Consider the following 72,089-nt stretch of genomic DNA (forward strand, 5'->3'; position numbering starts at 1 on the left):
GTGTCTCCATTGTCATTTGTTTCTAGGTACTTTTTGATTTCCCCTTTGACTTCTTCAGTGATCACTTCGTTATTAAGTAGTGTATTGTGTAGCCTCCATGTGTTTGTATTTTTTACAGATCTTTTCCTGTAATTGATATCTAGTCTCATAGCGTTGTGGTCAGAAAAGATACTTGATACGATTTCAATTCTCTTAAATTTACCAAGGCTTGATTTGTGACCCAAGATTTGATCTATCCTGGAGAATATTCCATGAGCACTTGAGAAAAATGTGTATTCTGTTGTTTTTGGGTGGAATGTCCTATAAATATCAATTAAGTCCATCTTGTTTAATGTATCATTTAAAGCTTGTGTTTCCTTATTTATTTTCATTTTGGATGATGTGTCCATTGATGAAAGTGGGGTGTCAAAGTCCCCTACTATGATTGTGTTACTGTCGATTTCCCCTTTTATGGCTGTTAGTGTTTGCCTTATGTATTGAGGTGCTCGTATGTTGGGCGCATAAATATTTACAATTGTTATACCTTCCTCTTGGTTCAATCCCTTGATCATTATATAGTGTCCTTCTTTGTCTCTTGTAATAGTCTTTATTTTAAAGTCTATTTTGTCCTATATGAGAATTGCTACTCCAGCTTTCTTTTGATTTCCATTTGCATGGAATATCTTTTTCCATCCCCTCACTTTCAGTCTGTATGTGTCTCTAGGTCTGAAGTGGGTCTCTTGTAGACAGCATATATATGGGTCTTGCTTTTGTATCCATTCATCCAGTCTGTGTCTTTCGGTGGGAGCATTTAATCCATTTACATTTAAGGTAATTATCGATATGTATGTTTCTATTCCCATTTTCTTAAATATTTTGTGTTTGTTATTGTAGGTGTTTTCCTTCTCTTTTTTTTCTTGCCTAGAGAAGTTCCTTTAGCATTTCTTGTAAAGCTGGTTTGGTGGTGCTGAGCTCTCTCAGCTTTTGTTTGTCTGTAAAGGTTTTAATTTCTCTGTCAAATCTGAATGAGATCCTTGCTGGTTAGAGTAATCTTGGTTGTAGGTTTTTCCCCTTCATCACTTTAAGTATATCCTGCCACTCCCTTCTGGCTTGCAGAGTTTCTGCTGAAAGATCAGATGTTAACCTTATGGGGATTCCCTTGTGTGTTATTGGTTGTTTTTCCCTTGCTGCTTTTAATATGTTTTCTTTATATTTAATTTTTGATAGTTTGCTTAATATGTGTCTTGGCGTGTTTCTCCTTGGATTTATCTTGTATGGGACTCTCTGTGCTTCCAGGACTTGATTAACTATTTCCTTTCCCATATTAGGGAAGTTTTCAAATATAATCTCTTCAAATATTTTCTCAGTCCCTTTCTTTTTCTCTTCTTCTTCTGGGACCCCTATAATTCGAATGTTGGTGCGTTTAATGTTGTCCCAGAGGTCTCTGAGACTGTCCTCAGTTCTTTTCATTCTTTTTTCTTTATCCTGCTCTGCAGTAGTTATTTCCACTATTTTATCTTCCAGGTCACTTATTCGTTCTTCTGCCTCAGTCATTCTGCTATTGATCCTGTCTAGAGTATTTTTAATTTCATTTATTGTGTTTTTCATTGTTGATTGGTTCCTCTTTATTTCTTCTACATCCTTGTTAATTGTTTCTTGCATTTTGTCTATTCTATTTCCAAGATTTTGAATCATCCTTACTATCATTATTCTGAATTCTTTTTCAGGTAGACTGCCTATTTCCTCTTCATTTGTTAGGTCTGGTGTGTTTTGACCCTGCTCCTTCACCTGCTGTGTGGTTTTTTTTCTTCTCATTTTGCTTATCTTTCTGTGTTTGGGTCTCCTTTTCACAGCCTGCAGGTTCGTAGTTCCCGTTGTTTTTGGTATCTGTCCCCAGTGGCTAAGGTTGGTTCAGTGGGTTGTGTAGGCTTCCTGGTGGAGGGGACTAGTGCCTGTGTTCTGGTGGATGAGGTTGGATCTTGTCTTTCTGGTGGGCACGTCCACGTCTGGTGGTGTGTTTTGGGGTGTCTGTGGCCTTATTATGATTTTAGGCAGCCTCTCTGCTAATGGATGGGGCTGTGTTCCTGTCTTGCTAGTTGTTTGGCATAGGGTGTCCAGAACTGTAGCTTGCTGTTCGTTGAGTGAAGCTGGGTCTTGATGTTGAGATGGAGATCTCTGAGAGATTTTCGCCGTTTGGTATTACGTGGAGCTGGGAGGTCTCTTGTGGACCAGTGTCCTGAAGTTGGCTCTCCCACCTCAGAGGCACAGCCCTGATGCCTGGCTGGAGCACCAAGAGCCTTTCATCCACACGGCTCAGAATAAAAGGGAGAAAAAAATAGGAAGAAAGAAAGAAAGAGGATAAAATAAAATAAAATAAAATAAAGCTATTATAATAAAAATATGAAAAAAATTTATTAAGAATAAATGTATTCAGAAAAATATTTTTTTAATTTTTAAAAATAGATTTATTAATTTTTTATAGTAAAAAATAAGAAAAAATTATTAAGAAAAAATTTATTAAGAAAAAAATTTAATTTTTTAAAATAAAAATTTAGAAAAAACTTATTAAAATTTTTTTTTAATTTCTAAAAATAGAAAATAAGGAAAAATTATTAAGAAAACATTTATTAGGAAAAACAATTTTTTTTAAGTAAAAAAAAAAAAAAAACACGGGCGGACCTAGCCCTAGGACTAATGGTGAAAGCAAAGCTATACAGACAAAATCTCACCCAGAAGCATACACATATACACTCAGAAAAAAAGGAAAAGGGGAAAAATTAATATATCCTGCTCCCAAAGTCCACCTCTTGAATTTGGGATGATTCGTTGTCTATTCAGGTATTCAGCAGATGCAGGCACATCAAGTTGTTTGTGGAGCTTTAATCTGCCGCTTCTGAGGCTGTTGGGAGAGATTTCCCTTTCTCTTCTTTGTTCGTACAGCTCCCGAAGTTCAGCTTTGGATTTGGACCCGCCTCTGCATGTAGGTCGCCTGAGGGCGTCCGTTCCCCGCCCAGACAGAACGGGGTTAAAGGAGCAGCTGCTTCGTGGGCTCTGGCTCACTCAGACTGGGGGGAGGGAGGGGTACGGTTGCGGGGCGAGCCTGCGGTGGCAGAGTCTGACGTGACGTTGCAGCAGCCTGAGGCGTGCCGTGCGTTCTCCCAGTGAAGTTGTCCCTGGATCACAGGACCCTGGCAGTGGCGGGCTGCACTGGCTCCCGGGAGGGGCGGTGTGGAGAGTGACCTTTGCTCGCACACAGGCTTCTTGGTGGTGGCAGCAGCAGCCTTAGCATCTCCTGCCCATCTCTGGGGCCTGCGCTGATAACCGCGGCTCGCGCCCGCCTCTGGGTTCCACACTGATAGCCGTGGCTCAAGCCCGCCTCTGGGGTCTGCGCTGATAGCCGCGGCTCACGCCCGCCTCTGGGATCCGTGCTGATAGCCAAGGCTCGCGCCCGTCTCTGGAGTTCGTTTAGGCGGCACTCTGAATCCCCTTTCCTTGCGCGCCGCAAAACAAAGAGGCAAAAAAGAGTCTCTTGCCTCTTCGGCAGCTGCAGACTTTTTCCCAGACTCCCTCCGGCTAGCACCAAAGCCCGAGCCTCAGCTCCCAGCCCCCGCCCACCCTGGCGGCTGAGCAGACAAGACTCTCGGGCTGGTGAGCGCTGCTCAGCGCCGAGCCTCTGTGTGGGAATCTCTCCGTTTTTCCCTCTGCGCCCCTGTTGCTGTGGGATCTGCGCTGATAGCCGCGGCTTGCACTCGCCTGTGGGGTCCGCGCTGATAACTGCAGCTCGCACCTGTATCTGGGGTCCGCGCTGTTAGCCGCGGCTCGCGCCCGTCTCTGGAGTTCGTTTAGGCGGCGCTCTGAATCCCCTTTCCTTGCATGCCATGAAACAAAGAGGCAAGAAAAAGTCTCTTGCCTCTTCGGCAGCTGCAGGCTTTTTCCCGGACTCCCTCCGGCTAGCACCGAAACCCGAGCCTCAACTCCCAGCCCCCGCCCGCCCCAGCGGCTGAGCAGACAAGACTCTCGGGCTGGTGAGTGCTACTCAGCACCGATCCTCCATGCGGGAATCTCTCCGCTTTGCCCTCCGCACCCCTGTGGCTGCGCTCTCCTCCGTGGCTTCGAAGCTTCCCCCCTCTGCCACCCGCAGTCTCTGCCCGCAAAGGGGCCTTCTAGTGTGTGGAAACCTTTCCTCCTTCACAGCTCCCTCCCACTGGTGCAGGTCCCGTCCCTATTCTTTTGTCTCTGTTACTTCTTTTTTCTTTTGCCCTACACAGGTACGTGGGGATTTTCTTGCATTTTGTGAGATCTGACGTCTTCTGCCAGCGTTCAGTGGGTGTTCTGTAGGAGCAGTTCCACGTGTAGATGTATTTCTACTGTAACCATGGGAAGGAAGGTGATCTCCGCATCTTACTCTTCTGCCATTTTGCCCCTCCCCCTTATTTTTGGTTTTTAAAGGAACCTCCATACTATTCTCCATAGTGGCTGTATCAATTTGCATTCGCACCAACAGTGCAAGAGTGTTCCTTTATCTCCAAACCCTCTCCAGCATTTATGGTTTGCAGATTTTCTGATGATGGCCATTCTGACCGGTGTGAGGTGACACCTCAATGTAGTTTTGATTTGCATTTCTCTAATGATTAGTGATGTTGAGCATTCTTTCATGTGTTTGTTGGCAATCTGTATATCTTCTTTGGAGAAATGTCTATTTAGGTCTTCTGCCCATTTTTGGATTGGGTTGTTTGTTTTTTTGTTATTGAGTTGCATGAGCTGCTTGTAAATCTTGGAGATTTATCCTTTGTCAGTTGCTTCATTGGCAAATATTTTCTCCCATTCTGAGGGTTGTCTTTTGGTCTTGTTTATGGTTTCCTTTGCTGTGCAAAAGCTTTTAAGTTTCATTTGGTCCCATTTGATTATTTGTGTTTTTATTTCCATTTCTCTAGGAGCTGGGTCAAAAAGGATCTTTCTGTGATTTATGTCATACAGTGTTCTGCCTATGTTTTCCTCTAAGAGTTTGAGAGTGTCTGGCCTTACATTTAGGTCTTTAATCCATTTTGAGTTTATTTTTGTGTATGGTGTTAGGGAGTGTCCTAGTTTCATACTTTTACATGTACCTGTCCTATTTTCCCAGCACCACTTATTGAAGAGGCTGTCTTTTCTCCACTGTATATGCTTGCCTCCTTTATCAAAGATAAGGTGACCATATGTTCGTGGGTTTATCTCTGGGCTTTCTATCCTGTTCCATTGATCTATGTTTCTGTTTTTGTGCCAGTACCATACTGTCTTGATTACTGTAGCTTTGTAGTATAGTCTGAAATCAGGGAGCCTGATTCCTCCAGCTCCATTTTTCGTTCTCAAGATTGCTTTTGGTATTCGGGTTTTTTGTGTTTCCATACAAATTGTGAAATTTTTTGTTCTAGTTCTGTGAAAAATGCCAGTGGTAGTTGGATAGGGATTGCATTGAATCTGTAGATTGCTTTGGGTAGTAGAGTCATTTTCACAATGTTGATTCTTCCAATCCAAGAACATGGTATATCTCTCCATCTATTTGTATCATCTTTAATTTCTTTCATCAGTGTCTTATAATTTTCTGCATACAGGTCTTTTGTCTCCTTCGGTAGGTTTATTCCTAGATATTTTATTCTTTTTGTTGCAATGGTAAATGGGAGTGTTTTCTTAATTTCACTTTCAGATTTTTCATCATTAGTGTATTGGAATGCAAGAGATTTCTGTCCATTAATTTTGTATCCTGCTACTTTACCAAATTCATTCATTAGCTCTAGTAGATTTCTGGTAGCATCTTTAGGATTCTCTATGTATAGTATCATGTCATCTGCAAACAGTGACAGCTTTACTTCTTCTTTTCCGATTTGGATTCCTTTTATTTCTTTTTCTTCTCTGATTGCTGTGGCTAACACTTCCAAAACTGTGTTGAATAATAGTGGTGAGAGTGGGCAACCTTGTCTTGTTCCTGATCTTAGTGGAAATGGTTTCAGTTTTTCACCATTGAGGACAATGTTGGCTGTGGGTTTGTCATATATGGCCTTTATTATGTTGAGGAAAGTTCCCTCTATGCCTACTTTCTGCAGGGCTTTTATCATAAATGGGTGTTGAATTCTGTCAAAGCTTTCTCTGCATCTACTGAGATGATCGTATGGTTTTTCTCCTTCAATTTGTTAGTATGGTGTATCACATTGATTGATTTGCATACATTGAAGAATCCTTGCATTCCTGGAATAAAGCCCACTTGATCATGGTGTATGATCCTTTTAATGTGCTGTTGGATTCTGTTTGCTAGTATTTTGTTGAGGATTTTTGCATCTATGTTCATCAGTGATATTGGCCTGTAGTGTTCTTTCTTTGTGACACCTTTGTCTGGTTTTGGTATCAGGGTGATGGTGGCCTCATAGAATGGGTTAGGGAGTGTTCCTCCCTGTGCAATATTTTGGAAGAATTTGAGAAGGATAGGTGTTAGCTCTTCTCTAAATGTTTGATAGAATTCGCCTGTGAAGCCATCTGGTCCTGGGCTTTTGTTTGTTGGAAGATTTTTAATAACAGTTTCAATTTCAGTGCTTGTGATTGGTCTGTTCATATTTTCTATTTCTTCCTGGTTCAGTCTCAGCAGGTTGTGCATTTCTAAGAATTTGTCCATTTCTTCCAGGTTGTCCATTTTATTGGCATAGAGTTGCTTGTAGTAATCTCTCATGATCCTTTGTATTTCTGCAGTGTCAGCTGTTACTTCTCCTTTTTCATTTCTAATTCTATTGATTTGAGTCTTCTCCTTTTTTATCTTGATGAGTCTGGCTAACGGTTTATCAATTTTGTTTATCTTCTCAAAGAACCAGCTTTTAGTTTTGTTGATATTTGCTATTGTTTTCTTCATTTCTTTTTCATTTATTTCTGATCTGATCTTTATGATTTCTTTCCTTCTGCTAACTTTGGGGTGTTTTTTTTCTTCTGTCTCTAATTGCTTTAGGTGCAAGGTTAGGTTGTTTATTCGAGATGTTTCCTGTTTCTTGAGGTAGGCTTGTATTGCTGTAAACTTCACTCTTGGAGCTGCTTTTGCTGCATCCCATAGATTTTGGGTCGTCGTGTCTCCATTGTCATTTGTTTCTAGGTATTTTTTTGATTTCCCCTTTGATTTCTTCAGTGATCACTTCGTTATTAAGTAGTGTATTATGTAGCCTCCATGTGTTTGTACTTTTTACAGATCTTTTCCTGTAACTGATATCTAGTCTCATAGCGTTGTGGTCAGAAAAGATACTTGATGTGATTTCAGTTTTCTTAAATTCACCAAGGCTTGATTTGTGACCCAAGATATGATCTATCCTGGAGAATGTTCCATGAGCACTTGAGAAAAATGTGTATTCTGTTGTCTTTGGGTGGAATGTCCTTTAAATATCAATTACGTCCATCTTGTTTAATGTATCATTTAAAGCTTGTGTTTCCTTATTTATTTTCATTTTGGATGATCTGTCCATTGGTGAAAGCGGGGTGTTAAAGTCCCCTACTATGATTGTGTTACTGTCGATTTCCCCTTTTATGGCTGTTAGTATTTGCCTTATGTATTGAGGTGCTCATATGTTGGGCGCATAAATATTTACAATTGTTATACTTTCCTCTTGGATCGATCCCTTGATCATTATATAGTGTACTTCTTTGTCTCTTGTAATAGTCTTTATTTTAAAGTCTATTTTGTCTGATATGAGAATTGCTACTCCAGCATTCTTTTGATTTTCATTTGCATTTAATATCTTTTTCCATCCCCTCACTTTCAGTCTGTATGTGTCCCTAGGTCTGAAGTGGGTCTCTTGTAGACAGCATATATATGGGTCCTGTTTTTGCATCCATTCATCCAGTCTGTGTCTTTTGGTGGGAGCATTTAATCCATTTACATTTAAGGTAATTATCGATATGTATGTTCCTATTCCCATTTTCTTAAATGTTTTGGGTTTGTTATTGTAGGTGTTTTCCTTCTCTTTTGTTTCTTGCCTAGAGAAGTTTCTTTAGCATTTCTTGTAAAGCTTGTTTGGTGGTGCTGTACTCTCTCAGCTTTTGCTTGTCTGTAAAGATTTTAATTTTTCCATCAAATCTGAATGAGATCCTTGCTGGGTAGAGTAATCTTGGTTGTAGGTTTTTCTCCTTCATCATTTTAATATGTCCTACCACTCCCTTCTGGCTTGCAGAGTTTCTGCTGAAAAATCAACTGTTAACCTTATGGGGATTCCCTTGTGTGTTATTTGTTGTTTTTCCCTTGCTGCTTTTAATATGTTTTCTTTATATTTAATTTTTGATAGTTTGATTAATATGTGTCTTGGTGTGTTTCTCCTTGGATTTATCTTGTATGGGACTCTCTGTGCTTCCAGGACTTGATTAACTATTTCCTTTTCCATATTAGGGAATTGTACAACTATAATCTCTTCAAATATTTTCTCAGACCCTTTCTTTTTCTCTTCTTCTTCTGGGTCCCCTATAATTCGAATATTGGTGTGTTTAATGTTGTCCCAGGGGTCTCTGAAACTGTCCTCAGTTCTTTTCATTCTTTTTTCTTTATTCTGCTCTACAGTAGTTATTTCCACTATTTTATATTCCAGATCACTTATCCGTTCTTGTGCCTCAGGTATTCTGCTATTGATCCCTTCTAGAGTATTTTTAATTTCATTTATTGTGTTTTTCATCGTGGCTTGGTTCCTCTTTAGTTCTTCTAGGTCCTTGTTAAATGTTTCTTGCATTTTGTCTATTCTATTTCCAAGATTTTGGATCATCTTTACTATCATTATTCTGAATTCTTTTTCAGGTAGACTGCCTATTTCCTCTTCATTTGTTAGGTCTGGTGTGTTTTGACCCTGCTCCTTCACCTGCTGTGTGTTTTTGGTCTTCTCATTTTGCTTACCTTACTGTGTTTGGGGTCTCCTTTTCACAGGCTGCAGGTTCGTAGTTTCTGTTGTTTTTGGTATCTGTCCCCAGTGGCTAAGGTTGGTTCAGTGGGTTGTGTAGGCTTCCTGGTGGAGGGGACTAGTGCCTGTGTTCTGGTGGATGAGGTTGGATCTTGTCTTTCTGGTGGGCAAGTCCACGTCTGGTTGTGTGTTTTGGGGTGTCTGTGGCCTTATTATGATTTTAGGCAGCCTCCCTGCTAATGGATGGGGCTGTGTTCCTGTCTTGCTAGTTGTTTGACATAGGGTGTCCAGCACTATAGCTTGCTGGTCGTTGAGTAAAGCTGGGTCTTGGTGTTGAGATGGAGATCTCTGGGGGATTTTCGTCGTTTGGTATTATGTGGAGCTGGGAGTTCTCTTGTGGACCAGTGTCCTGAAGTTGGCTCTCCCACCTCAGAGGCACAACCCTGATGCCTGGCTGGAGCACCAAGAGCCTTTCATCCACACAGCTCAGAATAAAAGGGAGAAAAAATAGAAAGAAAAAAAGAGAAGATAAAATAAAATAAAGTTATTAAAATAAGGAAAAAGAAAAATAATTATTAAGAAAAACAGAAAAAAACATTTTTTAAGTAAAAAAAAAAAAAAAGGACAGACAGAACCCTAGGACAAATGGTGAAAGCAAAGCTATACAGACAAAATCTCACACAGAAGGATACACATACACACTCACAAAAAGAGGAAAAGGGGAAAAAATAATATATCTTGCTCCCAATGTCCACCTCCTCAATTTGAGATGATTTGTTGTCTATTCAGGTATTCCACAGATGCATGGTAAATCAAGTTGATTGTGGAGATTTAATCCGCTGCTCCTGAGGCTACTGGGAGAGATTTCCCTTTCTCTTCTTTGTTTGCACAGCTCCCGGGTTTCAGCTTTGGATTTGGACCTGGTTTCAGCTTTGGATTTGGACCCGGCTCTGCGTGTAGGACGCCTGAGGGAGTCGGTTCTTCGCTCAAACAGGACAGGGTTAAAGGAGCGGCTGCTTCGGGGCCTCTGGCTCGCTCCGGCTGGGGGTGGGGGTGGGGGGGAGGGAGGGGCACAGAGTGTGGGGCGAGGCTGCGGCGGCAGAGGCAGGCGTGACGTTGCACCAACCTGAGGTGTGCTGTGCATTCTCCCAGGGAAGTTGTCCCTGGATCACCGGACCCTGGCAGTGGCGGGCTGCACAGGCTCCCGGGAGGGAAGGTGTGGAGAGTGACCTGTGCTTGCATACAGGCTTCTTGGTGGCAGCAGCAGCAGCCTTAGCATTTCATGCCCGTCTCTGGGGTCCTCGCTGACAGACGCGGCTCGCGCCCGTCTCTGCAGCTCGTTTAGGCAGCGCTCTTAATCCCCTCTCCTCGCCCACCAGGAAACAAAGAGGCAAGAAAAAGTCTCTTGCCTGTTCAGCAGCTCCAGACCTTTTCCAGGACTACCTCCCGGCTAGCTGTGGTGTGTTAACCCCTTCAGGCTGCGTTCAGGCTGCCAACCCCAGTCCTCTCCCTGCGATCTGACTGAAGCCCGAGCCTCAGCTCCCATCCCCGCCTGCCCCGGCGGGTGAGCAGACAAGCCTCTCGGGCTGGTGAGTGCTGGTTGGCACCGCTCCTCTGTGCGACAATCTCTCTGCTTTGCCCTCCACACCCCTGTTGCTGAGCTCTCCTTCCGTGGCTCCAAAGCTTCCCCACTCTGCCCCCCGCAGTCTCTGCCCGTGAAGGGGCTTCCTAGTGTGTGGAAACCTTTCCTCCTTCTCAGCTCCCTCCCACTGGTGCAGGTCCCGTCCCTATTCTTTTGTCTCTGTTATTTCTTTTTTCTTTTGCCCTAAGTTTCTTGCCTTTTGGGAGGTCTGACATCTTCTGCCGGCGTTCAGTGGGTGTTCTATAGGAGCAGTTCCACGTGTAGATGTATTTCTGATGTATCTGTGGGGAGGAAGGTGATCTCCGCGTCTTACTCTTCCACCATCTTCTCCTCTCCTATATCTCACTTAAGGCTTTTGATGCCCAATTATTTTTAGATTTTTTTAAATGAATTTTTATTGGAATATAATAGTGTTACAATGTTGTGTTAGTTTCTGCTGTACAACAAAGTGAATGAGCTATATGTATACATATATCCCCTCATTTTTGGATTTCTTTCCCATTTAGGTCACCACAGAACACTGAGTAGAGTTCCCTGTGTTATACAGTAGATTCTCATTAGTTATCTATTTCATATATAGTAGTGTATATATGTCAATCCCAATCTCCCAATTCATCCCACCCCCTTTATCCCCCTTGGTATCCATAAGTTTTTTCTGTATGTCTGAGTCTCTGTCTGTGCTTTGCAAATAGATCACCTATACCATTCTTCTAGATCCCACATATATGCATTAATATATGCTATTTGTTTTTCTCTTTCTGACTTACTTTGCTCTGTATGATAGTCTCTGCAAATGACACACTTTTGTTCCTTTTTATGGCTGAGCAATATTCCATTATAAATATGTACCACATCTTCTTTATCCATTCATCTGTTGATGGGCATTTAGGTTGCTTCCATGTCATGGCTATTGCAAATAGTGTTGCAATGAACATTGGGGTGCATGTATATTTTTGAACTATGGTTTTCTCAGGGTATATGCCCAGGAGTGGGATTGCTGGATAGTATGGTAACTCTATTTTTAGTTTATTAAAGAACCTCCATACTCTTCTCCATAGTAGCTGTATCAATTTACATTCCCACCAACAGTGTAAGAGGGTTCCCTTATCTCCACACCCTCTCCAGCATTTATTGTTTGTAGATTTTTTGATGATGGCCATTGTGATTGGTGTGAGGGTAATACTGCATTGCAGTTTTGATTTGCATTTCTCTAGTAATTAGTGATGTTGAGCATCTTTTCTTGTGTTTGTTGTCCATCTGTATGTCTTCTTTGGAGAAATGTCTATTTAAGTCTTCTGCCCATTTTAGGATTGGGTTGTTTGTTTTTTTGATATTGAGCTGCATAAGCTGCTTGTAAATTTTGGAGATTAATCCTTTGACAGTTGCTTCATTGGCAAATATTTGCTCCCATTCTGAGGACTGTCTTTTATGGTTTTCTTTGCTGTGCAAAATCTTTTAAGTTTCATTAGGTCCCATTTGTTTATTTTTGTTTTTATTTCCATTTCTCTAGGAGGTGGGTCAAAAAGGATCTTACTGTGAGTCATGTCATAGAGTGCTTGTTTTCCTCTAAGAGTTTTAGTGTCTGGCCTTACATTTAGGTCTTTAATCCATTTTGAGTGTATTTTTGTCTGTGATGTTAGGGAGTTTTCTCATTTCATTCTTTTACATGTAGCTGTCTAGTTTTCCCAGCACCACTTATTGAAGAGGCTGTCTTTTCTCCATTGTATATTCTTGCCTGCTTTATCAAAAATAAGGTGATCATATGTGTGTGGATTTATCTCTGGGCTTTCTATCCTGTTCCATTGATCTATATTTCTGTTTTTGTGCCAGTACCATACTGTCTTGATTACCGTAGCTTTGTAGTATAGTCTGAAGTCAGGGAGCCTGATTGGTCCAGCTCCATTTTTCTTTCTCAAGATTGCTTTGGCTATTCGGGGTCTTTTGTGTTTCCATACAAATTGTGAAATTTTTTGTTCTAGTTCTGTGAAAAATGCCAGTGGTAGTTTGATAAGGATTGCATTGAATCTGTAGATTGCTTTGGGTAGTATAGTCATTTTCACAATGTTATTCTTCCAATCCAAGAACATGGTCTATCTCTCCATCTGTATGTATCATCTTTAATTTCTTTCATCAGTGCCTTATAGTATTCTGCATACAGGTCTTTTGACTCCTTGTGCACAACTGAGGAGTGTGCACTTGCTCCAATAATATCCCCCTCTACTGCCTCTAGCAGCAACATTGATTGGTTTAGAGATTATCATACTAAGTTTAGTAAGTCATAAAGAGAAAAATAAATGCCATATGATATCATTTATATGTATAATCTAAAATATGATACAAATGATCTTATTTACAAAATATGCTCATGGACATAGAAAACAAACTTATGGTTACCAAAGGGGAAAAGGGATAGGGGAGGGATTGGGATTAGCAGATACAAACTACTATATATAAAATAGATAAACAAGAAGGTCCTACTGTATAGTACAGGGAACTATATTCAATATCCTGTAATAAACCATAATGGAAAAGGATATGAAAAACAATATATATATATATATATATATATATATATATATATATATATATACATACATATAACTGAATCACTTTGCTGTATACCAGAAACTAACACAACACTGTAAATCAACTATACTTCAATTGAAAAAAAGAAGAGTAGTAATATGTTAAGACCTCGCAAGAGCAAATGTTAAAGATGAATGCCAGGATTTCTATAGATTTGTATGTATAGTTTCGTGTGAAAATTCATGAGATGAAACAAATCCTCTTTCCAATACCATTTGATTTCTAAATTATAATGTGTAGATAACCACTACATCTGGTATGAAAAAAAGAAAAAGATCCTTATCATAAAATAGTCAATGAGGTATCTGTACCTCTTTTAAGTCTGGCATCATAATTTATCTTATTTTTGTGCCTAGATATACAGAGGAAAGATGAGCTGAATACAGACCATATGAGGCTAGGAATTTTTTCCCTTTGGATTTTAGTCATATTAAATGATATATTTATTTGCAATTCTGTTAAGTTAGAAGATTTCTGTAGAATATTATCATTCTTTTGGTTTGGGGACCCACTTAGGATGAATAATAAACAAAACTGAAAAGTCAGCATTCTGGCAATATGTCAATATTGCTGAAGCAATACACCTAAGCCAGCCAAAATGCAGTTTGACTCAAAGTATTCTGGATGAATTTCCATTTAGCCAAATGGTAATTTGGCCTCAAATGAATATCCTGTCACTAGATTTGAGTTCTGGTAATTTTAATACAGCATAAGAATGATTAGAAATTTGATTACATATGTTCAGGCAGTACTGGAACAACTTAAATGTTCAACAGTGGGGAAGTAGTTATTATTAGAAAAATAATAATATAAAGTCATGTGTGGCTTTGGAAGGTTTTGTTCCAAAGTGTTAGCAATAATTTTCTCTCTGGATGGGTGGGGTTAGGGATGCTATATGCTTCCTTTGCATATTTGTATTTTTCTCTAAAACCTTCCTTTGCTTTTGTAGTAATAAGAAAGAAAATTAAAAGGTAAAGAAACTTAGTTTTTAAAAGAAAATTAAAAGATCTAAAATTTTCAGTGGATTTAGCTCTCAATTATTTTAATCATACTGCTCTAATAGTTTGACTAAGTTTTCGTTTTCTGGCACTGTGTAAAATATTTAAATTGAATTAAATTGTTTTTAAAAACAGAAATATGGACGAAAATTCTTAGTCATATACAGAGGCTGCCAGACTACTCCCACGGCTCTCCAAATTGCCATATATATATTTTTTCCAAACAAATCAATTTTGGCTAACTTGTCTGTTAGCCAACTTATTTCAGCTCAAATTTTGTGTAAGAATCCCCACTTTCAGCCCATCTGTCAAGTAACCTTGCATTCTCTTTCTGGTCTTGAAGTAAATTATCTGATAAACTCATTCACAATAAGATGTTTGAAACATAATCACTGGGAGTAAGATCTATGGGACAAAGGTTTAACTGGTGCCCTTCAAATAGTACTAGTACATGAGCAAGCACTTCTCTTGTGGTTAAAGCTCGTTTTTGAGACTACAGAAAAATGTGAGGAGTAAAAAGCTTTGGCTGAGGCTTGAGTCTCAGAACTCTAGACTCTGGGTGACAGGAGGAAAAAAAAAAACTTTTTTCAAAGCCTTGAAGAACATGGAATCCTGGCTCATCAAAGATGAAAACCAACACAGGTCACATTACTTAACTTTTAGTTCACCAGCTTGGGTCACCTCACTAGTATTTATAAGACTGAAGAGAAAGTTATATTCTGTTTGTAGAGACTATTTTTGCAGAATGCCCCAGATTAGTCCACATGGGCCTAAGGAAGGGAATTGCACTGCTTTCATCCTAAAAAACAGAAAAATCAAAGGAAAAACCAAAGCACAACCAAAATAAAATGTAACTATTTAAAGAAATCTCTCTGAGGAAATAAACCTTTAAATAGTTTAGTTATTTTAGGCTTTTAAACTATTCATCACAATTCCTTAGAATTCCAATCTAGTTTAACACTAATTTATTATAACACGTTTGTAGCATTTTCCTTCTGTTGATTACTCAAGTATTCTACTTATTGGAAAATTTAGGAGTTCTTGTGCTGACTTTCTTCGTGAACAAATGTTGTGTGAATACAGTCACCAGAAAGGACCAATTTAGTATAGCCTATGGAGGGCTGAGGGGAGCAATCTGTTTCTCCCTTGTTTTTCTGCTCCCAGAGTTTTCCAGAAAGAAGCTCTTCATTACAGCAACCACAGTCGTTATCCTCTTTACCGTTATTGTTCAGGTAAACAAAACAAAGTAGTGCAATTTGAAACCTTCCACTTAGATGGATATGAATGGGCCAACATTCTCTTTCAGGAACTTGAAATGAGTGTATATTTAGGAGAGACAATTATAACATGTGAAATAGTCTCTACCATAACTCAAACAGAACATTTGCAAAACTTGAGATGGGATTTATTTTTAAATCAATAGGGGGATGGAAGAATTGACATTTATTCAAGTGGTTGACACCAATAGCTTTACAACAAAGACTGCAATTTAGCTACTTAAAAAGGTAAAGTTGAGGTTGAGAACAGAAGAGGAAATAAATAAAATGCTTTAGGAGTTTCATTCTAAGGCAGCTTTTCTCTTGAATTATCTCTTTATCCTCTGCATATCACCATTTCCCTCTAATTGCCATTTCACTTCAGTTTTATAAAGCTGGGCAAAAGAATATTGAAAAAATGTCTAAAAACCTATTCAGCAACTTAATGAGATAGTATTTCAAATTTTGGCTAAAATGTTTTAACGAGCATAATGATGGTGGATATTTGTGTGTGTGTGTGTGTGTGGTGGAATAAGACAAGTCAGAAGATTTGAATCTGGCAGGCTTCCCTTAAACAAAATAATTATTTCTCTAGAATGGGTGAGATCATTCCTTAGGCTTTGAATTTTTTGTTTTGTTTTATTTTGTTTGTAAATGACTGATTAATGTTGAACATTTATTTTCTTCTCATTTAAAACTTAATGAATTGTATTAAACCAGTCCCGAATCAAATTGTGTTTTTATCTAAGCACTAACTGATTTTCACTTTAATATGTGTCATGTAGCGCAATGTTACTTCAAAATGAAGAGTCACTTTAAAGAATTAACTTTCAATTCCTATATCTTTTAGAATTCTTAATGTCTCTGATAAATTATCAGTAACACTCATGTTCTCCTTTAATTTTGCATTTCTTCCAAGTGTTCAAATGCATCTTACTCCTAGAGACTTCATCATTTGGTATTTACATTTTCCCATTGATTAATACTGTAATCCATTTAAGACCATGATTGGGGAGTTTAGGTGTTTTGGGGAGGTATTGTTGGATGATTGTAATTGTAGACAGATTGTAAAATAATGTCTCACGTCATTCTAACACCATCTAGTGGTTAAAATATTTTCAGAAATTTAAATTTTGTTTAAGAATTAAGACCCATTGGGGGGAAAAAAAAAAACAAAGTACAATGTTATATTTTACTTATTGGAGATTGATAAAATTGCCATGATGTGTTTCAAGCAAATGAGTGCCTGGTCCACCATCAGTAGAACATATCTTTCAATTTTTTTCTGTGATACACTGGACATGCTCTGTAGTGATCCGGCCATTTTTACGCCTTTATTCTTCTTGAGGGGAAAAGAGGACTAGAGTTAAAATCAGAAGACCTGGGTGCTATTCACAACGTTATTCCAGATGAGCTTTCTATCTTGGACATTTTATTGATTACTCAGTATCTTTTTTTTTTTGTAGAAAGAGGATACAGGGCCTATCTTTCAGGGCTGTTTTGTTATAAAGATCAAATAGTAATATAAGTTTAAAAGAATTTTGTGTTTATAAGGTATTATTTTTATTGTTACTATGACTGAGCACACTCAAGAAATTTATCTTCACATGCTGCGTCAGCTTGTCAGTTTCACTTAACTACAATTTGGATTCTGCCCTCACTGTTCCACCAAAATTATTCTTGCCAAAAGGTCTCTGCTGGCGTCCTTAGTGCCAAGTTAGGACACATTCTTTTGTCCTAACATTATGAAACTTGTCAGCACAGTTTTATACAGTGGGCTACTTCTTTCTTGAAATACTTTTTTTTTTTTTTTGCTTTTTTTGACATCATACCCTGCTAGTGTTTCTGTCTTTCTGGTCATTTCATAGACATCTTTGCAGGCTGATCCTTTTCTATTGGGTCTCTAAATGTAAGGGTTCTCCAGTATTAGGTCCTGAATATTCTGTTCTCCCTATACTTTTTTATTAGGTGTTTATATTCATTTTCATGGCTTCAAATGCAGTATAAATTCTGATGACTTCTGTTTACCTGTAGTCCAGCTATCTACTCTGAGATCTAGATGTTTACATTCAACTGTTACTTCATACTTCCACTTGGATGTCTCACAAGAATATCACAGCTGTTAACAGAAAAAAAAAAGCACAACCTAAAAGTTGTGAGTTATGTTTTATTTGGGCACCTTACTGAGGACTATAGCCTGGGAACAGCCTCTCAGATAGCTCTGAGGAACTATTTCAAAGAGGTAAGAGAGAGGCCAAGATATATAGGAGTTATTGCTGAAAAAAAATGTAGTCAAACATCAAAACATTACTGCTAATCACAAAAAGCAGACATCTCAAGTTAATGATTTTAGTGCTTTTCTGTGTATGGGAAGATGCAAGGGTCTGAGCTCATTGAAATTATTCCTTAGATATGCATCTTAACTTTCTAGGGCCACTGTCCTGTTTTTCTCCATCCTGAATTCCCCTGAGGGCATACCTTTGGGGGTAGCTGCAGTGGCTGATGGCTTGATGGCAGGCAACATTCATTGTCTATGGGAATGGCAGGCAACATTTGTTTTCATCCACACAGGCAATATATCTACAAAGGATAAATCTGATTCTCATCTGTTTTGCTTCTGTCTTAGTAAATGGCTCTGATATCCATCCATTTACTAAGGCTAGAAATGTAGAATACATCTTTGATTATTTCCTTTTACTTATCCTTCACGTCAAACACTGTGGTTTCTAACTCCAAAATAGATCTTCAGTATATGTATTTGACTTTTAAAAAGTTTCTAGATATACAAAATTGTATTAATAAATATTTTGATTTATGACACACTAGAATCATTGGCCCATACATGGCATTTATTTATTAATTCACTCATTCTTTCAATCTTTCATTTAATACTTCTAACAGTTGTGAGCCCAGCACTAAATTTGAGAAAGTTAACAGTAACCCGTGCAATGCATCCCTATCCTGTTTTCCTTCATCTCTCACTCTCTCATAGGTAACTGAATGAATCATTTACCAATCTCTTGTCTTTTAAAAAATAGTTTTTGAAATCACATATTACACACATAGACACACACATAAACAATATATTGATCAGTTTAAATTGTTTTCTAACTTTATGAAAGTGTGTATGTGGGGGTGTGTGTATGTGTATGTATTGCATGTAGCCTTCTGGAATTTTTTTCATCTATTAACATTTTATTACTAATACTTATTCACATAGTTGTGAGTAGTTGTAGCTCATTCATTTTCAGTGTTCTACAATACTGCATTTTATGATTATACACCAATTTATTTATTCATTGTCCTTTCAATTGATATTTTTTTTTCTTTTATGCTTTTACAAATGGTGTTGTCAAAAATATTCTTGTATCTGTCTCCTTGCAGAATCTCTATGCTATTCTCCATTACTATTGCCATCATCTTAGTCCAAGCTACTATCATCTGTTTCCTGAACTGCCTTAAAATTTTCCATTTTCCTTTCCCCTTTCAATCTGTTATCCCCACAGAATCAAAAGCAATATTTTTAAAACACAAATTTTATTACTTTCCAAAATTCTTCTATTGTTTCTTTTTGAACTTTTAATAAATTCCAAAACACTTAACATGACTATAAGCTGTGACAAATATTGCTCATGTCTACCTTTGAAGCCTCACATTTTTGGGCCATTCTCCCTCTTGATCACTGTGTTTTAAAAGCCTCTTTAACTGCTTCAAACTTGACAAACTTTTTCTCAACTTGGGGTTTTCCAAAATGTCATTCCTTCTCCCTAAAACACTATCTCATAAGTTCCTTGCATATCTGTCTTCCTTTTATCCTTTAATCCTCAGCTATATACAACCTCCTCAGAGAAGCCTTCCCAGACCTTCTATGTAAGTGCGTTTGATTTTATTTCTGGGAGAGCCAAAACTGTAATTAAACTATGTCTTGTTTTGATGGTGTGGGGCTTAGTATAAGCATCTCCATTTTGGGCCTATTGTTTTGAACACTTTCATAGAATGTATCACTATATGTATGTATGTATGTATGTATCTATCTATCTACCTATCTAACAATCTTTTAGTTATTTTCTTCTCCACTTGGGTGATGTCTGTCTCCTCTACTAGGCTGAGTTCCATGAATGCAGGAAACATATATGATTTATTCTCCACTATATACTCAGAGTCTACTAGTGTGGGCTCCAATGAAATGTGCAATAAATATCTGTGAAATAAGGAAATAAATGAATAAATAGTAAATAAAAGTTAATTTGGAGTATGAATATAAATTATGAACATATATAGTAGACCTTTGAACTTGAGACCATTTTTTTTTAAAACATGATTTTTATTGATTTACTCAAGACTTCATTTAACCAGCTATGCTACAGAGATTCAAAATGTGGAATAAAATTTTGTCTCTCACCTATATTTTACATCTTCAAAAGACCAGAATATAATAGTACAAAATACATAAAATGGGTTATAGGAGGAGATGTCAGGATCAGGTTGGTTTGACATCTTTATTTTAAAAGCATTAATTTTGATCTCTCCATGGTAGACTGAATGGAATGAATTAAATTAAGTGAAGATGGAGAGTTGCATGGATGGGTTTAAAAATGCAAATATGGAGTCAGCCTTTCAAAATGCCAGGTCATTAGACAGACCTGCTCACACTGGGAAGCTTTTTGCCTGTGATAAACACTGTTAAAGGATGTAGTTCTATCCCATGAAAGCATTGTATGATGATTTTTCAAATGTCAGAATGAATTTAGTGGATTCGTACAACTCAAATGTCATCTAAAAAGCGGGAATTACACAAAATTACTTATGAAAACCATGTGAATAGGACGATCCCCTGACTTTGGGCAATTCAGATGCTTTTGCAAAAGATTACAGCGTTCCAAATTGTAAAGGAAGTTTTTGGTGTGACATGCTCATTTGGTGTGTTAAAGAAACCAGGGCCAAAGTAAGGCATTTTTGTCATTTAACACTGCTGAAGAGCTGATGAAGAGCTAGGACACCTTGAGTTTCTTTTAAGTTTCAACCTTAACATTAATGGGAATTATTACCTGCTTCTTTCCACATCTCTGAAATAAGGTGAAAATAGAAACCTTATGGGGATGCATTTTCAAAGTGTTTTGAAAATGACTAAGTAGTGTGGAAGTTCATTGAAAGCAATAGATTTTTTTGTTTATTTGCAGCCAGTTTTTTCCATATTCCACCTCATGTTTTATACTTCAGTTGATAGCTTTCTTTCTTAAAGTCCTTGTTCCCACATGTAAATGTTAGAGCAAATCTCAACTTCTCTTACTTTTCATTCAACCATACTTTTGTTTAAAAAGACAAAACAAAACTAAGAAAAGAGAGCTCTGCAAAGAGCAACTTGTTTTTTAGTAGTCATCCATGGAAGCTCCTTCAACTTTCCAACATAACTGCATCTGCTCCTAGCCTTTTCTTTCTTCTTATTACAGAGCTGTAATTTATTTATTAATTATTTTTTATTTATTATTATTATTTATTATTAATTTATTTATTACAGAGCTGTAATCTTATTACAGAGCTGTCTCCTATCTCAAGCTATGCTCTGTAATCTATTCCTTTCTTGTCTTGCATTTTCAATCAGTTATTTTGTCTCATGTATATTCACACTCTTCTTCTCAACTAGATCCTTCCCATCAACTTTAAACAGGCTCAAGTCACTCCTATTTAAAACACAACACAACTACACTAAACTAAAGTAATTCTCTCTTTTGACCTCATAAATCTTTGTTGCTCCCATCTCTTTTATTAAGGTTACTAATGACATTTGCAATCCTCATTTCACTTGAGCTTTCACAGGAATTCCACATGAGTCAAACTCCCACCTTCTTGAAATATTGTCTTTTTTGTGCTTTGTGACAACTCACTTTCTGATTTTCCTCTTACCTCTCTGGTTCCTCTTTCTCTGTCTCTTTTGCAAGCTTATTCTCATTGTTATATCACTAAATATCAGAGTTCCTCAAAGATTCCTGTAGAGCCTTTCCTCTTCTCACTCTTTACTCTTTCCCTAATGATTTCATCCATACCCACATAACGGCTTCATTTACTGACTGTATACATATGACTTATGAATTTATATATCCAGTCTAAATATCTGAGTTCTAGAACATACTGTTTTCTTGACACCCTCACTTGGCTATCTCACAGGGATCTTAAGTTTTGTATGTTTAAAATTGAACTTTTGATTTTCCCTGCCAATCTGGTTCCTACCTTTAGTCGTCCTAACTTAGATTAGTGTTACCATCCTCTACTCCTTTTGCTCAAGCATGGAATCTTAGTGTCATCCTTTCTGTCATACTGTCCTTTTTTATGTCTATTTGGTCACTAAGTCAGTTTCTTTGTATCTGCTCTGCCATCATCTTTGTCTAAGCTATCACCATCTCTAACATGGAATACAAAAAACAGTCTCCTAAACAGTCTCCTCATATCCATTATGGCTCATTTTCAACGCTTTTTCCACACTGAAGCTAGTTATCTTTTTAAAGCACAAATCTGGTCAAGCCATTTCAATTTTCAATTAGTCTTAGAATTTTTAAAAAATGGCTAACACAGCCTGGAAAGCTTTGCATTGTCTAACCCCAGCCTCTCTCTCTAGTCTTAATAATAATATGATCTCCCTTGTACTCTACATCCCAACTACACAAGGTTTTCATTTTCTCTAATATGCCATGCCAAGGGGCGTTATCAGTGCTATTATTCTCTCAGCCAGGAATGGTTCTTTCCCCTTCATATAGCTAAAGTCTGCTCATCCTTCAGGTTTTAGCTTAGGAAAAACTTATCCTTCAATTTAAACTGTGTTACTCTGTCATAAACCAGCTTCATTTCCTTCAGAACACTTATCTCAAGTTGTAGTTGTTCATTCATTAATGCAATTATTAAACTAATGGCTCTCTCCCTGAGACATACTACACTGTAGCCTCCATAAGGCTGTGGGCCCTTTCGACTTTACTTTCCCATTGTAACTCCAGTGCCTAATATAGAATTTGGCAATAATACATGTTCAATAAATATTGTGGCACAACTCGATGAATAGTTATTAATATAGAATGTTTGCTTCTTTTATTATCCCTCTTAAGAAAAATTTAAAGTAACATGTGGAGAGGACTGTAATCCCATATATAATGGATGATGAATAATAAAGACTAAATGATATACCTGAGGTATTTGGCAATAATTGAAATGAAAATCTCTTGCAGCACTTTGGCTCTGTGATTTGACTACTTCTTTCTGTTTTTGAAATATAGTGGTAGATTTTTTTTAGGATTTATTAAATGACCTACATATTTGTAAACAATACATATATATATTCCCCATTGATCTTTGTGAGAGAAAACCACAGCACATCTCTCTGGTGTTAGACCAATGGTCCCTCTGAATTTTAAGAGAATATTCTAAATTCCTATCATGGCCAGATTAAGAGATATGTGCATATGCACCCACACATAGACACACAGACACACAGACAGACAGACACACACAGACACACACACCAGGGAAATATTCAAGCACTAATTTTATATGAAAGAAATTCAGCTTTCTGTTTTTCATTTTGTAGGGGATGGCCATTCATCCTCTTGTTGACTTATTAGATGTGACTAGAAGAGAGACCTCTCCAACTGTGAGTGAACAAATTCTCATTCGGGTAAGATGTCTATACATCATGTAGGTCATTTTGTTGACTGGAACTAACCCATTAGGTCCTTACATATTAGGTCTTCTTATACTTGAATTTCTCTAATAAAAGGAGACGTGATTTTATGAATTCTAAACAGGTATTTGTTATATTGTGACAATCTGTAATTTGAAAATCAATAAGTCAGTTCTTCTGGTAAGAGGTAAGAACAATGGAAGTCTGAATTCTAGCATTTGCTCTGTTACTATCCAGCTTCCCTCATTATCTTAGAAAAGTCTTTTAACTATTTTGTGACCTTGGTTTCCTAATCAGTAAATTTAAATGGCTGTTTAAATGATCTCTGAAATCCTATCCAGGTTGAATAATCTATGAACTATGAATTATTTTACTCCAAATTATAACAGTTTTTGGTTTGTTTAACATATTAATTCTTAATATTAGACTAAATTATCCAGTAACTTAGTTAATTCTCTATTTGATATCATAAAGCAATTGCTTATAAGCTGACCTGTGTAATCCTTATGTAGTTGGAAAATTTTTCTTGGGGTATTTTAGTCTTTGGTGGAGATTTTTTTTTTGTACCATCAAGGATTGTGAAAGTTAAAAATTTCCATATTCAAATTTCAAAATATACTCTTTGAAATAGGGTTTCAAAATTACACAGAGTTTAGAAGAAAATGACTCATTTCTACATTAGAAGTAAGGAGAAGTTCAGAGAAATTTAAAGATGTGAAATCTATGTCACTTGGTTTTATCTTCTTATAGAAATAAAATTTGAATTGTTGCTTATCCCAAGTGGGCTTTTATAAAATATAACAACAGTAGTATTGAAATATAGAGAATGTTAAGAATGATTTCAAGATACCCTTAGATTTATTAATGTGGAAAAAAACTCTGGGAATTTTAGTCAAAGAGAAGAGCTAGCTTGTCTACCTTGCTTCTAACTTCAATGTGGCACAGTTCATAATTTTCTGAGATACGTTTTCAGCACATGTAGTGGCTTTCTACACATAAACACTTAAGTTTTATTAATAACTATGTGCCTAAGAATGTGTACAGATAAGCATGACTAATTCAACTTTTTATGTTCTTTTCTTCAAATTTTAATACTTGATTGCCCATTTTGTAGAAAAAACATATGTTGGGATTTTTATTATAATGGAATTACATTTTTTAGGCTATTTTGGGGGGAAATCATACTTTTTACTGTATTATTTCTACCATATGGATGACTTTTAATGACTGTATAATATATATTACATTGATAAGACATAATTTAATTTATTTAACCAATTTATAGGACGGAGTCAAACTTTATTTTCTTTTTTCCAACTTTTTATTTTAAAAAGGTCAAGCATACAGATTTCAAAGATAGTTCAATGAATATGTATATACCCTCTACCTGGATTCAATGTAACCTTTCCCATCTTTGCTTTACCACTCTCTGTCTATATATGTATATATTATTATTGTCATTTGCTGAATCATTTGAGATTAAGTTGTAGACAGCTGACTATTCACTGCTAAATATTTCAGCATGTATTAATATTTCCTAAGTAAAAGGACATTCTAGTACATAAACACAATTTTTTATCAAATTCAGAAAGTTTAAAACTGAAACGATAGTGTAATCTAATATAACTCCATATTCAAAATTTTTCCAAGTGTACCAATAATGTTTTTATAGCATTTTTCTCCTGATCTAGGATCATACATTGCATTTAGTTGTCATATCTTTTTAGTTACCTTTAATCTAAAACTATTTTTCAGCATTTTGTTGTTTTTTATGACACTGGCATTTTTGAAAAGTGCCTGAAGTTACTTTGTAGAATATCACTCAAATTGGGTTTATTATTTCCTCATAAATATATTCAGGCTATTTTTTGTGATGTTATATCAAATTAAACTTTTAATCTTAGTATTTAAAGTCCTTTGTTAACTATTTTCTCTTCCCCACCCTTGACCTACATCTATCCAACCTTCTTTTTCTCATAAATTCCTTATATAGTTCCTTGTTTTCTCCCATACATTTTACTCACAATGTTCCCATTACATAGAATGATTTATTTTTTCCATATGTAACCCCATTTCTTCAGGGCCAGCTCACAATGTACATTTTCATATAAGCCTTCTCTAACTCCATCTTTTTCTATTTCTTTCTTAAATTTTCCTTTTCTTGTTGCATTTATACATGTACACATGCCAAGTTTGAACTGTATTATCATGCACGTGCTTTGATCCCTGTCCACTTCTTTAAGTCTTGCCTCTTCAATTTGGTTCTACGTCCTTCAAGGGCAAGGGCCATGCCTTTTACTACTTTTATTTCCTTCATTTTTACCAGGCCCAGATTTTTGATAGATGAATGAATCTATCATATGATACTGATTGATATGTGCATTTTCAATTTTAAATGGAGTGTCTCCAATGCTTATACTAGAATTACTGCAAATATTCTTACATATAAATATAGATGCTCCTTTTTATGCTTACCCTGAAAAGAGCTTAAGATTAAAAAAATAAGCAAGTGGGATGAAATCAACAATTTTGAAGACACTTTTGAGGGATTCTTTTATTTGGTAGTAATTGACCAAGTTCCTCATGCATACTGTATATTTAGACATATGTTTTGTTCTATTTCAGTTATTTGATCATTTGCTGGCTGGCAGAGAAGACATATCAGGACACTGGGGACAATATTACTGGAAAGACAAGTGAGAATTTGCCAAAAGTATGCTTGTGTACATGTATAGAAAAGTGGAAGTGAGCCTATATCTCTTTCTGTATGTTTCTCTTGGGTATAGTTGAGATTTATTCATCCATATATTATAAAAAAGATGACAGCTAAAAAACAAAGACAAAGATCTTTCTTTTTCTTTTTATCATGAAGGACATGACTGATGCCAAGTCCAGACCCCAAAACTAAATTGTGTGCCATAAAGTTCTCAGACCGCCCTTTTTTGGGGGTAGGGGATATTATGCCCAGTTCCAGAGAAAGAGATTTTACATCAGATCATGTTACTATCCTAATTAAAGTTTCTATTATCTTGTCACTTAAAAAATATCCAAACTTTTTACCTCAGTTTACAAATCTGGCTACTGTTAGCTTTCTTCCACATCTCATTCTATTCTCTCTGCCACATACTACACTGTAGCCATGTTGTCCTTCCTAACACATTAAGTTCACCACATTTCTAACTTAAAGCCTTTATGTAATGTTCCATCTGTCTGGAATGCTCTTCTACCTGATCTTTGCATGCCTAGTACCTTCATGTCATTTAAGCCTTGGCTAAAATTTCATTTCCTCAAAGAGTTCTTCCCTTACTACTCAATCATTCTCTATTATATCAATGTACCGTAATTATCTGAATAACATATAACTCTAATATTTTAATGTCTTATCTTGTTTATTAAATAAAATTTTATTTTAATTTGAAAAACTATAATTCATATAAATCTATCATTATTCTTATTGTATGTTTCTCTCCAACTAAAATGTAAGTGGCAAAAGGGCAGAGACCTTGTCTGCACTAAGTTCTGTAACTGCAGCACTTAGAAAAGTTCCTTCCACATAGTAAGTACCCAATAAATATTTTTGAATGAATGACTAAATGAATTATAAAAGGGATATTTTTAATGTTGATATTAAATCTAGTCCTAGATTTTAAATCCAAATGTTTAAACTATTCTAAATTATGATCTATTTCTAAGTGCCCTGGTAACAACCCTTATTAAATCTGCTGCTTCAGCCTAGATTCCTTGAAGGAGCTGTGTAAAACAACAGATACGGTTTTAGCAGCCAACCCTTGGCACAAGCGGTAGGGTTGATATTTTGTCAACATCCTTTTATGCCACCATCCAGGAAAGATGTTTTCTAAGGTGAAATTAGTGTCAGAGAACTAAGAGAAATTATAATAGTGGTCACTCCCAAAGCAAGTTTATTTTAAACTCTGATAAAGAATAAATTAATTTACCCTTCTTATAAATGCAAAAGATCTAGCAAAAATCAGTCTTTTCCACATGTTTGATTTGGATGTTTGCTTTTGATCACAGAGAAGGGATGTAAACCATGAATGGGACTATTTACACTTATTGTCTTGTCCTTCCTGATAATTCAAACTGCCAAACAATTAAATATTTTTTACAATAAACAGTTTGAGCTAATTACTTGGCTTTCTGTTTATGTTCCATGTGGTTTTATGCAGTGACTTTTGTCTGTGGAAGAGCTACACACACAGACTTTGAAAACTTCATGAAGAACCTAGGGGCAAGACAGGAATAAAGACGCAGACCTACTAGAGAATGGACTTGAGGCTATGGGGAGGGGGAAGGGTAAGCTGGGACAAAGTGAGAGAGTGGCATGGACATATATACACTACCAAATGTAAAATAGATAGCTAGTGGGAAGCAGCCGCATAGCACAGAGAGATCACCTCGGTGCTTTGTGACCACATAGAGGGGTGGGATAGGGAGGGCGGGAGGGAGGGAGACACAAGAGGGAAGAGATATGGGGATACATGTATATGTATAACTGATTCACTTTGCTATAAAGCAGAAACTAACACACCATTGTAAAACAATTATACTCCAATAAAGATGTAAAAAAAAAAAAAAAACTTCATGGTTACATAGATTTGGGTCATCTCCTTTCCTTCTTCTTCCCTTTGCTCTCACCTATTCTCACAAATATCCTCTTCCTCTAAAATAGCGTCTCTACTGAGCTCCATACATTTCAGGGTCCGATTTTTTTCATTGATAAAAATTGTTATGTAACATTCTACAGTTTTTTTGTTTTGTTTTTCTGATACTGCCACCTATTGTTTTCCTGAGCCAATTTCAGGTTGACAACTTGAGCATAGAGTCAAGTGGCCTTAGACTCCTGGAACATCAGAAAGTGCCTTTTTTAAAAAATGTAATACAGTTTATTTTTCCCTTTATAGAAGTAAAATATCATTTGTTGTTTTAAATGTTAAAAATGCAGAAAAGTAGAAAATATCGTCTTATTCTTAAGTAACAATCACTTGGTTTACTTCCCAGTCTTTTTTCCTATGCTTAATTTTTTATTAATATAAATATATATTTATATTATATATATATAATATATATATATAATATATATATATTATATAAATATATATATATAAATATATATAAATATATATAAAATATATATATTAATTAATTAATTAATATTAATTAATTATATTATAAAATTAATTATAAAATTATATAATTAATATATAATTTTTATATATATAAAATTTATATATATAAAATTTTTATATAATTATAAAATTATATAATTTATATATAATTTATATATATATAATTTATATAATTATATAATTATTTAATTTATATATATATATATTAATTAATTAATATTAATTAATATATATTATATTTATTATATAAATATATATATAAATATATATATATAATATATAAATATATATATTATATATATAATATAATAATAATATTATTATATTAATAATAAAATAAAATTTTATTATTATTTTTATTAATATATATAATTAATATATATTTAATATATATATTATAATATATATATATTATATATACCATATATATAATTTAGCTTTTCTTTTTCACTTAGAATAGTTACACACATTTTGACAAATTGTTAAAACTCTTAATGAAAATCATTTTAAATGGTTTTAAAATATTCCCTGACATGAAGGAATTGTAGTGCACTTAATTAACCACTTTATATTGTTAGGCATTATGAGTGTTTCCAATTTTTCTGTTTTTATAGAATAAGAGTGCAGAGAAAGTGCCTTTTAATATGTAAACAATTGAAAAAGAAGTAGACCTCAGGAAAGTATTCAAGATTATGGTGCATGTTTTTTAAAATATGAACTTATTGACCATAAATTTATATTTAGCTGAACATTTTCACTCAGGTGTTGTGAAACTGTGGTTTAGCATGATTTATTTTTCATTTTGTGAGTTTACTGTGTGAGTTTAAATTCAGATTCCCTAAGCAAACATTTAACACAGTTGTTCTATTCCTTTTCCCATTCATTGAAATAAACTATATAAGCCCTCTTCCTTCAATGGCCTTCTCTGAAATATAGACCCTACTTGGCCAATATTTCTGTCTTTGGTGCAAAGGTTTTATCTTCATAGTCTGTGTTTCCCTTGGCTTGGTTGACATTAATGGGATAAACCTAAAACTTCAGTTTCCTAATAAAGACATATTTGAAATTAAGTAAAAATTTCTTATAAGTTATTTTCTTTTTACACCATAGATTATTTTTTCTATTTAAACAAAGCACATTTGGAATAGGCAGTGGGTGAACCAGTTCTGAGACCTTCTAGCTAGAGTATAAAAGTACTGAAAAAAATGGCAGTAATTTTTTGGAATTTTTATTTTATATGCTTCTTGAACAGATTGGAGTATTTCAACAGCAAGTATCTGCAGAAGATTTTGCTCAGAGAATATGACCAGCCCATATCAAGCATTGTGCTTCTTTATGAAAAGCTTGAAAGAAAACACGCCATTGAGCTAGCAGAAGCAGGCCAGTAAATATACACACCATATAGTACATCTTTTCTGTAAGTGTGTGTGTGTGTGTATGTGTGCACACCCATGTGTTTGTGCATGTTTGTGTGTCTTCATTTGTTTAATGAGATATCACAAAAAAAATTACAGAATTATTTAAAGTTCCTTCCCTTTCAAGCACAGTTGTCTTTCTTTGCATCACCTCCTGGGAAAATATGAAGAAGAGCTTAGATAAAATGGAGAACATTTCTTTGAGTACCACAGGCTGCATTGTTTAGCATACAGTGGTGAACAAAGCTTAATGAAATAAACTCTGTCTATGATACTTAAATAAACTCTGTCTATGAAACTTTAGTTTCTAAAAGTTTAAAAAAGTTATCTATCTTCCAAGAAGTACGTTTGTATTTTTATTTCATTTAAAGATTCATGTTATGTAAAATAATTTATCATTAGCTTTTGTTGATTAAGGACTGAACTGAGTATTAAAATGTATTTAGTTTTTTTAATTATTATTTTGCTGGGGAAAGTCAATAGACAAAAATATAATTTGGAGGTTTCCTTGATGTAGGTCTTCAGACAATTGTTAGGAGACAATTGTAGAGAGATCTTGGAAAGGGAAAATATAACAAAGGGAAAGTAATAAAGAAAGAAAAACTATCACTATAAATAATTATTTACTGTATTTGGTGTTTGAGGAGGAATTGGTGTTTTCCTGCATCATGAGATTTTGAGGCAGGGAGGTTCTTTTTATTAAATTTTTATAGAATTTTAAAAATCCTTCAAGAATAATTTGTTTTAATGGGTATGAGGTAACTGTAGTTGTGTATTTAGCCTAGGACAAAAGGATTAACTAACTTATGCTTGGACCCATCATTCTCAACCAGCAAGTGCTTGATTTGACAGGAATACATTTCACCAGCGGATAACTCATTTCTCTATTCTACATTCAGAAGTCAAGGCCTCAAAGTTTAGCCATTGTTTAATAGTAATTAGCTAGAACACTATTGCAGCCCTTAGATATATATGGTATGTGTTGACATGGAACTATATCCAGGACACAATGTTGATTAGAATAAGAAGGTTGAAAAATAGAAAGTATAGCATGATCATTTTTTATAGAAAATATAATTTATATACCTCCATCTGTATATGTGCATAAAAATTCTAAAAATGTATACACCAAGAGTTAATTGTAATTGTCTCTAAGTAATTACTTGAGTTTTGTATTATCTTTATATTTTCATATATTTTTGGTGTATGTATATATTAATTTTATAACCAGAAAAAAAAAAATGTAAAGGCATCCAGGAAAGGAAATTCAAAATCAAAAGCAAAACAGAACTTAAGGTAAAAAAAAAAAAAAAAAAATCCCAAACTCCGCAGTTGAAGAATGTGAATCCTCTGGGTTCCAAACAAGTGACTAAAGTTAAGGGATGCCTTTTCAAGAATAAGTTAGCAAATAAACACTGGAATAGGATATCAAAATATAGTACAAAATAATTTTGTTTTAAAAGATTATTAATTAGAACATAATTTTTTTTATTGTTGAGTTTTTGACTTGCCTTTTTAAAGTGAACTGCACCAGCTGACCTCCTGAAGTATTTTCTGCTATGAAGTATTTCTGCTATTAGCTGGATCTTCTGTATCAGGTAAGGGTATACTGGCTACAGAGAAGGACAGATAGATGGGTAACAATTTTATGCTGTAAATCCTTGAATAGAGTAGGCTTTGGACCTATTTAGGAATGTTAGTAATTTTTTATTAAGCCAGGTATATGTAATCAAAACAAAGTTGAGAGCTAAGTATAAATTTGATTTATTTGAGTCATATATATAGCAATTCTGATTAATTCAGGACCCTAAATGTGAATTTCATTTTATGTAAATCACACAAACTGGCTTTCATCATTGTCTGAAATGACCACAGAAATATTGACATTTCCCTTTTATGTAATAGTATAAATCTGGCATTAATATTAGGAAAAGAAGTATGCTAAATATTTAGGAATTTATAAGCCTTTATTAATGATAATATGTCAGAATTTGGATGGAGACTAAAGCTTTAATTGCATAATTATCAGAAAAATATTGTTGTAGGCTTGTATATATAGGAAAAGTCAATTCAATTATTGATAGATGGTAGCATACTTAAGAAAAATCTCAAGCCACTTCATGCCCATTAAGATGGCTATTTTAAAATAAATAAATAAATAAGTAAACAGAAAATAGCAAGTGTTGGCCAGATTGTGCTGAGATTGGAACACTTGTACCTTCCTGTTGGGGATGTAAAATGGTGCAACTGCTGTGGAAGATGATACAGTGATTCCTCAAAAAAATTAAACGTAGAATTACCATATGATCTAGCAATTCCACTTCTGGGTATTTACCCAAAAGATGTGAAGGCAGAGACTTGAACAGATGTTTGTACACCCTCGTTCATAGCAGCATTATTTACAGCAGGCAAAATGTAGAAGTGACCTAAGTGGATATTGACAAATGGATAAACAAAATGTGGTATATGCATACAATGGGATATTATTCAACCTTAAAAAGGAAAGAAATTTTAACAATGCTACAACATGGATGAACCTCAAAGACATTGTGCTAAGTGAAATAAGCCAGTTACAAAAAGATAAATACTGTATGATTCCACTTATATGAGGTACTTAAAATAGGTAAATTCATAGACAGAAAGCAGAATGGTGGTTTCCAGGGCTAGGGGAAGGTGAGAATCAGGAGTTATAATTTAATGGGTACAGTTTCTTTTGGGGAAGATGAAAAATTTCTAATGATGGATGGTGATGATGGTTGCAGAAAACTGTGAATATATTAAATGTTACTGAACTGTACCTTTAAAAATTCTGAAAATGAAAAAAGTAAAAGAAAAATCTCAAAAGCCATTTGAAATGCTAGTATGAAACAGCATAATTCTGATGCCTGGTTTCAGTCATCATAGTTAAATTGATTTGCCATTTCCCTTGCATAATGATTGAATAAGTACTTTAACTTAAATTTCAACAGGTATTCAATCTATATCTTTATTAAAGCCATTTTGAGGAAGTACTATCAATACTGTATAAATACTTATTTAGTTGTATATAGAGTAAACAGAGGTATGGATTATAAAAATTTTAGTACTCAAGAAGAGAACTGTCTTTTGAAATATTTTTAGTCCAATATTGAGATAAATGGACTTAAAAGTAGAAATTCCCTGAATGTCTGACTTTGCTACCCTTAAAGTTCAGATTTCTTCTTTACAATGAGCCTTTCTACACTCCTCCCTCTCCACTCCACCTTCAATTAGTCTTTCAGACCACCTTCGTAATGCATCTATTGATAGTTTAGCATTCATGAATTCATTTATGGAATTTGTATATTTATGTGTTGCATGCATATAATAAATCCAGGTACATTTTTTTTTGCAGCCACAGTCATGGAACAGCCAAGTCAGCCCCATCCCCAACGCCTCTGGATCAAGATCTTATGGATAATATTCAAGAAATACTGACCACAAACCTTTATAAAATCAAGGGAGTGGTAAGATCTTTTTCAGTACATACTACTTTATTTGTCACACAAATGGAATAAATCTATATTCTTTTCGTTTTATAGTTCCAAATGAAACTGGCCCCCATATATGTCACAGAAATACTAGCAGGGTAAACGAAATGACAGGTCAGTGTTTAAGTCACATTCCAACTTGTTATTCATAGGAAAGTGCTTTAACATTTTCTATTTAATTGCCAGTGCAGTGCATTACATGATGTCCAAGAGTCCTGAGAGACGATGACATTTTCTTAAGTATACTATTTTTTTTTTTACAGTAAACCCTATTCTATTTAGCATATTACAAAAATGGGGTATTTTAGTTAGCAAATTATTTTTGGTTACTAGAGAGTTGCCAAATTCCAAATTTTAAAAAATTTAGACATGATAAAATAGACCTAATATATCTAGATTGAGAGTATGTAATATTTCTTGAATAATTCAGAAATCTGAAAATTTCTAAGAACATTAGAATCCTATCTTTTTTCCTTATTCAATGAAAGAAAATCTGGTCTACAGATCAGTATGTGCAATCTCATTTTGAAATTTAAAAGTTGGCTTTATGTTAGAAACAGCCCAATTTAAACTTGTATATTTTTAAGTCATTGCTGTTAAAACAATTTTTTGCCTGTGTGCATTTTGCAACCCTATAAAAAGAAATGTAATGGAAATTCCAGTTAACATAAGTGTCAAAAGCATTCTGTTTAGTAGTATGCTGGATAACAGAGTTACTGTGTGGTGGAGAGTCTTAGAGAATAAAGCTCAATAGACATGAAAAACACTTTGAGCTCTTGAGGAAAAAGCTGGAAAATAATTAGAACAATAAACGTTTAATAATAATAAATGAATATTACTCTTTTAACACAAGCTTGCACATGATCCAAATTATTTTCTCAAATTGGCATATCAATGTAATATCTTTGTTCCCTGGGTTTCTTATTTTTAAATACTGCCTATTACATTAGAGTATAAAGTAATTATAACGTTCAATGTGTTGTAAACAAATTAGTCAATTCTTCATTAAGTCAGACTCATTTTAAAGAATTGTGTATAGTTTTTTTCCAGTTTTATTGAGGTATAATTAACATCCAGCACTGAATAAGTTTAAGGTGTACAACATAATGATTTGACATGTACATCATGAAATGATTAGTGCAATAGGTTTAATAATCCATTATCACACATAGATACTACATGAAAAAATAGAAAAAATATTTTTTCCTTGTGATGAGAACTCTTAGGATTTAGTCTCTCAGCAACTTTTATTTATAAGGTACAGCAGTATGTATGTATCATGTTGTACATTACATCCCTAGTACTTATTTATCTTATAACTGAAGTTCCTACTTTTTGACTGCCTTCATCCAATTCCCCCTCCTCCCACCTCCATCTCTGGTAACCACAAATCTGATCGTTTTTTCTATGAGTTTGTTTGTTTGTGAAGTATAATTGACTTACATCACTATGTTAGTTCCTGGTACACGACATAGTGTTTTGATATGTGTATACATTTCAAAATAATTACCATTATGTCTAGTTACCATCTATCACCATACAAAGATGTTACATAACTATTGACTATATTCCCCACACTGTATATTTCATACCTATGACATTTATTTTGTAACTGAAAGTTTGTACCTCTTAATCTCCCTCACCTATTTCTCTCGTCCCCCCATCCCCTTCCACTCTGGAAACCACCACCTTGTTCTCTGTGTCTATGACTCTCTTTCTGTTTGGTTATGTTTGTTCATTTGTTTTGTTTTTTAGATTCCACATATAAGTGAAATCATACAGTGTTTGTCTTTCTTCATCTGTCTTATTTCTCTTAGCCTAATACCCTCTAGGTTCGTCCATGTTGCCACAAATGACAAGATTTTATTCTTTTTAATGGCTGAGCAATATTCCATTATATATATATATATTTGATTGTATATAATGCTGCAATATATACATATATATATATTATTGTATATACTGCTGCAATGGACATTGGTGTGCATATATTTTTGTATTAGTGCTTTTATTTTTTTTAAGATAAATACCCAGAAGTGGAATTTCTGGATCATATGGTTGTTCTATTTTTAATGTTTTTTAGGAATCTCCATACTGTGTTTCATAGTGGCTGCACCAATTTACAGTCCCACCATCAGTGCTCAAGGATTTCCTTTTCTCCGTATCATCGCCAACACTTGTTATTTGTTGTCTTTTTGATAATAGCCATTCTGACAGGTGTGAGGTGATATGTCATTGTGGTTTTGATTTAGATTTCCCTGGTGATTAGTGATGTTGAGCATCTTTTTCATGGGCCTATTGGCCATCTGTTTGTCTTTGGAAAAATGTCTATTCAGGTCCTCTGCCCATTTTTTAATTGGGTTGTTTGTTTTTATGATGCTGACTTGCATGAGTTCTTTGCATATTTTGGATATTAAACCCCTGTCAGATATATCATTTTGTTTGGTATAGTCCAATTTCTTTTGCTATAATCTTCTAGTTTTATTCCCTTGTTGTCAGAAAAGACACTTGAAAATGAATTCCATGTTCTTAAATTTGTTGACATTTTTTTTTATCTAGCATGTGATCTATCCTTGAGAATATTTCATGGGCACTTGAAAAGAAGTTGTATTCTGCTACTATTGTGTGGAATGTTCTGTATATATTTGTTAGGGCCATTTGATCTATAGTATTTTTCAAGTCTGCTGTTTCCTTATTGATTTTCTGTCTCAGTGATCTGTCCATTATTGTAAGTATTGAATTGAAGTTTCCTACTTTTTTTTGTATTGCTGTCACTCTCTCTCTTCAGGTGTGTCACTGTTTGCTATATATATGTGCTATGATGTTGAGTACATATATATTTATAATTGTCACATCTTCTTGTTGAATTGACCCTTTTGTCACTATGTAATAAACTTCTTTGTATCTGTGACAGTTTTTTACTTAAAGTCTATATTTGCTGATATCAGTAAAACCACCCCATATCTCTTTTGGTTAAGAGTTGCAATATATATTTCCATCCTTCCACTTTCAGCCTATGTGTGTCCTTAAATCTAAGGTGGGTCTTTTTTAGACAACATATAGTTTGGTCTTTTTTTTTACGCATTCAGCCACTCTATGTCTTTTGATTGGCGAGTTTAACCCATTTACATTTAAAATAAGTATTGATAGTTAAGGACTTACTATTGACATTTTGTTAATTATTTTCCATCTGCTTTGTAGTTCTCTTGTTCTCCTCTTCTTCTTTTGCTGTCTTTATTTGTGGTTTGACAATTTTTTGTAGTGATATGATTTGATTCTCTTCTCTTTGTCTTTTGTGTATTTGTTATAGTATTTTTTCTTCGTTGTTACCATGAAACTTGCACCAAACATCTTATAGTTATAATAAACTATTTTATGCTCAAAACAACTCACCTTCAATTACCTTAAAAAGTTCTACACATTTACTCTTGTCCCCACACTCCATATTATTGATGTTAGAGTTTAATTATTTTTATATAGTATATCCATTAACAAATTTTTGTGGTTATAGTTATTCTTAATACTCTTGTATTTTAATTTTATACTAGTAATAAAAGTGATTTACATACAGCCATACTCCCAAAAGGAGTGCTTCTATCCTTTCCTAACAGTGCTCCATGATATGTCAGGGTTGTTGGCAGGATTATGCTGTCACTCAGGGACTGAAGGAAGGGCTTCAGGGTTAGGTGAGTTGGCTGGATGGGCTTCCTGGTAAGGTGTGGCCATTAACAGAGCTCCATGAATGGGTAGGTAATTATGGATGGGCAGAGCCTACTGGCTGGGTTCTGTAGTCAAGTGGGCCTGGTTGGGCTTTACAGTTGCATGGGGTAACTGGCAGGGTCCATGGTTTGGTGATGCCACTGGTGGTGCTCCATGGTCACGTAGGTGTGGTATGCTTGGTTCCAAATTTGTGTACAGCTTACTGGCTTGTCTCTACAGTTTTGTGGGTCAATCTACAGGAACCACTGTTGCATAAGGCTGCTGGTGGTGATCCAGTGTTGGGCTACGCTACTGGGAGCCTCCCCTTTTGGGCAAGTCTGTGTGACACTGTTCTGTGGTTAGGTGAGGTTGCTGTTAGAAGTCAACATCTGACCACAGATCATAGCAACAGGGCCAGCCCATCTGCAGAAACTGGCAGCAGTTCTCAGCTACTAGCAGACCCTGGAAGAATGCACTGCCTGCCTATGGACACAGCCAGCTGGCCTTCTCAGAATCCAAGTCTCTGCTGACTAATAACTATCTTGTTCTGCTGAAGTCAGCCTGTAAGACCAGAAGAGGTGACCACATCTTCAAATGTTCAAATGCTAACTCAAGTATGCAAGGATCACAAAGAGTCAGGGAAACATGATATTGCCAAAGGAAACTAATAAAGCTCCAACAAATAATCCTACAGAAATGGAGATCAATGAACTACCTGACAAATAATTCAAAACAGTCATCTTAAATAAGTTTAGTGAACTAAAAGAGAACACAGGAAAAATAACACATGAACAAAATGAAAATTTCTACAAAGGAAAGAAACCATGGGGAAAAAACACAGAAATCTAAGAGCTGAATAATACAATTACTGAAGAGAAGAATTCAATACCAAGCTTCAATATCAAATTCATTCAAGAAAAAGAAAGAGGGGAGATTAACCAAGATGGCGGAGTAGAAGGACGTGCTCTCACTCCCTCTTGCGAGAGCACCAGAATCACAACTGGCTGCTGGACAATCATTGACAGGAAGCCCCTGGACTTCACCAAGGAGGATACCCCACGTCCAAGGACAGAGGAGAAGCCACAGTGAGATGGTAGGAGGGGCGCAATCAGAGTAAAATCTAATCCAATAACTGCTGGGTGGGTGGCTCACAGACTGGCAAACACTTATACCACAGAAGTCCACCCACTGGAGTGAAGGTTCTGAGCCCCACGTCAGGCTTCCCAACCTGGGGGTCCGGCTACGGGAGGAGGAATTCCTAGAGAATCAGACTTTGAAGCCTAGTGGGAATTGATTGCAGGACTTTGACAGGACTGGGGGAAACAGAGACCCCACTCTTGGAGGGCACACACAAAGTAATGTGTGCATCGGGACCCAGGGGAAGGAGCAGTGACCCTGGGAGAGACTGAACCAGACCTACCTGCTGGTGTTGGGGGGTCTCCTGCAGAAGCGAGTGGTGGCTCTGTTTCACCGTGGGGATAAGGACACTGGCAGCAGAGGTTCTGGGAAGTTCTCCTTGGCGTGAGCCCTCCCAGAGTCTGCCATTAACCCCACCAAAGAGCACGGGTAGGCTCCAGTGTTGGATTGCCTCAGGCAAAACAACCAACAGGGAGGGAACCCAGCCCCACCCATCAACAGTCAAGTGGATTAAGGTTTTACTGAGCTCTGACCTCCACAGCAACAGTCAGCTCTACCCACCACCAGAGCCTCCCATCAAGCCTCTTAGATAGCCTCAACCACCAGAGGGCAGACAGCAGAAGCAAGAAAAACTACAATCTTGCAGCCTGTGGACCAAAAACCACAGTTACAGAAAGATAGAGAAGATGAAAAGGCAGAGGGCTATGTACCAGATGAAGGAACAAGAAAAAAAACCCAGAAAAACAACTAAATGAAGTGGAGATAGGCAACCTTCCAGAAAAAGAATTCAGAATAATGATAGTGAAGATGATCCAGGACCTTGGAATAAGAATGGAGGCAAAGATTGAGAAGATGCAAGAAATGATTAACAAAGACCTAGAAGAATTAAAGAACAAACAAACAGAGATGACCAATACAATAACTGAAATGAAAACTACACTAGAAGGAATCAATAGCAGAATAACTGAGGCAGAAGAACGGATAAGTGACCTGGAAGACAGAATGGTGGAATTCACTGCTGCGGAACAGAATAAAGAAAAAAGAATGAAAAGAAATGAAGACAGCCTAAGAGACCTCTGGGACAACATTAAATGCAACAACATTCGCATTATAGGGGTCCCAGAAGGAGAAGAGAGAGAGAAAGGACCAGAGAAAATATTTGAAGAGATTATAGTCGAAAACTTCCCTAACATGGGAAAGGAAATAGCCACTCAAGTCCAGGAAGCGCAGAGAGTCCCATACAGAATAAACCCAAGGAGAAACACGCCAAGACACATAGTAATCAAAGTGGCAAAAATTAAAGACAAAGAAAAATTATTGAAAGCAGCAAGGGAAAAATGACAAATAACATACAAGGGAACTCCCATAAGGTTAACAGCTGATTTCTCAGCAGAAACTCTGCAAGCCAGAAGGGAGTGGCATGATATACTTAAAGTGATGAAAGGGAAGAACCTACAACCAAGATTACTCTACCCGGCAAGGATCTCATTTAGATTTGATGGAGAAACCAAAAGCTTTACAGACAAGCAAAAGCTACGAGAATTCAGCACCACCAAACCAGCTCTACAACAAATGCTAAAGGAACTTCTCTAAGTGGGAAACACAAGAGAAGAAAAGGACCTACAAAAACAAACCCAAAACAATTAAGAAAATGGTCATAGGAACATACATATCGATAATTACCTTAAACGTGAATGGATTAAATGCCCCAACCAAAAGACATAGACTGGCTGAATGGATACAAAAACAAGACCCATATATATGCTGTCTACAAGAGACCCACTTTAGACCTAGGGACACATACAGACTGAAAGTGAGGGGATGGAAAAAGATATTCCATGCAAATGGAAATCAAAAGAAAGCTGGAGTAGCTATACTCATATCAGATAAAATAGACTTTAAAATAAAGAATGTTAAAAGAGACAAGGAAGGACACTACATAATGATCAAGGGATCAATCCATGAAGAAGATATAACAATTATAAATATATATGCACCCAACATAGGAGCACCTCAATACATAAGGCAACTGCTAACAGCTATAAAAGAGGAAATCGACAGTAACACAGTAATAGTGGGGGACTTTAACACTCCACTTACACCAATGGACGGATCATCCAAAATGAAAATAAATAAGGAAACAGAAGCTTTAAATGACACAATAGACCAGATAGATTTAACTGATATATATAGGACATTCCATCCAAAAACAGCAGATTACACGTTCTTCTCAAGTGCACACGGAACATTCTCCAGGATAGATCACATCTTGGGTCACAAATCAAGCCTCAGTAAATTTAAGAAAATTGAAATCATATCAAGCATCTTTTCTGACCACAACGCTATGAGATTAGAGATGAATTACAGGGAAAAAAACGTAAAAAAGACAAACACATGGAGGCTAAACAATACGTTACTAAATAACCAAGAGATCACTGAAGAAATCAAAGAGGAAATAAAAAAATACCTAGAGACAAATGACAATGAAAACACAACGACCCAAAACCTATGGGATGCAGCAAAAGCAGTTCTAAGAGGGAAGAATACAGCTATACAAGCCTACCTAAAGAAACAAGAAAAATCTCAAGTAAACAATCTAACCTTACACCTAAAGAAACTACAGAAAGAAGAACAAACAAAACCCAAAGTTAGCAGAAGGAAAGAAATCATAAAGATCAGAGCAGAAATAAATGAAATAGAAACAAAGAAAACAATAGCAAAGATCAATAAAACTAAAAGTTGGTTCTTTGAGAAGATAAACAAAATTGATAAGCCATTAGCCAGACTCATCAAGAAAAAGAGGGAGAGGACTCAAATCAATAAAATCAGAAATGAAAAAGGAGAAGTTACAACAGACACCGCAGAAATACAAAGCATCCTAAGAGACTACTATAAGCCACTCTATGCCAATAAAATGGACAACCTGGAAGAAATGGACAAATTCTTAGAAAGGTATAACCTTCCAAGACTGAATCAGGAAGAAACAGAAAATATGAACAGACCAATCACAAGTAATGAAATTGAAACTGTGATTAAAAATCTTCCAACAAACAAAAGTCCAGGACCAGATGGCTTCACAGGTGAATTCTATCAAACATTTAGAGAAGAGCTAACACCCATCCTTCTCAAACTCTTCCAAAAAATTGCAGAGGAAGGAACAATCCCAAACTCATTCTATGAGGCCACCATCACCCTGACACCAAAACCAGACAAAGACACTACAAAAAAAGAAAATTACAGACCAATATCACTGATGAATATAGATGCAAAAATCCTCAACAAAATACTAGCAAACAGAATCCAACAACACATTAAAAGGATCATACACCACGATCAAGTGGGATTTATCCCAGGGATGCAAGGATTCTTCAATATACGCAAATCAATCAATGTGATACACCATATTAACAAATTGAAGAATAAAAACCATATGATCATCTCAATAGATGCAGAAAAAGCTTTTGACAAAATTCAACACCCATTTCTGATAAAAACTCTCCAGAATGTGGGCATAGAGGGAACCTACCTCAACATAATAAAGGCCATATATGACAAACCCACAGCAAACATCATTCTCAATGGTGAAAAACTGAAAGCATTTCCTCTAAGATCAGGAATGAGACAAGGATGTCCACTCTCACCACTATTATTCAACATAGTTCTGGAAGTCCTAGCCACGGCAATCAGAGAAGAAAAAGAAATAAAAGGAATACAAATTGGAAAGGAAGAAGTAAAACTGTCACTGTTTGCGGATGACATGATACTATACATAGAGAATCCTAAAACTGCCACCAGAAAACTGCTAGAGCTAATTAATGAATATGGTAAAATTGCAGGATACAAAATTAATGCACAGAAATCTCTTGCATTCCTATACACTAATGATGAAAAATCTGAAAGAGAAATTATGGAAACACTCCCATTTACCATTGCAACAAAAAGAATAAAATACCTAGGAATAAACCTACCTAGGGAGACAAAAGACCTGTATGCAGAAAACTATAAGACACTGATGAAAGAAATTAAAGATGATACCAACAGATGGAGAGATATACCATGTTCTTGGATTGGAAGAATCAACATTGTGAAAATGAGTATACTACCCAAAGCAATCTACAGATTCAATGCAATCCCTATCAAATTACCAATGGCATTTTTTACGGAGCTAGAACAAATCATCTTAAAATTTGTATGGAGACACAAAAGACCCCGAATAGCCAAAGCAGTCTTGAGGCAAAAAAATGGAGCTGGAGGAATCAGACTCCCAGACTTCAGACTATACTACAAAGCTACAGTAATCAAGACAATATGGTACTGGCACAAAAACAGAAGCATAGATCAATGGAACAAGATAGAAAGCCCAGAGATTAACCCACGCACCTATGGTCAACTAATCTATGACAAAGGAGGCAAAGATATACAATGGAGAAAAGACAGTCTCTTCAATAAGTGGTGCTGGGAAAACTGGACAGCTACATGTAAAAGAATGAAATTAGAATACTCCCTAACACCATACACAGAAATAAACTCAAAATGGATTAGAGACCTAAATATAAGACTGGACACTATAAAACTCTTAGAGGAAAACATAGGAAGAACACTCTTTGACATAAATCACAGCAAGATCTTTTTTGATCCTCCTCCTAGAGTAATGGAAATAAAAACAAAAATAAACAAGTGGGACCTAACGAAACTTCAAAGCTTTTGCACAGCAAAGGAAACCATAAACAAGACGAAAAGACAACCCTCAGAATGGGAGAAAATATTTGCAAATGAATCAACGGACAAAGGATTAATCTCCAAAATATATAAACAGCTCATTCAGCTCAATATCAAAGAAACAAACACCCCAATCCAAAAATGGGCAGAAGACCTAAATAGACATTTCTCCAAAGAAGACATACAGACGGCCACGAAGCAAATGAAAAGATGCTCAACATCACTAATTATTAGAGAAATGCAAATCAAAACTACAATGAGGTATCACCTCACTCCTGTTAGAATGGGCATCATCAGAAAATCTACAAACAACAAATGCTGGAGAGGGTGTGGAGAAAAGGGAACCCTCTTGCACTGTTGGTGGGAATGTAAATTGATACAGCCACTATGGAGAACAATATGGAGGTTCCTTAAAAAACTAAAAATAGAATTACCATATGACCCAGCAATCCCACTACTGGGCATATACCCAGAGAAAACCGTAATTCAAAAAGACACATGCACCCGAATGTTCATTGCAACACTATTTACAATAGCCAGGTCATGGAAGCAACCTAAATGCCCATCAACAGACGAATGGATAAAGAAGTTGTGGTACATATATACAATGGAATATTACTCAGCCATAAAAAGGAACGAAATTGAGTCATTTGTTGAGACGTGGATGGATCTAGAGACTGTCATACAGAGTGAAGTAAGTCAGAAAGAGAAAAACAAATATCGTTTATTAATGCATGTATGTGGAACCTAGAAAAATGGTACAGATGAGCCAGTTTGCAGGGCAGAAGTTGAGACACAGATGTAGAGAATGGACATATGGACACCAAGGGGGGAAAACTGCGGTGAGCTGGGGATGGTGGTGTGCTGAATTGGGCGATTGGGATTGACATGTATGCACTGATGTGTATAAAATTGATGCCTAATAAGAACCTGCAGTATAAAAAAACAAACAAAACAACTAATACTAAACTTTCATTGGGTTATTTGTATGGAAATATGTTAATATAAATGTTTCAGACATTACATGAAATTTCTAAAAATCTTATATTTGTATTTGTATGGAAATATGTATGGAAATATATTAATATAAATGTTTCAGACATTACATGAAATTTCTAAAAATCTTATATGTTCTGGTATAATGTTATAAGTAATAATCCTAGTTATTACTTTAAAATGTTTATCTCAGAAATAACTAATTTTCTTGTCAACTGCATTATTATGAACTTTCATCAAATCTTTAACCGTGCTCATTTTTAAATCTTTTGTCATTTACAGACAGTTCTGGGTGTACTCTGATGATTTTGCAAATATGTTCCTATAAAAGGGTTTCATCTTCAAGAAATTCATGGAAAAGACTCTGACAAGTACAGGTTTCTGGTAACTGACTGTACTGCTGAACTGAATGAATAAGCATTTTCAGAACTCTAATGAAAAACTGATGAACTCATAAAAGTACTAACAAAAGATGAAGATGAAAAAAAAAAATTAATTACATGGGACTGAGTGAACTGATGAGGATGAGTATAATTTGTGTGACTTTCTGTCTGAATTTTAAAAAAAAAAAATCCCACAAGGACTCAGAGGCAAAGAATATACAAATCAATTTTCACTGCAAAGTAAAGGAGCTGTTACAGTGAAGGATTACTGGACTGAATGTCAATATTATGACATAGTATGAGTGTGTTTCATGTTTGGTAATTGCAATCAGTGTTGCTTTTGTTGTGGTCATCCATGTACAATGCTTGGTGTCAGTCTATTTATCTCTTGTAAAAATAAAATACAGTGTGTGTGTGTGTGAAAAAAAAAAATAAAAAAAGGATCCTTTTATGGTTCTAAAAAAAAAAAAAAGAAAGAAAAAGAAAGAATTAGTGAATTTGAAGCCAGCTTATTTCAAATTAAAGAATCAGAAGAACAAAAAGAAAAAAGAATAAAAAAGAGTGAAGAAAGTCTATGGGCCTTATCGGAAGCCATCAAGTAAAAACTATATGCATGAGAGGGCTACCAGAAGTAGATAAAGGATAGAAGCTTATTTAAATAAACAATGGCTGAAATATACAAATATTGAGAGATAAATGGACATTCAGATTCAGATGAACCCCCAAACATGTTAAACCTGAAGATGTCTATATAACACAGATTATAATTAAATTGTCAAAAGTCAAAGACAAAGAGAGAATTTTGAAAGTAGCAAGAGAAAAGTGACTCATCACAAATTTAGGAGGGCCACTATAAGAATACATACTTTTTCTCAGCAGAAATCTTGCAGGCCAGGAGAGAGTGGGATAACGTATTCAAAGTACCAAAAGGAAAATAATGACCAAACAAGCATACTGTGAATGGCAAAACTGTTCTTCAAAAACAGAAGGAGAGATAAATACCTTTCCTAAATAAACAAAAATTGATGTAGTTTGTCACCACCAGATCTGCCCTACAAGAAGTGCTAAAGGGAGTTCTTCAAATTGAAATGAAGAGACACTAAGCAGCAAAATGAAAGCATATGAAAGTATAAATTTCACTGGTAAAGGTAAACACATAGACAAACACAGACTATCATAATACTGTAATGGCTGTATGTAAATCACTTTTATTACTAGTATAAAATTAAAATACAAGAGTATTAAGAATAACTATAACCACAAAAATTTGTTAATGGATATACTATATAAAAATAATTAAACTCTAACATCAATAATATGGAGTGTGGGGACAAGAGTAAATGTGTAGAACTTTTTAAGGTAATTGAAGGTGAGTTGTTTTGAGCATAAAATAGTTTATTATAACTATAAGATGTTTGGTGCAAGTTTCATGGTAACAACGAAGAAAAAATACTATAACAAATACACAAAAGACAAAGAGAAGAGAATCAAATCATATCACTACAAAAAATTGTCAAACCACAAATAAAGACAGCAAAAGAAGAAGAGGAGAACAAGAGAACTACAAAGCAGATGGAAAATAATTAACAAAATGTCAATAGTAAGTCCTTAACTATCAATACTTATTTTAAATGTAAATGGGTTAAACTCGCCAATCAAAAGACATAGAGTGGCTGAATGCATAAAAAAAAAGACCAAACTATATGTTGTCTAAAAAAGACCCACCTTAGATTTAAGGACACACATAGGCTGAAAGTGGAAGGATGGAAATATATATTGCAACTCTTAACCAAAAGAGATATGGGGTGGTTTTACTGATATCAGCAAATATAGACTTTAAGTAAAAAACTGTCACAGATACAAAGAAGTTTATTACATAGTGACAAAAGGGTCAATTCAACAAGAAGATGTGACAATTATAAATATATATGTACTCAACATCATAGCACATATATATAGCAAACAGTGACACACCTGAAGAGAGAGAGTGACAGCAATACAAAAAAAAGTAGGAAACTTCAATTCAATACTTACAATAATGGACAGATCACTGAGACAGAAAATCAATAAGGAAACAGCAGACTTGAAAAATACTATAGATCAAATGGCCCTAACAAATATATACAGAACATTCCACACAATAGTAGCAGAATACAACTTCTTTTCAAGTGCCCATGAAATATTCTCAAGGATAGATCACATGCTAGATAAAAAAAAATGTCAACAAATTTAAGAACATGGAATTCATTTTCAAGTGTCTTTTCTGACAACAAGGGAATAAAACTAGAAGATTATAGCAAAAGAAATTGGACTATACCAAACAAAATGATATATCTGACAGGGGTTTAATATCCAAAATATGCAAAGAACTCATGCAAGTCAGCATCATAAAAACAAACAACCCAATTAAAAAATGGGCAGAGGACCTGAATAGACATTTTTCCAAAGACAAACAGATGGCCAATAGGCCCATGAAAAAGATGCTCAACATCACTAATCACCAGGGAAATCTAAATCAAAACCGCAATGACATATCACCTCACACCTGTCAGAATGGCTATTATCAAAAAGACAACAAATAACAAGTGTTGGCGATGATACGGAGAAAAGGAAATCCTTGAGCACTGATGGTGGGACTGTAAATTGGTGCAGCCACTATGAAACACAGTATGGAGATTCCTAAAAAACATTAAAAATAGAACAACCATATGATCCAGAAATTCCACTTCTGGGTATCTATCTGAAAAAAAATAAAAGCACTAATACAAAAATATATGCACACCAATGTCCATTGCAGCAGTATATACAATAATATATATATATATTGCAACATTATATACAATCAAATATATATATATATATATATATATATATATATATATATATAATGGAATATTGCTCAGCCATTAAAAAGAATAAAATCTTGTCATTTGTGGCAACATGGACGAACCTAGAGGGTATTAGGCTAAGAGAAATAAGACAGATGAAGAAAGACAAACACTGTATGATTTCACTTATATGTGGAATCTAAAAAACAAAACAAATGAACAAACATAACCAAACAGAAAGAGAGTCATAGACACCGAGAACAAGGTGGTGGTTTCCAGAGGGGAAGGGGATGGGGGAAGGATAGAGTTAAGTGAAGGAGGCAAGGTCTTGCCATGCAGCTGTCAGGGATTACAGGGCTACTTCTAAGATCTGTGTATGTTTACTCCTGAGGTCCCCTGCCCCTTTTAGTTTTTTTCTAGGTGTCCCCACGTAGTCTACCTGTTCTAATTCCTTCAGTGTTCTGCATGAGGTAACACAGAAATGGGCCTCAGAGGCACTTTCCCAAATGCTGGCAAAGTTCAATGTCCACTTCAGTTTATCTTTCGCTCAACAGAGAAATTGCAAACTGTATATATCCTTAGACGTGCTGTGCTGATTTGGGGGAAGAACAATGTGAAAAAAGTAAACCTTTTTTCTTAACCTCTTTGGATGCGTTTTTCTCATATTTTTTGTGTTCTACTAGAGTGCTGTCATCTCTCCCCTGGAGTTTGGAACCCTCAAAGGGCATTCTCATCTGTGGATAACTAATAATCAGTGTTTCTGTAGAGGTCAAGGGCTGGGGACTTCCTATTCTGCCATCTTTGCTGATGTCACTCCAGGATGAACTGCTTTATCATTGTAAATTGACCCATTTTATTCCAGGCTTCCTCTCCCTGCATCAGAGCATGGGCGCTCTCTCAAGGCAATTAGCTGAGACAATTTCATGGCTTATCTCTTTAGCTGCCTATTTTTCTGGCTTCACTTTCCTACATTGCTTGATTTACAGTGTTTTGCACATCCTTGTTTCCTATAGTTTTATTTGTTTGTTTCAGGGGAGAGGTTAAATTTGATCTCTATTACTTCATCTTGGCTGGAACCCAGTTTGTTTTCAATTTTTTTCCCTTTTTAATATTTTTAAAAGATTATGTAAAACATTTAATGGGTTCTACAGTTGAATGTATAGTGCAGGATACATTCAGATAAGTCTAGCTTTCATCGCTATCTCCTCCTATACTGTTTTTTCCTTCCACCTAAATATAATGAGTTTTTAATTAGTTTGTGGTTTGTGATTCCATTTTTTCTCTTTGAAAAAATAATTAAAATTATTTTTTAATGGTGATCTAATTCTGTCATCAAAATTGGGATATATACTCAGTTTCAAAAGTATCACTCAAAATCTCTAAAGGTGTGATATGGTTATAAAATAAATATGGTTTAAATGTCGTTAAATGTAATTTTTTGTTCTGTTAAATTTTTTGAGCTCTTTTAGCTGCAGACATTCTGAATATTTTTATCTTGAGAAATATGCCTCACTCCTTAGCTCAGTGGAGACTTATATAAAAGGATAAAAAGAAGTCTCATATTTTCTTGAACTTCTTTGATGAACTCTAATGCCCTTCACACATTAACAGTTATAATAATTTTATTTATGTATAGATTGTGTTTATTCATTAATAATCATATTCTTGGCACTTTAATTCTGAAACCTCTGTGTTGTATATTTTATCCAGGCTCCAACATATAACAGGTATACCCTTCCGAGAGAAACAGGAACAGCAGAACAAGGAAAAGAAATCCTCATTCACTGACACAAGAGTCTGCAACCAAGTCTTTCTCAAAGTGACTCTAATCAGTCTCAAAAGGAGGTATATATAAAGTTGTTTTCTCTTTCTTCTAGTTGTTCTGTTGTAATTAGTTCTTATTTGGCACCTTCCCTCCCCTATACTAGAAATAGGATTACCTGAACTTTTTCTAATAGCTTCTTTGTAGTCAGGCCTTAACAGGGGAAGTGAAAGGTCTGATTTACCCTTGTCACAAGTTATTATTGATACAGTTCTGTAAGACCTCAGTTTGAATATTGGAATTAAAAATTACCATATAGCAGGGCCTTGGGATCTGGGTACCAAAAACAATTCATTAATACTCTTGGTATAGGGCTATATTTTCTATCTCCTTATTTAGAAACACTACCTGTTGCTACCATATTAATTTAGGATGGACATAGGGGAGGAAGATAGGTAGAAAGGGAGCCCTGTGGTCCCCCAGGCAATGCTAGTGGCAAAACTTGGAGGTGAAGTCTAAGGTTCGGATTTTCTAAGTAGTAATCCAGCTAGTAGGAGGTAAGAATTGGGGAAAAAGTTAGGCAGTTTGTGATTGGCTTCAATGTACATAGTCTTTGTGGGCTAGATTCTAAATTTCGTAAAATAGTGGGCTATGATTGTCTTGTTTACCACTCTGTCTCCAGCACCTGACAGTAGTGCCTAGCATGTAGCAGTGAATAATAGTGGTGTTGATATCATAAGTAACACTAACTAAATTTTTACTATCTATTCAGTAACCATTTTAAACATTTTGTATTATCTCATGTAATCTTCACAATTCCCTTTGATGAAACTATCATTATGCCCGTTTTACAAATGAAGAAACTGATGAGTAAGGAAAAGTAGATAACTGATCCAAGAATCAGAATTCAAATGCATTCAGTGTAGGTGCTCAAATTCTGTGATGAAAACATGCATTTGTGCATGAATGAATTGATTTACTAGGTTACACTCTATACCAAGAATGAGTAATGTGAGCTATTGGGCATGCTGAAGCTGGACTAGATTTATAAAACTATCTGATATCCCTGAATATACCATGGTATGAACTTGCCATCCTTGGGACAAAGGTCAGTTGTTTCCTTTGTCATGGAACTGAAGTTTAGGTTGCAATGAGAGTACAAGGAGACATCTGTTGTCCAGTTTCTTCCTTAGTGGATTAGGTGGTATTAGAGCAGTAGGAATGATATTGCCCAGATGGAGCACCTACAACAAATGTAGTCTGTCTTACAGATAGAACTACCATAGTTTATGGTTTGCCCACTCTGAGATTCTCAGACATGAGTAGATATAAACAGTGAACACCAAGCTCTATTATAATTTAGTTCCAAGATGGGGGGTCAAGAGTGAAGTTTTTATATGACTGCATAAAAATAATGGTAGCAGATGCACATATTTGGGTCTGGCCATGGAATATAGGGGAAAAAATAGGCATCTTTTGAACCAATTCCTGATCCAAGAGTTAATTAAATGGCAATAATAAATAGTAGTTCACAACAGAGAGCTTAGGTTCAGATCGCTTAAATTTAAATCCCAGTTCTCTCAGGTACTGGTTTTGTGAATTTGGGCAATTTATTTTCATAATTTAAATTTCAATTCATTTATCTGAAAAATAGAAAAAATAATTTTACTTGAACTAATGTTATTGTTTTGAGGATTAAATATGATAATGTATGTGAAGTGCTTAGTGTCTGATATACCAGTGCTCAGTACAATCTTAATGTGATTAGTATTATTTTTATTAATATTATTATTATCACTGTGTACCCAGAGTCTGAAAAATTAACTCATATTTGCTTGATTTCTAGAAATCAATTTTTTAAAGTTTATGCATTTTATTATTTATTATTTTATTTATGTATTTATTAAATTTTTATTTTATGTTCGAGTATATTTGATTAACAATGTTGTGTTAGTTTCAGGTGTACAGCAAACTGATTCTGTTATGCATATACATGTATCTATACTTTTTCAAATTATTTTCCTATTTAGGTTATTACAGAATATTGAGCAGAGTTCCCTGTGTTATGCAATAGGTCCTTGTTGGTTATCTATTTTAAAAATAGCAGTGTGTACATGTCAAACCTAAACTCCCAACCTATCCATCCCCTGCCTCCCTTCCCTGATGGTAACCATAAATTCGTTCTCTAAGTCTATGAGTCTGTTTCTCTTTTGTAAATAAATTCATTGTATCACTTTTATTTTTTAGATTCCACATATAAGCAATATCATATGATATTTAACTTTCTCTGAAATACTTCACTTAGTATGATAATCTCCAGGTCCATCCATGTTGCTGCAAATGGCATTATTTCATTCTTTTTAATGGCTGAGTAATATTCCACTTTATATATGTACCACATCTTCTTTATCCATTCATCTGTCGATGGACATTTAGGTAGGTTGCTTCCATGTCTTGGCTATTGTAAACAGTGCTGCAATGAACACTGGGGTGCATATTTCCTTTCAAACTATGTTTTCCTCCAGATACATGCCCAGGAGTGGGATTACTGGATCATATAGTAGCTCTATTTTTAGTATTTTAAAGGAACTACATACTGTTCTCCATTGTGGCTGTACCAATTTACATTCCCATGAACAGTGTAGGAGTGTTCCCTTTTCTCTACACCCTCTCTAGAATTTGTTGTTCGTACATTTTTGTTGATGTCAGTTCTGACTGGTGTGAGGGGTTATCTCATTGTATTAGTTTTGACTTGCAATTCTCTAATAATTACTGATGTTGAGCATCTCTTCATTTGCCTCTTGACCATCTGTATGTCTTCTTTGGAGAAATGTCTGTTTAGGTGTTCTGCCCGTTTTTTGATTGTGTTGTTTGTTTGTTTGTTTTTTTGATATTGAGCTGCATGAGCTGTTTGTATATTTTGGAGACTAATCCCTTGTCAGTCAAATTATTGGCAAATATTTTCTCCCATTCTGTGGGTTGTATTTTTGCCTTGTTTATGGTTTCCTTTGCTGTGTAAAAGCTTTAGAGCTTAATTAGGTCCCATTTGTTATTTTTGTTTTCATTTTCATTACTCTAGGAGACAGATCCAAAAAGATATTGCTGTATTGCTGCAATTTATGCCAAAGAGTGTTCTGCCTATGTTTTGCTCTAAGAGTTTTATAGTATCCAGTCTTACATTTAGGTCTTTAATTCATTTTGAGTCTATTTTTGTGTATGCTGTTAAGGAAAGTTCTAATTTCACTATTTTGCATTTAGTTCTCCAGTTTTGCCAGCACCATTTATTGCAGAGAATGTATTTTCTCCATTGTATACTCTTACTTCGTTTGTCGTAGATTAATTTACCATAGGTGTGTGGGTTTATTTCTGAGCTCTCTATCCTGCTCCATTGATCTATATTTCTGTTTTTGTGCCTGTACCATACTGTTTTGATGACTGTAGATTTGTATCATGGACTGAAGTCAGGGAGCCTGATTCCACCAGCTCCGTTTTTCTTTCTCAAGATTGTTTGGCTATTCGGGGTCTTTTTTGTCTCCATAAAAACTTTGAGAGTTTTTGTTCTAGTTCTGTGAAAAATGCCATTGGCAATTTGACAGGGATTGCATTGAATCTGTAGATTGCCTTGGGTAGTATAGTCATTTTAAAAATGTTGACTCTTCCAATCAAAGAACGTGGTATATCTTTCCATCTCTTTGTGTCATCTTTGATATCTTTCATCAGCTTCTTATCGTTTTAGGAGTACAGGTCTTTTGTCTCCTTAGGTAGGTTTATTCCTAGGTATTTTATTCTTTTTGATGTGATGGTAAATGGAATTGTTTCTTTAATTGCTCTTTCTAATCTTTTGTTCTTAGTCTATTGAATGAAACAGATTTCTGTGTATTAATTTCATATCCTTCAACTTTACTGAATTCATCAATGAGTTCTAGTAGTTTGGAGGTAGCCTCTTTAAGATTACTTATTTATAGTATCATGACATCTGCAGAGACAGTTTTACTTCTTCTTTTCTAGTTTCAATTTCTTTAATTTCTGTTTCTTCTCTGATTGTCGTGGCTAAGACTTTCAAAACTATGTTGAATAAAAGTGGCAAGAGTGGACATCCTTGTCTTGTTTCTCATCTTAGAGGAAATGTTTTCAGTTGAGTATGGTGTTAGCTGTATGTTTGTCATATATGACCTTTATTATGTTGAGGTAGTTTCCCTCTATACCCACTTTCTGAAGAGTTTTTATCATAAATCAGTCTTGAATTTTGTCAAAGGCTTTTTCTGCATCTGTTGAGATGATCATATGGTTTTTATTATTTAATTTGTTAATATGACATAGCACATTGATTGAGTTGCTTATATTGAAGAATCCTTGCATCCCTAGGATAAATACACTTGATCATGGTGTATGATCCTTTTAATATGTTGTTGGATTTGGTTTGCTAGTATTTTGTTGAGGATATTTGCATCTAGCTTCATCAGTGATATTATCCTGTAATTTTCTTTTTGTGTGATATCTCTCTCTTGTTTTGGTTTCAAGGTGATGGTGGCCTCGTAGAATGAGCTTGGAAGTGTTCCTCCCTCTGAAATTTATTTGAAGAGTTTGAGAGGGATAGGTGTTAGCTCTTCTCCAAATGTTTGATAGAATTCGCCTCTGAAGCCATTTGTCCTGGACTTTTGTTTGCTGGAAAATTTTAGTCACAGTTTCAATTTTATTACTGGTGATTGGTCTGTTCATATTTTCTATTTCTTCCTGGTTCAAACTTGGAAGGTTGTACTTTTCTAAGAATTTGTCCATTTCTTCCAGGTTGTCCATTTTATTGTAATATAGTTGCTTGTATTACTCTTTTATGATCCTTTGTATTTCTGCGGTGTCAGTTGTAACTTCTTTTTTTTTTTTACATATTAAAATAAGCACAACTGTATTATATAATCAAAAGCAAATTTGCATAATTTTTTTTCCACACTCACACACTCTATTTTATTTTTACAAGAGATAAATAGACTGACATCAAGCATTGTACATGGATGACCACAACAAAAGCAACAATGATTGCAATTACCAAACATGAAACACACTCATACTATGTCATAATATTGACATTCAGTCCAGTAATCCTCCACTGTAACAGCTCCTTTACTTTGCAGTGAAAATTGATTTGTATATTCTTTGCCTCTGAGTCCTTGTGGGTTTTTTTTTTTTTTTAATTCAGACAGAAAGTCACAAAAATTATACTCATCCTCATCAGTTCACTCAGTCCCATGTAATTAATTTTTTTTTTCATCTTGATCTTTTGTTAGCACTTTTATGAGTTCATCAGATTTTCATTAGAGTTCTGAAAATGCTTATTCATTCAGTTCAGCAGTACAGTCAGTTACCAGAAACCTGTACTTGTCAGAGTCTTTTCCATGAATTTCTTGAAGATGAAACCCTTTTATAGGAACATATTTGCAAAATCATCAGAGTACACCCAGAACTGTCTGTAAATGACAAAAGACTTAAAAACGACCATGGTTAAAGATTTGATGAAAGTTCATAATAATGCAGTTGACAAGAAAATTAGTTATTTCTGAGATATACATTTTAAAGTAATAACTAGGATTATTACTTATAACATTATACCAGAACATATAAGATTTTTAGTAATTTCATGTAATGTCTGAAACATTTATATTAACATATTTCCATACAAATAACCCAATGAAAGTTTAGTATTAGTTGTTTTGTTTGTTTTTTTATACTGCAGGTTCTTATTAGGCATCAATTTTATACACATCAGTGTATACATGTCAATCCCAATCGCCCAATTCAGCACACCACCATCCCCACCCCACCGCAGTTTCCCCCCCTTGGTGTCCATATGTCCATTCTCTACATCTGTGTCTCAACTTCTGCCCTGCAAACTGGCTCATCTGTACCATTTTTCTAGGTTCCACATACATGCATTAATAAACGATATTTGTTTTTCTCTTTCTGACTTACTTCACTCTGTATGACAGTCTCTAGATCCATCCACGTCTCAACAAATGACTCAATTTCGTTCCTTTTTATGGCTGAGTAATATTCCATTGTATATATGTACCACAACTTCTTTATCCATTCGTCTGTTGATGGGCATTTAGGTTGCTTCCATGACCTGGCTATTGTAAATAGTGTTGCAATGAACATTCGGGTGCATGTGTCTTTTTGAATTACGGTTTTCTCTGGGTATATGCCCAGTAGTGGGATTGCTGGGTCATATGGTAATTCTATTTTTAGTTTTTTAAGGAACCTCCATATTGTTCTCCATAGTGGCTGTATCAATTTACATTCCCACCAACAGTGCAAGAGGGTTCCCTTTTCTCCACACCCTCTCCAGCATTTGTTGTTTGTAGATTTTCTGATGATGCCCATTCTAACAGGAGTGAGGTGATACCTCATTGTAGTTTTGATTTGCATTTCTCTAATAATTAGTGATGTTGAGCATCTTTTCATGTGCTTCGTGGCCGTCTGTATGTCTTCTTTGGAGAAATGACTATTTAGGTCTTCTGCCCATTTTTGGATTGGGTAGTTTGTTTCTTTAATATTGAGCTGAATGAGCTGTTTATATATTTTGGAGATTAATCCTTTGTCCATTGATTCGTTTGCAAATATTTTCTCCCATTCTGAGGGTTGTCTTTTCGTCTTGTTTATGGTTTCATTTGCTGTGCAAAAGCTTTGAAGTTTCATTAGGTCCCACTTGTTTATTTTTGTTTTTATTTCCATTCCTCTAGGAGGTGGATCCAAAAAGATCTTGCTGTGATTTATGTCAAAGAGTGTTCTTCCTATGTTTTCCTCTAAGAGTTTTATAGTGTCCAGTCTTATATTTAGGTCTCTAATCCATTTTGAGTTTATTTTTGTGTATGGTGTTAGGGAGTATTCTAATTTCATTCTTTTACATGTAGCTGTCCAGTTTTCCCAGCACCACTTATTGAAGAGACTGTCTTTTCTCCATTGTATATCTTTGCCTCCTTTGCCATAGATTAGTTGACCATAGGTGCGTGGGTTAATCTCTGGGCTTTCTATCTTGTTCCATTGATCTATGCTTCTGTTTTTGTGCCAGTACCATATTGTCTTGATTACTGTAGCTTTGTAGTATAGTCTGAAGTCAGGGAGTCTGATTCCTCCAGCTTCGTTTATTTCCCTCAAGACTGCTTTGGCTATTCGGGGTCTTTTGTGTCTCCATACAAATTTTAAGATGATTTGTTCTAGCTCCGTAAAAAATGCCATTGGTAATTTGATAGGGATTGCATTGAATCTGTAGATTGCTTTGGGTAGTATACTCATTTTCACAATGTTGATTCTTCCAATCCAAGAACATGGTATATCTCTCCATCTGTTGGTATCATCTTTAATTTCTTTCATCAGTGTCTTATAGTTTTCTGCATACAGGTCTTTTGTCTCCCTAGGTAGGTTTATTCCTAGGTAATTTATTCTTTTTGTTGCAATGGTAAATGGGAGTGTTTCCATAATTTCTCTTTCAGATTTTTCATCATTAGTGTATAGGAATGCAAGAGATTTCTGTGCATTAATTTTGTATCCTGCAACTTTACCATATTCATTAATTAGCTCTAGCAGTAACTTCTCCTTTTTAATTTCTAATTTTGTTCATTTGAGTCCTTGCCCTTTTCTTCGTGATGAATCTGGCTAAAGGTTTATCAGATTTGTTTATCTTCTCAAAGAAGCAGCTTTTAGTTTCATTGATCTTTGCTCCTCTTTTCTTCATTTTTATTTCATTTATTTCTGCTCTGATCTTTAGGATTTCTTTCTTTCTACTCACTTTGGATTTTTTTTGTTCTTTTTCTCTAGTTGCTTTAGGTGTAAGGTTAGGTTGTTTATTTGAGATTTTTCTTATTTCTTGAGATACTATTGTATTGCTATAAACTTCCCTCTTAGAACTGGTTTTATCACATCCAATAGGTTTTGGGTCATCATGTTTTCATTGTCATTTGTTTCTAGGTATTTCTTGGTTTCCTTTTTCATTTCTTCAGTGATCCATTGGTTGTTTAGCAACATATTGTTTAGCTTCCATGTGTTTGTGTTTGTTACAGTTTTTTTCTTGTAGTTGATTTCTAATCTCATAGTATTGTGGTCGGAAAAGATGCTTGATATGATTTCAATTTTCTTGAATTCACTGATGCTCTGTTTGTGGCCCAGCATGTGATCCATCCTGGAGAATCATCCATGTGTGCTTGATAAGAATGCGTATTGTGCTGGTTTTGGATGGAATGCTCTATAAATATCAATTAGTCCATCTGGACTAATGTGTCATTAAGGTCTGTGTCACATTATTGATTTTATGTCTGGATCAACTTTACTTTAATGAAAGTGGTGTTTTAAAGTCCCAATCTATTATTGTGTTACTGTTGATTTCTCCTTTTATGGCTGTTAGTATTTGCCTTACATATTGAGTTGCTCCAAAGTTGGGTGCATATATATTTACAATCGTTATAACTTCTTCTTGGATTGATCGCTTGATCATAATGTAGTGTCCTTCTTTGTCTCTTGTTACAGTCTTTAAATTAAACTCTATTTTTTCTGAGTCAAAAAAAGTCTTGCTGTGATGTATTTCAAAGATTGTTTTTCCTATGGTTTCCTCTAACAGTTTTATAGTGTCTGGTCTTACATTAGATCTTTTTTTTTTTAACATGTTTATTGGAGTATAATTGCTTTACAATGGTGTGTTAGTTTCTGCTTTATAACAAAGTGAATCAGTTATACATATACATATGTTCCCATATCTCTTCCCTCTTGCATCTCCCTCCCTGCCACCCTCCCTATGCCATCCCTCTAGGTGGTCACAAACCACAGAGCTGATCTCCCTGTGCTATGTGGCTGCTTCCCACTAGCTATCTATTTTACGTTTGGTAGTGTATATATGTCCATGCCACTCTCTCACTTTGTCACAGCTTACACTTCCACCTCCCCATATCCACAAGTCCATTCTCTAGTAGGTCTGTGTCTTTATTCCCGTCTTGCCCCTAGGTTCTTCATGACTTTTTTTTTCTTCTTGCATTCCATATATATGTGTTAGCATACGGAATTTGTTTTTCTCTTTCCGACTTACTTCACTCTGTATGACAGTCTCTAGGTCCATCCACGTCACTACAAATAACTCAATTTCTTTTCTTTTTATGGCTGAGTAATAATCCATTGTATATATGTGCCACATCGTCTTTAACAATTCATTTGTTGATGGACACTTAGGTTGCTTCCATGTCCTGGCTACTGTAAATAGAGCTTCAATGAACATTTTGGTACATGACCCTTTTTAACTTTCGGTTTTCTCAGGGTATATGCCAAGTAGTGGGATTGCTGGGTCATATGGTAGTTCATAGTGACTGTATCAATTTACATTTCCACCAACAGTGCAAGAGTGTTCCCTTTTCTCCACACCCTCTCCAGCATTTATTGTTTCTAGATTTTTTGATGATGGTCATTCTGACAGGTGTGAGATGATATCTCATTGTAGTTTTGATTTGCATTTCTCTAATGATTAATGATGTTGAGCATTCTTTCATGTGTTTGTTGGCAATCTGTATATCTTCTTTCAAGAAATGTCTATTTAGGTCTTCTGCCCATTTTTGGACTGGGTTGTTTGTTTTTTTGATATTGAGCTGCATGAGATGCTTTTAAATTTTGGAGATTAATCCTTTGTCAGTTGCTTCATTTGCAAATATTTTCTCCCATTCTGAGGGTTGTCTTTTGGTCCTGTTTATGGTTTCCTTTGCTGTGCAAAAGCTTTTAAGTTTCCTTAGGTCCCATTTGTTTATTTGTGTTTTTATTTCCATTTCTCTAGGAGCTGGGTCAAAAAGATCTTGCTGTGATTTATGTCATAGAGTGTTCTGCCTATGTTTTCCTCTAAGAGTTTGATAGAGTTTGGCCTTACATTTAGGTCTTTAATCCATTTTGAGTTTATTTTTGTGTATGGTGTTAGGGAGTGTTCTAATTTCATACTTTTACATGTACCTGTCCAGTTTTCCCAGCACCACTTATTGAAGAGGCTGTCTTTTCTCCACTGTATATGCTTGCCTCCTTTATCAAAGATAAGGTGACCATATGTGCTTGGGTTTATCTGTGGGCTTTCTATGCTTTTCCATTGATCTATATTTCTGTTTTTGTGCCAGTATCATACTGTCTTGATTACTGTAGCTTTGGAATATAGTCTGAAGTCAGGGAGCCTGATTGGTCCAGCTCCATTTTTCGTTCTCAAGATTGCTTTGGCTATTCAGGGTCTTTTGTGTTTCCATACAAATTGTGAAACTTTTTGTTCTAGTTCTGTGAAAAATGCCAGTGGTAGTTTGATAGGGATTGCATTGAATCTGTAGATTGCTTTGGGTAGTAGAGTCATTTTCACAATGTTGATTCTTCCAATCCAAGAACATGGTATATCTCTCCATTTATTTGTATCATCTTTAATTTCTTTCATCAGTGTCTTTTAGTTTTCTGCATACAGACCTTTTCTCTCCTTAGGTAGGTTTATTGCTAGATATTTTATTCTTTTGGTTTCAATGGTAAATGGCAGTGTTTTCTTAATTTCACTTTCAGATTTTTTATCATTAGTGTATAGGAATGCCAGAGATTTCTGTGCATTAATTTTGTATCCTGCAACTTTACCAAATTCATTTATTAGCTCCAGAAATTTTCTGGTAGCATCTTTAGTATTCTCTATGTATAGTATCATGTCATCTGCAAACAGTGACAGCTTTCCTTCTTCTTTTCCGATTTGGATTCCTTTATTTCTTTTTATTCTCAGATTGCTGGGGCTAACACTTCCAAAACTGTGTTGAATAATAGTGGTGAGAGTGGGCAACCTTGTCTTGTTCCTGATCTTAGTGGAAATGGTTTCATTTTTTCACCCTTGAGGACGATGTTGGCTGTGGGTTTATCATATATAGCCTTTATTATGTTGAGGAAAGTTCCCTCTACGACTACTTTCTGCAGGATTTTTATCAAAAATGGATGTTGAATTTTGTTGAAAGCTTTTTCTGCATCTATTGAGATGATCATATGTTTTTTCTCCTTCAGTTTGTTAATATGGTGTATCACATTGGTTGATTTGTGTTTATTGAAGAATCCTTGCATTCCTGGGATAAACCCCACTTGATCATGGTGTATGATCCTTTTAATGTGCTGTTGGATTCTGTTTGCTAGTATTCTGTTGAGGATTTTTGCATCTATGTTCATCAGTGATATTGGCCTGTAGTTTTCTTTCTTTGTGACATCTTTGGTTTTGTTATCAGGGTTATGGTGGCCTCGTAAAATGAGCTTGCAAGTGTTCCTCCTTGTGCTATATTTTGGAAGCGTTTGAGAAGGATAGGTGTTAGCTCTTCTCTAAATGTTTGATAGAATTCGCCTGTGAAGCCATCTGGTCCTGGGCTTTTATTTGTTGGAAGATTTTTAATCACAGTTTCAGTTTCAGTGCTTGTGATTGGTCTGTTCATATTTTCTATTTCTTCCTGGTTCAGTCTCGGAAATTTGTGTATTTCTAAGAATTGTCCATTTCTTCCAGGTTGTCCATTTTATTGGCATACAGTTGCTTGTAGTAGTCTCTCATGATCCTTTGTATTTCTGCAGTGTCAGTTGTTAGGTCTCCTTTTTAATTTCTATTTCTATTGATTTGAGTCTTCTCCGTTTTTTTCTTGATGATTCTGGCTAATGGTTTATCAATTTTGTTTATCTTCTCAAAGAACCAGCTTTTAGTTTTGTTGATATTTGCTATTGTTTTCTTCATTTGTTATTCATTTATTTCTGATCTGATCTTTATGATTTCTTTCCTTCTGCTAACTTTGGGGTTTTTTTTTTGTTCTTCTTTCTCTAATTGCTTTAGGTGCAAGATTAGGTTGTTTATTCGAGATGTTTCCTGTTTCTTGAGGTAAGCTTGTATTGCTATAAACTTCCCTCTTAGAACTGCTTTTGCTGCATCCCATAGGTTTTGGGTCGTTGTGTCTCCATTGTCATTTGTTTCTAGGTATTTTTTTATTTCCTCTTTGCTTTCTTCAGTAATCACTTCGTTATTAAGTAGGGTATTGTGTAGCCTCCATGTGTTTGTACTTTTTACAGATCTTTTCCTGTAATTGATATCTAGTCTCAAAGAGTTGTGGTCGGAAAAGATACTTGATATGATTTCAATTTTTTTAAATTAACCAGGCTTGATTTGTGACCCAAGATATGATCTATCCTGGAGAATGTTCCATGAGCACTTGAGAAAAATGTGTATTCTGTTGTTTTTGGGTGGAATGTCCTATAAATATCAGCTAAGTCCATCCTGTTTAATGTATCATTTAAAGCTTGTGTTTCCTTATTTATTTTCATTTTGGATGATCTGTCCATTGGTGAAAGTGGGGTGTTAAAGTCCCCTACTATGATTGTGTTACTGTTGATTTCCCCTTTTATGGCTGTTAGTATTTGTCTTATGGATTGAGGTGCTCCTCTGTTGCATGCATAAATGTTTACAATTGTTATATCTTCTTCTTGGATCGATCCCTTGATCATTATGTAGTGTCCTTCTTTGTCTCTTGTAATAGTCTTTATTTTAAAGTCTATTTTGTCTGATATGAGAATAGCTACTCCAGCATTCTTTTGATTTCCATTTGCATTTAATATCTTTTTCCATCCCCTCACTTTCAGTGTGTATGTGTCCCTAGGTCTGAAGTCAGTCTCTTGTAGACAGCATATATATGGGTCTTGTTTTTGTATCCATTCATCCAGTCTGTGTCTTTTGGTGGGAGCATTTAATCCATTTACATTTAAGGTAATTATCGATATGTACGTTCCTATTCCCATTTTCTTTCTTTTGGGTTTGTTATTGTAGGTGTTTTCCTTCTCTTATGTTTCTTGCCTAGAGAAGTTCCTTTAGCATTTCTTGTAAAGTTGGTTTGGTTTTGCTGAACTCTCTCAGCTTTTACTTGTCTGTAAAGATTTTAATTTCTCCATCAAATCTGAATGAGATCCTTGTTGGGTAGAGTAATCTTCGTTGTAGGTTTTTCCCCTTCATCACTTTAAATATGTCCTGCCAATCCCTTCTGGCTTGCAGAGTTTCTGCTGAAGGATCAGCTGTTAACCTTATGGGGATTCCCTTGTGTGTTATTTGTTGTTTTCCCCTTGCTGCTTGTAATATGTTTTCTTTATATTTAATTTTTGATAGTTTGATTAATATGTGTCCTGGGTGTTTCTCCTTGGATTTATACTGTATGGGACTCTCTGTGCTTCCTGGACTTGATAAACTATTTCCTTTCCTATATTAGGGAAATTTTCAGCTATAATCTCTTCAAATATTTTCTCAGTCCCTTTCTTTTTCTCTTCTTCTTCTGGGACCCCTATAATTCGAATGTTGGCATGTTTAATGTTGTCCCAGAGGTCTCTGAGACTGTCTTCAGTTCTTTTCATTCTTTTTTCTTTATTCTGCTTTGCAGTAGTTATTTTCATTGTTTTATCTTCCATGTCATGTATCCATTCTTCTTCCTCAGTTATTCTGCTCTTGATTCCTTCTAGTGTATTTTTACTTTCATTTATTGGTTGGATCATCATTGTTTGTTTGCTATTTAGTTCCTCTAGGTCCTAGTTAAACATTTCTTGTATTTTCTGTATTCTATTTCCATGATTTTGCATCATCTTTATTATCATTATTCTGAATTCTTTTTTCAGGCAGACTGCCTATTTCCTCTTTCTTTATTAGGTCTGGTGGGTTTTTACCTTGCTCCTTCATCTGCTGTGTGTTTTTCTGTTTTCTCATTTTGCTTAACTTACTGTGCTTGGGGTCTCCTTTTTGGAGGCTGCTGGTTCGTAGTTCCCGTTGTTTTTGGTGCCTGTCCCCAGTGGCTATGGTTGGTTCAGTGGATTGTGTAGGCTTCCTGGTGCAGGAGACTAGTACCAGTGTTCTGGTGGATGAGGCTGGATCTTGTCTTTCTGGTGGGCAGGTCCACGTCTGCTGGTGTGTTTTGGGGTGTCTGTGGCCTTATTATGATTTTAGGCAGCCTCTCTGCTAATGGATGGTGCTGTGTTCCTGTCTTGCTACTTGTTTGGCACAGGGTGTCCATCACTGTAGCGTGCTGGTTATTGAGTGAAGTTGGGTCTTGGTGTTGAGATGGAGATCTCTGGGAGATTTTCGCCATTTCATATTACGTGAAGCTGGGAAGTCTCTTGTGGACCAGTGTCCTGAATTTGGCTCTCCCACCTCAGAGGCACAGCACTGACTCCTGGCTGGAGCACCAAGAGCCTTTCATCCACACAGCTCAGAATAAAAGGGAGAAAAAATAGAAAGAAAAAAGAAAAAGGATAAAATAAAATAAAGTATAATAAAATAAAATAAAGTTATTAAAACATAATTATTAAGAAAAAAATTTTAAAAAGTTAAAAACCTCTACCCAGCAAGGATCCCATTCAGATTTGATGGAGAAATCAAAAGCTTTACAGACAAGAAAAAGCTAAGAGAGTTCAGCACCACCAAGCCAGCTCTACAACAAATGCTAAAGGAACTTCTCTAAGTGGGAAACACAAGAGAAGATAAGGACCTACAAAAACAAACCCAAAACAATTAAGAAAATGGTCATAGGAACATACATATCGATAATTACCTTAAAAGTGAATGGATTAAATGCTCCAACCAAAAGACACAGGCTTGCTGAATGGATACAAAAACAAGACCCATATATATGGTGTCTACAAGAGATCCACTTCAGACCTAAGGACATGTAAAGAATGAAAGTGAGGGGATGGAAAAAGGTATTCCTTGCAAATTGAAATCAAAAGAAAACTGGAGTAGCTATACTCATATCAGATAAAATAGACTTTAAAATAAAGAAGGTTACAAGAGACAAGGAAGGACACTACATAATGATCAAGGGATCAATCCAAGAAGAAGATATAACAATTATAAATATATATGCACCCAACATAGGAGCACCTCAATCCATAAGGCAGCTGGTAACAGCTATAAAAGAGGAAATCGACAGTAACACAATAATAGTGGGGGACTTTAACACCTCACTTTCACCAATGGACAGATCATCCAAAATGAAAATAAATAAGGAAAAAGAAGCCTTAAATGACACAATAGACCAGATAGATTTAATTAATATTTATAAGACATTCCATCCAAAAATAGCAGATTACACTTTCTTCTCAAGTGTGCACGGAACCTTCTCCAGGATAGATCACATCTTGGGTCACAAATAACGCCTCAGTAAATTTAAGAAAATTGAAATCATATCAAGCATCTTTTCTCACCACAATGCTATGAGATTAGAAATGAATTACAGGGAAATAAACATTAAAAACACAAACACATGGAGGCTAAACAATACGTAACTAAATAACCAAGAGATCACTGAAGAAATCAAAGAGGAAATAAAAAAATACCTAGAGACAATTGACAATGAAAACAGGATGATCCAAAATCTATGGGATGCAGCAAAAGCAGTTCTAAGAGGGAAGTTTATAGCTATACAAGCCTACCAAAAGAAACAAGAAAAATCTCAAGTAAACAATCTAACCATACACCTAAAGAAACTAGAGAAAGAAGAACAAACAAAACCCAAAGTTAGCAGAAGGAAAGAAATCATAAAGATCAGAGAAGAAATAAATGAAATAGAAACAAAGAAAACAATAGCAAAGATCAATAAAACTAAAAGCTGGTTCTTTGAGAAGATAAACAAAACTGATAAGCCATTAGCCAGATTCATCAAGAAAAACAAGGAGAGGACTCAAATCAATAAAATTAGAAATGAAAAAGGAGAAGTTACAACAGACACTGCAGAAATACAAAGCATCCTAAGAGACTACTACAAGCAACTTTATGCCAATAAAATGGACAACCTGGAAGAAATGGACAAATTCTGAGAAAGGTATAACCTTCCAAGACTGAACCAAGAGGAAACAGAAAATATGAACAGACCAATCACAAGTAATGAAATTGAAACTGTGATTAAAAATCTTCCAACAAACAAAATTTCAGGACCAGGTGGCTTCACAGGTGAATTCTATCAAACATTTAGAGAAGAGCTAACACCCATCCTTCTCAAACTCTTTCAAAAAATTCCAGAGGAAGGAACACTCCCAAACTCATTCTATGAGGCCACCATCACCCTGATACCAAAACCAGACAAAGACACTACAAAAAAAGAAAATTACAGACCAATATCACTGATGAATATACATGCAAAAATCCTCAACACAATAATAGCAAACAGAATCCAACAACACATTAAAAGGATCATACACCACGATCAAGTGGGATTTATCCCAGGGATGCAAGGATTCTTCAATATATGCAAATCAATCAATGTGATACACCATGTTAACAAATTGAAGAATCAAAACCATATGATCATCTCAATAGATGCAGAAAAAGCTTTTGACAAAATTCAACACCCATTTATGATAAAAACTCTCCAGAAAGTGGGCATAGAGGGAACCTACCTCAACATAATAAAGGCCACATACGACAAACCCACAGCAAACATCATTCTCAATGGTGAAAAACTGGAGGCATTTCCTCTAAGATCAGGAACGAGACAAGGATGTCCACTCTCACCACTATTATTCAACATAGATTTGGAAGTCCTAGCCATGGCAATCAGAGAAGGAAAAGAAATAAAAGGAATACAAATCGGAAAAGAAGAAGTAAAATTGTCACTGTTTGCAGATGACATGATATTATACATAGGGAATCCTAAAGACGCCACCTGAAAACTACTAGAGCTAATCAATGAATTTGGAAAAATAGCAGGATACAAAATTAATGCACAGAAATCTCTTGCATTCCTAGACACCAATGATGAAAAATCTGAAAGAGAAATTATGGAAACACTCCCATTTACCATTGCAACAAAAAGAATAAAATATCTAGGAATAAACCTACCTAGGGAGACAAAAGACCTGTATGCAGAAAACTATAAGACACTGATGAAAGAAATTAAAGATGATAGCAACAGGTGGAGAGATATACCATGTTCTTGAAATGGAAGAATCAATATTGTGAAAATGACTATACTAGCCAAAGCAATCTACAGATTCAATGCAATCCCTATCAAATTACCAATGGCATTTTTTACGGAACTAGAACAAATCATCTTAAAATTTGTATGGAGACACAAAAGACCCCGAATAGCCATCGCAGTCTTGAGGGAAAAAAACGGAGCTGGAGGAATCAGACTCCCTGTCTTCAGACTATACTACAAACCTACAGTAATCAAGACAATATGGTACTGGCACAGAAACAGAAACATAGATCAATGGAACAAGATAGAAAGCCCAGAGATAAGCCCACGCACCTATGGTCAACTAATCTATGACAAAGGAGGCAAAGATATACAATGGAGAAAAGACAGTGTCTTTAATAAGTGGTGCTGGGAAAACTGGACAGCTACATGTAAAAGAATGAGATTAGAACACTCCTTAACACCATACACAAAAATGAACTCAAAATGCATTCGAGACCTAAATTTAAGACCGGACACTATAAAACTCTTCGAGGAAAACATTGGAAGAACACTGTTTGACATAAATCACAGCAAGATCTTTTTTGATCCACCTCCTAGAGGAACGGAAATAAAAACAAAAATAAACAAATGGGACCTAATGAAACTTTAAAGTTTTTGCACAGCAAAGGAAACCATAAAAAAGACGAAAAGACAATCCTCAGAATGGGAGAAAATATTTGCAAACGAATCAACGGACAAAGGATTAATCTTCAAAATATATAAACAGCTCATTCAGCTCAATATTAAAGAAACAAACAACCCAATCCAAAAATGGGCAGAAGACCTAAATAGACATTTCTCCAAAGAAGACATACAGATGGCCACGAAGCACATGAAAAGATGCTCAACATCACTAATTATTAGAGAAATGAAAATCAAAACTACAATGAGGTATCACCTCACACCAGTTAGAATGGGCATCATCAGAAAATCTACAAACAACAAACGCTGGAGAGGGTGTGGAGAAAAGGATTCCCTCTTGCACTGTTGGTGGGAATGTAAATTGATACAGCCGCTATGGAGAACAGTATGGAGGTTCCTTAAAAAACTAAAAATAGTTTTACCATATGATCCAGCAATCCCACTACTGGGTGTATACCCAGAGAAAACCATAATTCAAAAATACACATGCACTCCAATGTTCTTTGCAGCACTGTTTACAATAGCCAGGTCATGGAAGCAACCTAAATACCCATCGTCAGATGAATGGATAAAGAAGTTGTGGTTCATATATACAATGGAATATTACTCAGCCATAAAAAGGAACGAAATTGAGTCATTTGTTGAGACGTGGATGGATCTAGAGACTGTCATACAGAGTGAAGTAAGTCAGAAAGAGAAAAATAAATATCGTATATTAACGCATGTATGTGGAACCTAGAAAAATGGTACAGATGAGCCAGTTTGCAGGGCGGAAGTTGAGACACAGATGTAGAGAACAGACATATAGACACCAAGGGGGGAAACTGTGGTATGGTGGGGATGGTGGTGTGCTGAATTGGGCGATTGGGATTGACATGTATACACTGATGTGTATAAAATTGATGACTAGTAAGAACCTACAGTATAAATAAACAAACAAACAAAACAACTAATACTAAACTTTCATTGGGTTATCTGTATGGAAGTATCTTAATATAAATGTTTCAGACATTATGTGAAATTTCTAAAAATCTTATATGTTCTGGTATAATGTTATAAGTCATAATTCTAGTTATTACTTTAAAATGTATATCTCAGAAAAAACTAAATTTCCTTGTCAATTGCACTATTATGAACTTTCATCAAATCTTTAACCGTGGTCATTTTTAAGTCTTTTGTTATTTACAGACAGTTCTGGGTGTACTCTGATGCTTTTGCAAATATGTTCCTATAAAAGGGTTTCATCTTCAAGGAATTCATAGAAAAGACTCTGACAAGTACAGGTTTCTGGTAACTGTACTGCTGAACTGAATGAATAAGACATTTTCAGGCCTCTAATGAAAAACTAATTAACTCATAAAAGTGCTAACAAAAGATCAAGATAAAAAAAATAATTATATGGGACTGAGTGAACTGATGAGGATGATTATAATTTTTGTGATTTTCTGTTTGAATTAAAAAAAAATCCCACAAGGACTCAGAGGCAATGAATATAGAAATCAATTTTCACTGCAAAGTAAAGGAGCTGTTACAGTGGAGGATTACTGGACTGAATGTCAATATTATGACATAGTATGAGTGTGTTTCATGTTTGGTAATTGCGATCATTGTTGCTTTTGTTGTGGTCATCCAATTTCAATGCTTGGTGTCAGTCTATCTCTTGTAAAAATAAAATACAGTGTGTGTGTGTGAAAAAAAAATAAAGTTAGGGATATTGATTTAATAAAAAAAGAAAAAGTAAAAAAAAAAGAAAAAAACAAAAACGGACGGATAGAACCCTAGGACAAATGGTGAAAGCAAAGCTATACAGGCAAAATCACACACAGAAGTATACCCATTCACACTCACAAAAGGAGAAAAAGGGGAAAAAATAATATATCTTTGCTCCCAAAGTCCACCTCCTCAATTGGGATGATTTGTTGTCTATTCAGGTGTTCCACAGATGCAGAGTACATCAAGTTGATTGTGGAGCTTTAATCTGCTGCTCCTGAGGTTGCTGGGAGAAATTTCCCTTTCTCTTCTTTTTTGCACAGCTCCTGGGGTTCATCTTTGGATTTGGATCTGCTTCTGCGTATAGGTCGCCTGAGGGCGTCTGTTCTTCACCCAGACAGGACAGGTTTAAAGGAGCAGCTGATTCGGGGGCTCTGGCTCGCTCAGGTCGGGGGGAGGGAGGGGTACAGATTTGGGGTGAGCTTACGGTGGCAGAGGCCAGTGTGACGTTGCAGCAGCCTGAGGCGTGCCGTGTGTCCTCCTGGGAAATTTGTCCCTGGATCACGGGACCCTGGCCATGGCGGGCTGCGCAGGCTCCCGGGAGGGGCGGCATGGATAGTCACCTATGTTTGCTCACAGGCTTCTTGGTGGCTGCAGCAGCATCCTTAGCGTCTCATGCCTGTCTCTGGGGTCCACGCTGATAGCCATGGCTTGCGCCCGTCTCTGGAGCTCCTTTAAGCAGCGCTCTTAATCCCCTCTCCTCACGCACCAGGAAACAAAGAGGGAAGAAAAAGTCTGTTCCAGACCTTTTCCCGGAGTCCCTCCTGGCTAACCGTGGCGCACTAGCCCCCTTCAGGCTGTGTTCACACTGCCAACCCCTATCCTCTCCCTGCGATCTGACCGAAGCCCGAGCCTCAGCTCCCTGCCCCTGCCCACCCTGGCGAGTGAGCAGACAAGCCTCTCAGGCTGGTGAGTGCTGGTCAGCACTGATCCTCTGTACAGGAATCTCTCAGCTTTGCCCTCTGCACCCCTGTTGCTGTGCTCTCCTCCATGGGTCCGAAGCTCCCCTCTCCACCCCCCACAGTCTCCACCCGCGAAGGGGCTTCCTAGTGTGTGGAAACCTTTCCTCCTTCACAGCTCCTTCCCACTGGTGCAGGTCTCATCCCTATTCGTTGTCTCTGTTTTTTTCTTTTTTCTTTTGCCTTACCCAGGTACGTGGGGCGTTTCTTGCCTTTTGGTAGGTCTGAGGTCTTCTACCAGCGTTCAGTAGATGTTCTATACGAGCAGTTCCACATGTAGATGTATTTCTGATGTATCTGTGGGGAGGAAGGTGATCTCTGTGTCTTACTCTTCTGCCATCTTGATGCTCTCTCCTTATATTAGGTCTTTAATCCATTTTGAGTTTATTTTTGTGTATGGTATTAGGTAGTGTTCTAATTTCATTCTTTTACATGTAGCTGTCCAGTTTTCCCAGCACAACTTATTGAAGAGACTATCTTTTCTCCATTGTATATCCTTGCCTCCTTTGTCATAGATTAGATGACCATAGTTGTGTGGGTATATCTCTGGGCTTTCTATCCTGTACCACTGATCTATATTTCTGTTTTTATGACAGTACCATACTGTCTTGATTACTGTAGTTTTGTAGTATAGTCTGAAATCAGGGAGCCTGATTTGTCCAACTCCATTTTTCTTTCTCAAGATTCCTTTTGTTACCACTTCCTAGAGTAATGAAAATAAACACAAAAGCACACAAATGGGACCTAATTAAATTAAAAGCTTTTGCATAACAAAGGAAACCATAAACAGGATGACAAGACAACCCTCAGAATGGGAGAAAATATTTATAAATGAAGCAACTGACAAAGTATTACTCTCCAAGATATACAAAGAATGCATGCAGCTCAATATTAAAAAAACAAACTAATCCAAAAATGGATGGAAAACCTAAATAGATATTTCTCCAAAGAAGACATACAAATGGCCAAGAGACACATGAAAAGATGCTCAACATCACTAATTATTAGAAAATTTCAAATCAAAACTCCAATGAGATATCACCTCACACTGGTCCAAATGGCCATCATGAAAAATCTGCAAACAATAAATGCTGGAAAATGTGTGGAGTAAAGGGAACCCACTTGCTGTGTTGGTGGGAATGTAAATTGATACAGCCACTATGGAGAACAGTATGGAATTCCTTAAAAAACTAAAAATAGAGCTACAATATGACCCAGCAATCCCACTACTGGGCACATACCCAGAGAAAATCATAATTCAAAAAACACATGTACCCCAATGTTCTTTGCAGCACTATTTACAATAGCCAGCACTATTTACAATAGCCAGTACAATAGCCAAACAACCTAAATATCCATCAACAGATGAAATGATAAAGAAGATGTGGTACATATATACAATGGAATTTTACTCAGCAATAAAAATGAACGAAATTTGGTCATTTGTAGATTTATGGATGGACATAGAGTGTGTCATACAGAGTGAAGTAAGTCTGAAAGAGAAAAACAAATGTCGTATATTAATGCATATATGTGGAATCTAGAAAAATGTTACAGGTGAACCTATTTGCAGGGCATGAATAGAGTTGTAGACATAGAGAACGGACATGTGGACACAGGGGTGGAAGGGGAGGGTGTGATGAATTGGGAGATTAGGACTGACATGCATACACTACCATGTGTAAAATAGATAGGTTGTGGGAACCTGCTGTATAGCACAGGGAGCTCAGCTTGGTGCTCTGTGATGACCTAGATTGGTGGGATGTGGGGGTGGGAGGGAGGTCCAAAATAGAGGGGATATATGTATACATATAGCTGATGCACTTCGTTTTACAGCAGAAACTAATACAACATTGTAAAGCAATTATGCTCCAATAAAAATCAAAAATCTATTTTGTCTGATATGAGTATTGCTACTCCAGCTTTCTTTTGATTTCCATTTTCATGGAATATTTTTCCATCCCCTCATTTTCAGTCTGTATGTGTCTGTAGATCTGAAGTAGGTCTCTTGTACACAGCAGATATATATATATATATATATATATATATATATATATAGGGGTCTTGTTTTTGTATCCATTCAGCCAGTCTATGTTTTTCGGTTGGAGCATTTAATCCATTTACATTTAAGGTAATTATTGATATGTATGTTCCTGTTTCCATTTTGTTCATTGTTTTGGATTTGTTTTTGTAGGTCTTTTTTCTTCCCTTTCTCTTTTGTTCTCTTTTCTTTTGATTTGATGACTAACTTTAGTGTTGTGTTTGGATTCTGTTTTCTTTTTTGTGTGTGAATCTATTGTAGATTTTCAGTTTGCAGTTACCATGAAGTTTTGATATAACAGTTTATATATGTATATGTATATGTGTGTATATATATATATATATATATATATATATATATATATATAGTTTTAAGTTACTGGTCTTTTAATTTCAAATGCATTTCCAATATCCTGCATTGGGCATTGGTGCTCTCCTCTTCTCACAGTTCCTGGTTTTGATATCATATTTGTATGCAGGTGATTTCCTACCTTGACTGTATGTTTGCCTTTAACAGTGAGCTTTTCCATTCAAAATTTTCTTGTTTACTGTTGTGGACTTTTCTTTCCCACTTAGAGAAGTTCCTTTAGCATTTGTTGCAAAGCTGGTCTGGTGGTGCTGAAGTCTCTTAGCTTTTGCTTGTCTGCAAAGCTTTTGATTTCTCCATTGAATCTGAATAAGCACCGTGCTGGGTAGAGTATTCTTGTTTGTAGGTTCTTCCCTTTCATCACCTTAAATATATCATGTCACTCCCTTTTGGCCTGCAGAGTTTCTGCTGAGAAATCAGCTGATAACCTTATGGAAATCCTCTTGTATGTTATTTGTTCTCTTTCCCATGTTGCATTTAATATTTTTTCTTTGTCTTTAATTTTTGTTGGTTTGATTACTATGTGTCTTGGCATGTTCCTCCTTGGGTTTATCCTCCCTGAGACTCTCTGCATTTCCTGGATTTGGGTGACTGTTTCCTTTCCCAAGTTAGGGAAGTTTACAGCTATTATCTCTTCAAGTATTTTCTCAGGTCCTTTCTCTCTCTCTTCTTCTGGGACCCCTGTAATGTGAATGTTAGTGCATTTAATGTTGTCCCAG

At 35.7% G+C, this 72,089-nt stretch overlaps 1 protein-coding gene and 1 pseudogene across 3 annotated transcripts in view; one reads left to right on the forward strand and one right to left on the reverse strand.

Annotated features, from left to right (window-relative positions):
- Positions 1-20,896: 20,896 nt before the first annotated feature.
- Positions 20,897-37,894, forward strand: LOC309620735 (sodium/hydrogen exchanger 2-like). 2 transcript variants are annotated; one of them, XM_082377605.1, is made up of 4 exons: positions 20,897-23,009; positions 25,641-25,711; positions 29,415-29,546; positions 32,951-37,894. In XM_082377605.1, the coding sequence occupies exons 1-4, from the start codon at positions 22,926-22,928 to the stop codon at positions 33,111-33,113; spliced, it is 450 nt and encodes a 149-aa protein (XP_082233731.1). In that variant the 5' UTR covers positions 20,897-22,925; the 3' UTR covers positions 33,114-37,894. The 2 variants fall into 2 exon arrangements, with proteins under 2 accessions (XP_082233731.1, XP_082233732.1); XM_082377606.1 differs by lacking the exon at positions 32,951-37,894 and having other exon boundaries at positions 29,415-30,180.
- A 32,383-nt stretch (positions 37,895-70,277) lies between these two features.
- Positions 70,278-72,089, reverse strand: part of LOC309620642 (serine/threonine-protein phosphatase PP1-beta catalytic subunit pseudogene) — a 14,233-nt pseudogene continuing 12,421 nt past the window's right edge. The window contains exon 1 of the transcript in view: positions 70,278-72,089. This exon is cut by the window's right edge and continues 12,421 nt beyond it. The product of the transcript in view is annotated as a serine/threonine-protein phosphatase PP1-beta catalytic subunit pseudogene (transcript).

This window comes from Balaenoptera borealis (assembly GCF_965194805.1).
Source record: "Balaenoptera borealis genome assembly, chromosome: X".
Taxonomy (NCBI): Eukaryota; Metazoa; Chordata; class Mammalia; order Artiodactyla; family Balaenopteridae; genus Balaenoptera; species Balaenoptera borealis.

Bases quoted from the DNA above. Each gene is read 5' to 3' on its own strand.
- LOC309620735 (XM_082377605.1), top strand. From the start codon at position 22,926: ATGGCCATTCATCCTCTTGTTGACTTATTAGATGTGACTAGAAGAGAG. The intron at 25,712-29,414 runs GTGAGAATTTGC...CTTCTTGAACAG, and splicing joins CAATATTACTGGAAAGACAA to ATTGGAGTATTTCAACAGCA. The intron at 29,547-32,950 runs GTAAATATACAC...TTTTTTTTGCAG, and splicing joins GAGCTAGCAGAAGCAGGCCA to CCACAGTCATGGAACAGCCA.